The sequence below is a fragment of the Peromyscus maniculatus genome, chromosome 3 (assembly GCF_049852395.1).
Source record: "Peromyscus maniculatus bairdii isolate BWxNUB_F1_BW_parent chromosome 3, HU_Pman_BW_mat_3.1, whole genome shotgun sequence".
Taxonomy (NCBI): domain Eukaryota; kingdom Metazoa; phylum Chordata; class Mammalia; order Rodentia; family Cricetidae; genus Peromyscus; species Peromyscus maniculatus.
The window spans coordinates 139,683,876-139,755,964 of NC_134854.1; the positions used below are offsets into that span (position 1 = coordinate 139,683,876).

Genomic DNA, 72,089 nt, shown 5'->3' on the forward strand with positions numbered 1-72,089 from the left:
TTGGGGGAGGAGAATATGATCAAAATATGTTGTATGAAATTCTCAAAGACTAACAAAAGTTGTTGTTGTTTTTTAAGGAAGGGAATGTTTTGGCTCATGGTGTGAGAAGACAGTCAATTATGGCTAAGAAGGCACGGGGTGGGGCAGTGGGGAGGCTGCTCACACCAAGTGTGCAGCCAGGAAGCAGAGACAGACAGACAGACATGCTGGTGCTCAGTTGGCTTTCTCTTTTTTGTGTAGTACTGGAGCTACCCACATTTCCATTCTTCCCACCTCAGTGGGAAATATTTCTTGAAATGATACTTCCAGAGGTTTGTTTCCTAGGTGATTTTCTATTCCCTCAAGTTGACAAAAAACAATTAGCCATCATATCATACATATAGGGATTTCATAATCCCTATAAAAGCCCTTTGAGATAGGTCTATGAACCCATTTTGCAGGAAGTAAACATATCTGTACACAGTCAAGACTCATCTTGTGAGGCACCATCTGGGTCCAACTTCCATCCAGCTAGCCACATGTATTCTCTTCCTATGTTTGTCCCTGGGTCCAAATTGCCTGTCCCTGGTCACAGTGCCTATGGAGCAAAACGTAGATGAAAGGCCACTGCCACTCAGGAAATATCTGTAGCTCAGAACATACATGAACACTCTGTCCTGCTGTGCAAACATGAGTCCACCCTGCAGCACCAGCAGCTCCCAAGGCTGGCTAGATGTTCTAGTTATGGACATTGCTTAGACCCACAAATCTAAACCTTCAATTTAACAAATCCCCATGAGACTTACATTATACTACAGTCTTAGGAGCACCAGCCTAGAAATAATCTGGCCTGTATGTTAGAAACTTTAGCCCGGTTTTGGGAGAATTGCATGACACAGGTCTGGGGAAAGAATTCAGGATTCTCACTGTCTTGCAAGTTGTCTCACTTGGACCTGAGAGATTTCCCCTTTGAGGAACCCACATACAAAACATGAATTAGCCTCATTCTGTTCTCAGGCTGAAGATGTTGACCAGCTATCTAAACCTTGCATTCCTCAAATCATTGTCCTGGCAAATACTGGCCTGCTCTTCAGTCTGCAGGGACACTCACCACTCAACAGACTGGATGGATGGGTGGATGGATGGGTGCATAGATGGATGGATGGACGGACGGACGGACGGACGGACGGGTGGATGGATGGATGGATGGATGGATGGATGGATGGATGGATGGACAGATAGATATGGCAGATAGCAACAAGACCCAGGACCTATGACCAAAAGGTTAAGAGCATGGGAAACACAAGAACGGAAGCCAGCCACATGTGGACAGTGTCACTTTACTAAAGGAGCATAAATATATCAAAGTCCCAGGCATGGACACGAAGAGAAACCACGGGAAGTAAGTCAGCACCCACATCAATTCAGGCTGTTATGGCAAACACCATGAACTAGGGGTAATAAGAACAGAAATGTGTTTTCTCATAGTTCAAGTGTTAGAAGCCAGCTTCTACTGAGGCTGCTCTCTTGGACATGCAGATGGCATCATCTACCTCCTTGTGTCTTCATGTAGCCACCCATCTGCATGTGCATGTGTCCTTGTAAGACCACCAGTCATGCTGGATTAGACATGCTACAACAGTTTTAATTTGCCTTTCTAAGTGCCAAATCACCGACTACAGCTACAGATTTGAGAGGCACAATTCGCCCCCAGGAGACCCACTTTCCCCAGGAGAAGGGTGTCAGAAAGCTGCCTTCCTGTGGGTGCTGTGTTCTCCAGGAATTTCTTCCTCACCTTTTACCCACTCTGTCTTTTCCAAGCCCTGTGAATAGAGTGCTAGGTGGGAAAGGAACTACGTGAGCAAGAAGACCATATGAGTGTGCAAATATTTTCTTCTTGGTTAAACCCAGTGTTTTCCTCGGAGAATACCCCAGTTTGTCTCATGTTCTGCTCTGGGATGTTTCTGCCCAGTGGCTGTACTTTAGCTAAGGACGAACTCCAACCCAGTGTCCTTTTTGTTGACTGTTTTGTTTTGAGCCTGTGGGCAGTACACCAGCTAGAAACCTAATGCCCATGAGTTAATGTTTTGAAGACACATTTTAAAAGCTCACTGTCTGGAAGGCCCCTGAGGGTCCTGTTACTGCTTGGAGCATTGTTAAGAGCAGAGTGTTCTCAACCCTGCTTCTAGGAGGGACTGGGGGAGCCTGGGATCTTGAAAAGCAGCTAATACGTTTTGAAATATAACCCCCAGCTAACTGATAACCCAAACAGGATTTCATGCGTAGTTTCCAGTGTTGAACTTTCTAATCAACGACAGCAGTGCTTTTCTCAAGGTGTTTGTGTTGGTTTCTTCATAATGCTGGCAGTCTTCGTTGGAATGCTCTTAACCAATGGAGGTTTTGAAGATTAAGCCCTTCCAGGGCAGAGCCCATGCCCAGGAGCAGTTAGCCAACACAAAATGACTCCATGTGTTTCTGTATGCTTTGTTGTTGTTGTTGTTGTTGTTATTGTTTGGTTGGTTTTGGTATTCTTTTCATCTTACTGGATTTTGTTTGTCTGTTTTGATTTTCTGAGTTTTTGTTTTGTTTTGTTTTTTGAGAGAGAGAAAATGAACCTGAAAAAGGGTGGGGAGGGAGGGAGGGAGGAAGAGGAAAGAATATGAACAAAATATATTGTATTGGGAAAATCTTCACACTGGCACACGCCAGTGAAGCTGAAATGTTACTTTTCCCCAGGACATGCCAGCTAATGGGAGACAGTGCCTGTCTTATCAGGGGTGCTTGCCAACAATAAAGGCATACATTCTCTGTTGTCTGCTGATTCTGTCTCTAGAAGAACTGTGTGCTTTGATTAGATGTGCATGGGAAAAGAGAGAACTGTAATCTGACTGTGTCACATTATAAGGCTTAAGAATAACACATGTTTGGAGGCTCTGATTAGGGACTAAACTTCTGCACTTGGCCCTAGAAACCAGCACGAACCAGAACAAAGTCTCTCCCTCATGGAAATGTCACATCCTCAAACTAGTTTAGAAACAGATGTTCCCCAAAGCAGACTACTTATAGTTACAAAATACAGGTCCACTCACGGCAGCATCATGAAGAAGTCTCCTCTGTCCTAATCCCACAAGAAAGAACTCTGAAATATCCCCCTTGGTTTTTGTTGGGTTGTTGTTGTTTTGTTTTGTTTTGTTTTTGTTTCTGGCCTGTATCCATTCCTTCAACTCTTGTTGCTTGAGGTTCCACCTTATGAGGGTTGTTCCCAATGAGACCAGCGCCCTCTCCCAGTCCATCAAGGGCCATTCTGTTCCGCAACTGGGATGTCATTCAACTCCTGAATCACTAGCACAAGCCAGTTATTAGTAGATCTTTTAACTTAGTTTTTCTGACACAAGTTACAAAGCAAACAAAGACGAGCTGGCATCCAGACCCTCAACCTTGAAGAAGGGGCAAGGAAACCCTCCAGCTTCCCAGCTATGCCGCTTTTCTCCGTCCACTTCAACCTTCCATGAGTTCATTGTTGACAGTGCTCGCAGTCAACCTTCCTCTGGAGATGAGCCCACTGAGGAGCTACCTTCTGGCCTTTCATTATTATTCAGAATCAAACCAACATTGAGACTCTGGGGACTCCCAGTCAAGAGGGACTATGGCCTAACCTAGCACTGGATCTCTGACTCAGAACTGAATATCCAGGGCACACTGGGGACTTGCATGATTTGAATATGAAATGCCCTCCACACCCTAACTCACGTATTGCATGCTTGATTTTCAGCCGGAGGCACTGTTAGGGGAGGTTGTGGAAACCATGAGGTGAGAGCTAGCTGGAGGGCATGGGTCACTGGGGACTGGCCTTTGTAGGTTCTGTCTAGTCCCTGGTCCCTCTCTCTGTGTTTGCCCTCTAGAACAGCATCCCTTCAGTGTGGTCCTGTTACCACTCGTCTGCTGGCTGTGAGGACCCTCCTGCTTTGGGGGGTAGCCACTCACTTCACCGTGGACCGAGAAGCAATGGGACCAAGAGCTATAAACTGAAATCCCCGGAACTCGGAACCCAAATCAATTTAAAGGAGCCCTTTAAAGTTCCCTCTTGGTGTTTTTGGTCACAGCTATGCAAACGTAACTAACACAGAGGCCGATGGGGTTGGATTTGCTTCCTTTCCCCTCGGTTACTCCCATGGGTTAAGAGACAGGGGAGGCACCTGGAAAGAAAGGTTGCAGAGAAATGGCCTCTTCATCCCCTTTACAGATGTTTGGAGACATAAAACATCGGTCAGCCCAGATGTCCCCCTCCAGATCAGGTACCAGAAAGGTCGATGTGCTCCTGACAGAGGGACATTTCCTGTCACTTCATGGCAGAGCCTATCTGTGGCCACATGAGCGGGGAGGCTCCTTATCCTCAGCTTACTCTGGGTCCCCTCTTTATAAAACACTGTGTGAGCCCAAGAGGAAAGGGGTTGTCTTTTAAAACAAAACAAAAGCAAACTACTGTCCCTCAGAACTCAGGAAAATTGCTTGGAATACACCTCCTCAGTGGTTAATCCTACATGGCTCAGCTCCTGAGAGTCTAAGGATGCATCTGAGGACATCTAAGGCATTGGGTTCTCGGGGAAGCTGCACAGTTGCTTCATTATACGTTCATCAGAGGCAGCAGTTTGTGTAGTCATTTTTATCGCGACAGTGGCCAGACAGGGATGCAAATGCACTTATGCCAGAGTTTCTGAGTCCGATCTCCATGTACAAGGTCCCTACACCCACCCAGACAAGCTGGCCGGACATCAAGAGGAGAGAGGGTGTGCTTGCCTCTGGACTCCTGGGAATGTCTACGCCGTGGAGTCCCATGGCAGTGTTGGAACTCCTGCTGCTGAGGGGGATGTGAAAGGGAGGGTGTGCCATTGTAAGGGAATCTAGTGTTTATGGGATCCAAACATAAATGTGGCCTCCTTTGTCCTCTTGCGCTGATAAAGTGTGGGACTGTCTGGTTTGGTTGTGTGGACATTGTTCCCACCAAGCCGCTCCGTGCCGCTCCTCAGCTCACCGCGCTCTGTGTGACATGCCTCTTGGCTTCTAGATGGCCGAAAGGAGGCAATTAACAAATGCTGTGCCTTTTGTTTAAGTTTTAATATGCTCATTATTGGGAGGCTTGAAGAACAGATGCTTGTGTAAGATCTTTCCCCTAAATGAGGTGGGGCTGCTCGCATTCCTAACGTTAAAAATGGGAGGAAAAGATTATCAGGAAGGAAAGGAAGACTTCTTCCTTCTCCAGGAAGGCTGACAGATAAGCAGCCTCTGGCCACTCGGTGGACTCCCTCTGCCTTCTGGATTGGAAGGTTCCAGCATGAAGTAGAATTTCCAGCTAGGAGCCCCAAAGCAACTCACTTCTTATACAAAAGCAGAAGCTAAAGGCAAGGGCCCCCGAGGACCTGCAACTGGGAAGGCAGTTTGCCCGACTCTGCCACACTTCCTGATTGTCTTCCATGTGTCCTCCTTCACTCCAGCCAAGCCTCTGTCTCTTGCACTGAGGAAATCAGTACCTGTTTGCACTGAGGTCTGAGTTCTTCCAGAACAGGAGGTGAAGGTGCGCCTGGGCAAACTGGGGACAGTCTGCTCCACCTCAAGGAAGACTAAGGAAGGCTTGGTCTTGCCTCTGAGGCTGAAACTGACAACGTGACATTTGCCTTCACTTAGCAGTCTGATGTCTTTGAACATGTGCATGGGGCGCGGAACGGCAGAGCCTATATGCATCATGGTAAAAAGAAAGAGAAGATGAAGGATGGGTTGAAGCTCCTAAAGCCCCAGCCTGTCCCTGCTCTCTATTCCTGGTTGGAACAAATGGCCTCACACTCCTGGAACATGTGTGTCAGCTGGTGTCCCTGTGGCAGTGGAGACCATGATGGCCCCAGAGATAACCACACCAGGAGGGCAGGAGCAACATCCCTCCTTCTTCACTCTGTGAGACACAAGTCCAGGGCATTGCAAGCATGGGTCTTCTCGGAGCAGTCTTCCTCCTGCTACTTAGGTCTGTAGGAAGACTTTTTATTTCCTCCTAAAAAGGAGAAGTCAATTCCAGATATTGATCTCAGACCGCTCTTCTGGAAAAGCAAATCAACTTGACCAGAATCTAGGAAGAACTCTAGATGTACCCAAAGGTTCATTAGATGAAAAGAAAGACACAGAGGGAGGCAAGAATGTGGATGGGGAATCGGATACAGATCAGGACCAGAGAGCTCAGGCTCAAACGATACCCAGATCATCTCTGCCTCACCCTGTGCCCACACAAACCAGTAGGCACTCCTGGGCCCTGGTTTCCTCGCCTGAGGCTGGATTATGAAAGTGTCTCTTCCCGTGATGCTGTGATGGAGCTTAGATGTGCAGGAACAAAATAAGAGTGGTTGTTCGTACCAGGCTTTATGAGTCTGCTCCCCAGGCAGTTTTCCCCATGGCTGACCTTCAGAGACTGACATCAAAAAAAGATGGCAGGGACTAAATTCTGTTCTCTCTGACTCTCGAGCACGGAGACAAGCTCAGAATTGATCCTGACAGTCCCCTGAATGAAGAGCACTTCTGGCAGAACTTTTCCACTCACAAAGTCTCCAACTAATTATGCTAAACAAGCTTCATTCTGAGCCAGAAATGTGATTGCTCAGATTTTCGTTAGAGAGGTGGACCAGGAGGCTCCTTTTCTCTGTGCATCCAGGGATCTGATAAGACACGGGAAGGATGCACTGTCGCACAGAAGGGAAGAAGATGAAGAAGAGGGAGGAATGGGGTCCTCGGGAATGGCTTTCTCTGTGCAGGCCTGCGGCTTCATTCTGTAAATGTCTTTTCACCGTAGCAGTGAAAGTGGCGAGTACCACACCAGCAGTAGTTCTCCATGACAAGCAGTCAACGCGAGATGAAGCTAGCCGCAGCCGCGGTCCAGCAATGAAGCATCACTACGCCCTCTAAGGTGCAAGGGTTCTTGTCCTCCATGGAAACTTGGCATCTTTCTGTCTCTTCTGCCTCGCCTGTTGCTGTCTATCAAATGTCACTCTGGTTTTACAGCTGCTGCCCAAAGGCTTCTGCTCACAACTTCCCTGCAAATCATTGGCTAGCAATAGTCTAGGGCTAGATTCTGTGTATGTATGTCTCACCTTTACCATCCAGGAAAAAGAGAGGGCCGAGGTTGGTCAGCGTGCTGGCCTATGGACTCGCTTGGCTATCCGTGGCTCTTGCAGAATACCACTGCACAGAAAACTTGAAGGTGCAGATCAGATCTGTAGTCTCATCATTTACAGTAAAACCATATTAAAAAAGAAACCTTTAATCTTCAATAGTCACTACATTCATATGTGTGGGCTTTAATGTGTTGGATGTGACCCTGATGGGGCAAGCAAGAAATGATTCAGACCATGGAATTCTGGGTAAAGGATGTCAGTCAGAAGACCAGGAGAGCCAGCCCACAAACAGAATTGGATGGAGTTCTTGCAGAATTATGAATGTTCTGTTAGGTCAATCTCAATGTTATAAATAGTTAGGATAGATTTACTATTATCAGTCATGTATATTTTTATAATATCCTTTCCTGTCAGCAGGAGGGTTTTATTAGTCCAGTCAGCCAGGACAGCCTACCTGGCAATGTGCTGGACCATCAGGGCTCTTCTAGCTCCTGATCTAGCTCCCACTCTGGTTGTGCCTGTAGCTAGAGTTCTGGGATGTGGATTGGGCCACAGAGATGCTTCAAGATATCTGATTTACAACATCACTGATTTGTGGTGCTGAGATAAGTGGCCGGCAAGGTTTCCATGCAACCAATAGTCCATTATACACATCTGGAGGAAAAGGCACACAATTAGATGGGTGACGGAGGAGATGGTTTGGGAAAAGTATCCAGATCTTGTTAAACTCTTTTACAGCCCTGAGAATATTATTTAACTTCAAGAAAACACTCTCTCTCTCTCTCTCTCTCTCTCTCTCTCTCTCTCTCTCTCTCTCTCTCTCTCCCTCTCTCTCAGATGTAGAGAACATACAACATGCACATGGACTTCAGAGGAGAGTAATAAAGACAGTACGTAGCAGCAATTAATAAATAAAAGGCTTGCAGAGGGTAGTTCACAGGAGGAAACTTCTGTTTATGAATTTGGCTTCAGTCTTAGCGACAGTAGAAAGTGATGCACTCATCCTTGTGCCCTGACATATTTCTTCAAGCCATTCCATTATTCTACTTGTAGTTCTGATTTTCAGTCAGAGATGGCCAACACCATTATTCAGTAGCTAATATTATTGCAGTGGGTCACTTCTTTTCCTTCCTGTAGTAGTGAGTATCTGTGCTTTTATGGTGTGGACTCTGGCAGCCCCGTGAGCTAACCCAAGGCCATGTTCCCCACTAGCTAATAGCAGCCATGGTGTAGCTCATGAGTCAGCTTCCTGTGCACCTGGTATCCACTCTGATCCTTCCAGGAGGTGGCCTGAGGGAAACCCTGCTTCTCTCACCTGAGAGCAAATACCCAGGCCTACGAATCCTGTCTGTCCTGAGCATGCAGGGGCACCTCTGCACTGGTTTAGCTGGTCTTATGTCACCATCCCAACCATAATCGTTAGACTGGCCTTCTTATGGTGACTATGGAAGGCTGGTTGTACTCTGCAACTGGGGGGAAAATGTGTCCTTTCCCAGCCCATACAAGATCATCCCCTTACTTTTTAGCTCATACCCTGTAGCATTGACCCCAATAACTGGCCTCAGGTTTGATTTTATTAATAAGAACTTTTAAGATTCCTGCTACAATACCCTTACTTCAAACACTAGCAGAAGCCAAGTACCAAGGATGCATGGGAGCAGAGACTTCTGACCCAGAGAGCTGAAACATGTGGAGTAAACTCTCTACCCAAAGCCCCAACCTAATGAGCCCCAGAGACAAAACAAAATAGTATAGAAGATATCTCTGAAGCACAGTTTGAAGGAGCAGGCCAAGTCCCCAAAGGCCTAGGAAAAGGCTTCCAAAGAATATATATTCTGTTACGAATAGCTAAAGGCATGTGTATGTGTGTGTGTGATTGAAAGTTTTATCTCATGCCCCTTTGAGTAAGATTAATATCAGACAGATCAGTCTTATGGCACTGAATGGGCTTGACTGATACAGATGTGACCGGCAGATCACAAGAGCGGTTTTGTACAATGCACTGGAAATGTTCACTTACGGGAAGGAAACTTCCGTGGTTCAAAATATACGATGCTGGAGAGTTCAAAATTATCTGAAAGAAAAAAGCCAGAAATAAGATGTCAACGACTTCATTTTCGTAGCCTATATTGATGACTGTGAAAAACTTTTGGCATCAATAAAACTTGAGTGATTGCCTTTTCCAATTGTCCAAAATGAGAAGCAGACCCAAAGAGGCACATTTCTGCCAAGGGAGATTTCTCTTAATTATCCCTGAACCTCATTTGCTGCAGGGTTTAGCAAACAGCCAACTCCTTCCCTCTCTCTAGCATGACCTTATGTGCATGCTCACTTGCACATGGTCATACACCTGCACACATGTACACGAGCACACATCCATGAAGGTTTCTAACAAGGACAGGGTGACTTGAAAACATGAACAGCAGACTTGTGAAGCAGAAATATGGGCAACAGCGCAGGACAGATAACAAACGTTTGCCAGAGTCTGTATCACATGGGACCTCGTTTGCTAAGAGGTCCTCGGCCTCTGTGTTTGGATAAATGAGGGCTTGGATTACTCAAAGTGACTGGCCTTTTAAAACCACACAGAATTCTTCTTTTTGCAATAAAACCTCAAGACTCGCAAGGCTCAAAGAAGTAGAAAAGCCATGTCCCTTAGGACTAAGCCAGAGAGGAAAAGAAGCCCCAGCCAAGAGCATTGTTTCCAGCTTATACGGGATCGCCTCCCGTCCACATACCCGTTGTGATTTGTAAAGGAGGTTAAGGGTCCGGGTTAACCACCAAGATTAGAAGTTTGAGTCCGGCAGGGAGCTGCCTGGAACTGCATCTGGATGGGCCTGAAGGGAGCATGAGCATTCTTTATGGACTGCAGCAAAGCTGCTATATCCCCTTGGTGACTAAATCCAAGACGCCAGAGATAAACTTCCAAAGGGCAGTGTTTTCTAAGGGCAGAAGGTGAAAGGAACAAATGGTACTTCGTCTCCCAAAGGTTTTGGAGATTATTAGATTACCATTTCAAGGCAGGAACATTCTGACTTGATGTACTGTTTGGACTCAAGAGGAGAAAGCTGAACCAAAGCAAATCTGTTGAGTTCAGAGATGGGGAAGAATTTTTCTTCTTCCAACTTCACTGTTTTCTTCTTCTGTTGATTCATTATATCTGCAAACCCTAATACTTTTCTCATGTGACTGACACTTTTCTTTTTAACTTTCCTAAGTCTCCTTATTGGAGTTAACTCTTCTTCTTTTTTTTTTCTTCCTTTGAGACAGGGTTTCTTTGTGTAACAGTCCTAGCTATCCTGGAACTCACTTTGTAGACCAGGTTGGCCTCAAACTCACAGAGATCCACCTGCCTCTGCCTCCCATGTGCTGGGATCAAAAGCGTGCACCACCGCCACCCAGCTTTGAGGTTACCTGCTGATCAAGCATGTTTACATCAAGACTATTTGGGGTAGGTCAGTGTAGGGACCACTGAATACTTTGACCCCAGACCACGTGGTCACTTCTTTCTTCTTTTCCCTCACCCTGTTATAGTGTTTAGTATCTAAGGAACCTAGGCAAGGCTCTTGTCCATCATAAACCCAGCCATCCAAGTTCAATGATAGCTAGGATGATGCTATTATCCAAGTAGGCAAAGCCTCGGCCACCCCAGCCCTTCATAAGCAGTTTTCTTTGAGTTCTCTGTGCCATGTAGACTGGGCTTCAAGGGGACTGTTTCAGCAAACATCACCTGCCCAGCAGGCACCAGTAGCACCCAGCTCTGTCACAAGTCTACCGCGGATGCTGGGAAGCACTTTTTCCTAATAAGCAGAATTGGAACGACCTGCTACACTTTTGTTTAAAATATGAGCAACTTTTAAAGACAGCTATTGTATGCTTACATTCACTTTCCTTCCTGTGTTTCCAGTGCATACAGTTGGCATTTGAGCACTGAAAGTGAATCACAATGCAGAATGTGCATGAGGTCATCCCAGCAGTACCTCACACGGGGAATTCCAAGTCAAATGCTATGCCTCTGTGAAGACCCGTGACCAATCTGAAGCCACTGTCCAGCCTGCTAACCAGCTCACCTCCCTCCCTGTCCTTAGTGAACACAGACTCATCTGGGTGACAGAGGGGGCACTGAAGGGAGAGAGGGAGCCACAGAAGCCTCTGCCAGCCAGCGGGCTTTCAAATGCTGCTCTAAACTGTTCTGGATTGTCTGAGATAACATCACACCATGTTTGTATTTCTCTTCTAGACTTTATAACAACATAGATAAAGATATTTTAAAGAGTTTTTCATAAAATTATACTTGGGATGAGAAAAATACTAATATATATCAGGAAACATATTCTGAGAGTGGGTGTTGTTCAGTGGCACAGGTCCTGCCTAGTATGTATAGAACCCTGTGTTCCACACCCAGTAACATTTACACACACACACACACACACACACACACACACACACACACACACACACACACACACACACCAGAACTCAGTTTTAGCATTTAATAATGATGGCAAAAGAGCAGGACCCCCTAGAGAGGCCTGGGTGGGGTCCAGAGGATACAGCTGCGCAATGACAATCTCAGGGCTTCACTGTGGCCCCAGTGCTGTGACACAGAAGAAAGAGCCATGCACCTGAGTGAGGGGTCAGAGGTAAGTGCAGAAGGAGCTGAAACTGAGGGGCTGTGTAAGCAGGGAGTTTCCTTCCTTGGATGTTGACTTTTTTCGTAGAAACCCATAGAAGTGCCACAGAATCCTTCACCAGGCAGGAATATAAAAACCCAAATGTTGACTTTACCAAAAGGAGTCTATTAATACACCGCAGGAGGGAGGCAGCGAAGACCAGGTGATTTCACACCATATGAGAAAGGACGGACAGAGGGAAAAGGGAGCAATTCTGACACAGAGACCTCTGGGGGGGCATCTGGAGAGAGGTTTCAGCTGAGCGTAGTGGAATGGGTGCATGAGGAGGTTGGAATGAGAGGGGCAAATATGATCTCGGCGAAGGAGACTGTTAATAAAACAAAATGAATGCATGGCAGTGCGTGCGAGGCAGATGCAGGCCTGGAGCAAAGACACTAAAAAGGAGACATGGCAGATGGAGAGGCAGCGGTGCCATGGAAGATGCACTGAGAGACGTGTGTGTCACAAGCAGAATGGTGTCCTGAGTGAGCACACTGAGTTCATACACCTGAAGGCTCTCAAAAGGAACCACTGTACACATAGTTCACATAGTTTAAATTTACTTTATTCTGGTGTGTGTTCTAATGTTCAAAACCATTGGATAAAATTATTCTCTAAATCAATATACCATATCTTTCAAGAAATCTCAGGTGCCCTGAAACCCAAAGAATACCTCTCAGGGTCACCTGTAACTCTAATACTACACACCTGAGCATCTACAAAGCATCAGACATGACATGGTTTTAGGACATGGAGAATACAGTTAGATAGTGAGATTTGGGGGCCAATGAATGGTGGGCAATGCAAAAAATGTCAAAGGGGGAGGCTCTTGCTGTGGATATCGTTCTGTATAAATAAAATGCTAATTGGCCAGTAGCCAGGCAGGAAGTATAGGTGGGACAAACAGAGAAGAGAATTCTGGGAACAGGAAGGCTGAGTCAGAGAGACGCTGCCAGCCGACGCCATGACAAGCGAGATGTAAGGTACCGGTAAGCCACAAGCCACATGGCAACTTATAGATTAATAGAAATGGGCTAATTTAAGATAAAAGAATGGTTAGCAAGAAGCTATCCACAGCCATACAGTTTATAAACAATATAAGTCTCTGTATGTTTACTTGGTTGGGTCTGAGCAGCTGTGGGACTGGCAGGTGAGAGAGATTTGTCCTGACTGTGGGCCAGGCAGGAAAACTCTAGCTACAGGCTCTGTATTAGGGACTAGCGAAATGGAGATGAGGAAGAATGGAAGATAAGCGATAGGGGATATTGGCTTTGATGGCCTCCATTGGAAAGGGACTGTAGGAGAATCAAAGCAAACCCAAGGCAGAAGTAGGGTAAGGAGGTGCTTGATTTATGTCTGAAGACGTGTGGTTCGTGTTGTCTATGCGCCACCAGACAGGAGACACTGAGGAAGACAATAGGTCCATTGTTCAGGGAGGTCTGCTAAAGATAGCATTTGGGAGTGACTCGCTGCACAAGGCCCAGCTGAGAGCTCAAGGCATTCAGCTTCTCAATTGGGGTATGTAGACAGGGGTTGACTAGATGTTTGCCTTCTGCCAAAGAGTCCATGGTCTGGCAAAGAAGCAATGAACTCACCCTACAGCAACCCCAGGAAGAGAATGGTAGGTGGTGGCAGAGGCAAACTGAACACTCATTGCCTGGAGTCAAGGCTCAAGTGAAAATGCTGTGGGAACCTACAGAAGACAAGGGAAGCAAAGGTAGCTTGTGCTAGACCAGAACATTTGGAAGATAGTTTTATGAGCAGGGCTGGCATAGGCTCAGGGCTCTGTAGACTACTGCGGAACTCACCTGGAGGAAGAATTTCTCAGGAGCTTCTGGCAACGTGCAGAGAACTGGAGTCTGCTGTATGGAGGCAAAGGGAAGGCACTGAGGACTGTGCCCGGCGGGGAAGGCACTCCAAACACCTGGTCATTATAAGGTGGGCGCTTACACCAGTGTGCCGCCTCACCAACTGCCAACTGCGACCAGGAAACCAGCAATCGGAAGAGGAGGAAGAGGAACCTGCAGGGTGGACAGAACACGGCAGCCAGTAGGAGAAGAGAAATGCAAGGTGCAGATGGTGGCCGGATGGTTGTGTGGAATGTCAATAAACAAAGGCAAGATGATTTCTTCTACAACGGAACTGTGCTCCCAATGTGTTTTCATGGGACCAATGAGAAAAGTGGAGGAATTCAGAGCAGAGACCCTGTGGGTTGGGGCATCCGGGTCACTGAGAAGACCCCTGGCTCTAATGTCCCATTCATAAACTTGGCACGTTTCGGTCTTTGTACCAATCACTCACGATAATGGGGGAATCATTTGTCTTACTCCACCACAGCAGTAAACCTAGGCTGGAAATGTAAAATGTAAAAGAAAACAAACAGTTTGTTCCCTATTATCCCTAAATGCTGATGGAGAACCGAGGTAGCAAAGGCACTCTAGACTCCTACCCTGCTGATTAAGGTTTAGCAGAAGCTAATTTGCCTTGGGCAATAGACTCTCAGAGCCAGCAGAGAGGAGACCACCCACATGCTCCCTCATCACATCAGCATCCAGGGAAAGGCCAGAGCACCGCCCTTTCTTGGTACCCTTCTGTGGATGAACACCACAACACTCTGACCCAGCTCAAGCCAAAGGTCTTATATCACATCTACCTCTTACATACCAGTTTCTCAGGAAAAACTAAGCTTGGGAGATGGAAATCATCCCATGCAAACACAGACTCTGATAGTCATGGGGACTTTGCACATTACTGGCCATTGTGGTTTTCTTTGTGTGTAGCTGAATGCCACCACCTAATTTTTTGCTCTGGGGCCCACTTGGAAGAAGCAAGAACAGTGCAGCATGTAGGTAGTTCCTTCTAGAACTGGATTCTTAGTGGTGGTTTCATGTTGGCAATGCAACAAACTTGGATAGAGCTGCCCAAAATAGGGATTAAGATTTAAGACTCAGAGTTGGAGACTCCAGACCCCAGCAACAGATACTGAGTCTTCTCTCAGTATGTAGGACCCTCTGTACTGGGGGTCAATTCCTTAGGAATTTGATGGGTGGGGATAGACGAATTTCCTTCTGATTTCAGCCATCTCTTTATCAACTAGCACCAAGTTTGGATGCCCTGTTCAGAGAGAAGGAGGCAGTATTAATTTTTCTCCTCCTCGGACTTGGCTTCCCACATGCATCTGAGCCCCTGTCAATGGCCCAGTGTTCTTTCCCACCAGTACACAGTCACTCCTTCAGGTCAGAAAACAACCAAGATGCCAGGGTCACAGGTCTCTTCCTCAGTCACCCTTTTAGTGTTTTACCCCATGGAAATGGACTCTAGAACACCCAGAACCCAGCACTACCACTCCAAGTTGGGAGACATTTGAAAGCATCCCTCAAACCTCAGTGCTCTCAGGACTGGGAGAGACGCCCACCTCTTCTTTATGTCCTCCTTAATTTGCTCTGCAACCCGTGCATTTCTTCTCTTTTGTCACCCATCACAGGGACTGAGATTGTTTCCTCTGCATTAGGGTGTTTTGTTCACTGGGATGCATTCGAGATTTGTTATAGAAATACTGCTTCTGGGTGCTGAAGAGATGGCTCACTGGTCAAGAGTGATGGCTGCTCTTCCAGAAGACCTGAGTTTGGTTCCCCGAACACACACACACATAGCATACACACAGAGAGAGACACAGACATAAACACACACACACACACACACACACACACACACACACACACACACACACACACACACACACACACACACACCTCCAGGCTTCCTAGGATCTGGGGCTTTCTTTCATGGTGTCTTTTTTGACACATTAGTCTATTCCTACTGATTTGTTACTGTTCTTTGTAGCTCATGTGACCTTTTTCACCAACTCCTTTTTATGAAGATGGTCTCCACAACTTGCCTGGAGTAAGGATGGATGCATCTGGGCAGCAGAGGGACAGTGGCCTTTGTACCTACTTTTACTTGCCCTGTTTCTGCATTATTCTGTGTTATGCTCTTTACATTGACTATAATTGAATTCTCTTATTAACTTAACCTGAATGATTTAATACATGAATAAGTATAATTTGTATTTTTGTTCTTAATTCTATTACCTGGGTGCATGCTTTCCACTTTGGTATGCTTTTACTATTTCCTTCCGTCTTTTCTTAGGAACACTGCCTTTGTTTTTATTTTCTCCAGTGGTTTGGAAGCATATATCCGGTTTCAAACTAACTTCTGGTTCCCTTTATGGTTTTCCAAAGCCTATAATTTTCTTTGTTTTTTTTCCCTAATTGCCAAAGTCAAGAACATTTAATCACTTTATACTCTGCTGTTAAAGAGGAATTTTCATATGTGTATGCCAGGATGATGGCTCATCTCTTCACTTATGTTTGTGTGCTTATTTTTACGAAGTTATGGTTTAAATGCCATGTTCTGTCAAATTTAATATTTTTTTAATTTTAAACAAACTTAATTTTTTTTAAATCCATAATCCAGCTCTGAATGTGTAACAAGCAAAATCTGAAGTGTGGGCCTTGTGTGTTATGGTTTCCCCACATACATATGCTCGACTTTGGCTAGTCCTGACACCCATTATTCGAAAAGGAACAAGGATTTTAGGTAATCTAGTCTGTCTCCTATGAAGTAAAGGTCTTTCCCTAGAAAAGGTCACAAACCCCTGAATTCTTTTTTCTTCTAAAAATTAACATCTTTAATTTTTTTATTTTATTGTATCTGCATATGTGTGTATATGTGTGCATATGTGCATGTGTGTGTGCGTGTGTGCATGCATGTGTGTGTGTGTGTATGTGTGTGGTTATGTGCACATGTCTGTTGGTACCAGCAAAGGCTAGAAGAGAGCATCAGATCCACAGGAGCTAGAGTTATAGGGGGTTGTAAGCAGCTCAAGGTGGGTGCTGGGATCCAAACTCAGGACCTCTGCAAGAGTAGCAAGTACTCAGAACTGCTGAACCATCAACCCAGCCAGTTTACATTTGTTTTTTGACTCTTTGAGACAGGGTGTCACTGTGTAGTTCTGACTGGCTTTGAACTAGCTGCTCTCCCGCTTCTGTCTCTAAAGGTGAGGTTGCATGTAGATGTTACCACACTCAGCCCAGTTCATTTACAAGCTCCTTTTTTCTGTCAGGAGCGCTTTCTTCCCTGCTGGGGCTTTTCTCTGCGCATTTCTCTTAGCTGAGCTTACATCGGGCCCATTAGTCAGGAGCTGAACTTTCCATTCTTGATATCTATTACATCTCCTCTCTCTCGTTCTCTGTTCATTCACTCTACTCCCTTAGCCTGGCTAGTTTCAACTCTGGCTCTCTGCTGCTCCTCTTGGCAGCTCTCTTCTGAACTGTTTATAGTGTAGCTTTTTATTCTGTAACAGAGACTTGAACATTCCTACATTTCTTCTAATCACCATCCAGTCATTTATAAATTCTCGGCCTACCTCAGTCTCTTTCGTGATTCATGGTCTTCATGATTCTCATGTTTTATTCTAAGCACAGAAGTTATATATAGCAACGTTTTCTTCTGCTGGGCATGGTACATCGTTTTCCCATTATCTTAGGATAATTGCTTCTTTTAGTCCCAGGACCTTCTTGTTGTCTAGCTAAAGTCACCAGAGAACAACAACAACAAAGGTCTCCATATCTCCTCACTGGTCATGAAAACCGTGATAGAGCCAAGTACGCCAGCGGGTAGGAAGAGCTTCGTTTGCTTTTGTCCCCTGCAAGATTGAAGCTTAAGGTCACATTGTGGTATGCTGGCTACAGCTCAAGTTCTAACCCGTGTCTCTTTTGCTCTTTTGTTACTGAGTTGATCGCAACAGTTCCCTTCTGAAATCACCAGGTTGGCTGAATTTAAAGAGGAAAATGTGTCCCTGGCCAGGTGGACGGTCACCACTCTTCTGTTCTTCTTTGCTGGACATCCTTCATGCATAATGCCAGTCCCAGAGGGAGAAAGCTATGGCTCCTGCCTGCTTCCATCACCTCTCCTGTTGAGTTTCTCTTGCAGTAACTCATGAAACAAACACTTAACCCATGTAACAGTGTCCCTAGTAATGTGCGGTAAGAGGGAAGTTCCATTTGAGTCGCTAGGGCCGGGGAGAGATTGTATATTGCCAGGAACATCATGATTCCCTTTTGGGTTCTCAGTATCTTTAATGCAAGAGTCTAGTAACAAATTTGTAAGAAAGTGCAAGGACAATTTCATTAGAATTTGAGAGAAAAGGCACAGGGCAGACAAACTTTAAATTTCTGCAGTTTCCAGGTGTAGCAAGATAGAAGACAAAAGAAGAGCAGGAGGAGGAGGAAGAGGAGGAGGAGGAGGAGAGAAATCCATGCTTTTTGAGTTAGGGCCCAAGAAAGCCAGCATGTTCAGCAATAGGGGTCAGCAAGCCTCTTGCTGTGGGTGTGTGCATCCAGGAAGCTACAGAGGAGGGAGTCAGGTCCCCTGGAGCTGGAGTTACAGGTGGTTGTGAGCCGCCCGACATGGGTGCTGTAAGTGAACTCCGGTCCTCGGCAAGAGCAGTGCAGGCTCCTAACCATTGAGCCACCTCTCCAATCCCACGCTTAGGCTTTTGGTCATTATCCAAAAGTAAAACATAGAAAGTAGAAAAAGTCCCACTTTTCAAAGTGGGCAGGCTTAACGGTGCTGTGAGGAGGGAGGCTCCCTAAGGGGCTGCACTGAGGGGGGGCCTTCTGTGAAGGACAAGGCCACTGTCTTATTAAAGGAAATTATTCTTCCCAGCTTTTAGTACAGCTTTAGGTGACTCAGTCTTCCCAAGGAGTGGTCTCTCGGCCAGGTAATCAACATCTCAGCTGGATTAACTACTAAAAGATGAGATGATAGCACGCAATATTCTAATATTTGGATCAGGTCATAATGTCATGTCTCTTTCTATGTCCAGAGACCTAAGGTGGGACAATTTTGATGTTTTCCTCTCCAGTGTTACCAAAGAAATGACAGATGGGGTCCAAAGCTGCTGATGAGAGAGTGGTCCATCCTCAGTGCCCTCTAAGGCTGCTAATGTATGCATGACTACTTATCATTAGGGAAGATATGAGCGTCTACAAAGACACATCATCTTACTGGGCTGGTGGTCACACATCTGGTGAACCCCTGGGTTCTAAGTTAGGGTGAAAGGCAAAAGTCTCTTTTCTTCCCTCCTCAGCTTCATGTTGCTTCAGAGCTTTAGATTAGAGCTAGAGATAAATCACATGTGAAAGGTCCGCAGCTGGGACAAATGAGCAGCCCCCTACCCCCACCTCACCCCTCCACCCCCCACCTCACCCCTCCACCTCCCACTTCCAGTGCTGCAGGCTCCGCACCCTCTATTTGCTGGGAATTCCAGGAGGAGATTTATGTAAGCATTGGTAGCAAGTTTCATTCACAGCCTGGCGTCTCCTATTGTGCACACTTTATCTTCTTATATGATGTGTAAACTACATCAAAGACTTCACTGAATGATATATGGTACACATGAACAAAACTGTTGAAGCTCAACATGGAAGTTTCAGAAAACTAAAACTCTAGTACTTGATCGAGGCAGAAAAAGTTTCCCAAAACACTTCACCCTATCAGATCAGTGCAATGGAGGTTCTGATTAAGTTCCCTTCACGTTTTCATTCGGGTAGATGAACTAGGCATGGCTCTCCCTAAGCTAACCAATGCACCAGCTTACCTGAGCCTATTTCCTCCAAGGTGTTTTTTGAGGAGATACAGAATATAACGATACCTGTCACCTCACACATTTAGGATCACTCAGCAGACTGCAGGTAGAGGTCGTAATGCTGAGTTCCTGGTTCTCACAGCAGTGTTGATTTATGGAGAAGTAGGAAGAGCGTCTTGCTGGAAATGCCGATTGCAAACGCCAAGCAGATTTCTGTGGGACTGTCACAGGCCTGGTGCCTCATACAGGGATGTGTTTCAGCTGCTCCACAAGGAGGACACTCCATGTTCGTGAGCCTGTTCACTGGCAGAGACCTGTCTCTGGCCCACATTGTCCCTTTCTCAAGAAGCCCCTGCCAGGTGTGGTAGATGGCTGTTCTCGGAAGACACCGCGCGGACATCAAAGGAAGTCTGCAGTTGCAACCGCTAGCGTTTTAAAAAGAAAACGCTGGAACCAAAATGGCCTTTCCCAGCTTTCACTTTGGAATTTACCAAAGCCAGACCCAAGAAATGTGATGACATCCTAAAAGCCTGTGATTAATTCATGCTGGTCCCCAAGTCTTGCCCCTCGGTGCCACATGGTGAAGCAGTTACCACCACCTGGTTTTCCTCTCCAGCCAGACAGTACTTCTAAGAATTCCAGTCATCGCTGGAGTGGAGATAGGCCTGAGTGCTCCAGCGCCTTCTATATGGTTATGCAAATCTCTTTAATCCACACCCCCCACGGCTCCCTTGCATAAACAATCGTGCATACCCATAGATTATTTACACATGTAATTGACGGCCTTTCCCCTAGACAAATTGTTCGATTGGGGGCTTCCCACCCCCTCTCCTAATGTTTTTGCACTCGTAGGAGTCTGAGGTGGCAGGAAACGGCAGCTCCCTGGAGAGGTAGTGGTGATAAATGAGGCCATGTAAGGATATTTACATACAGGAAACAATACGCACAACGGAGTGATCTTTTAAATCACTGGTGCTGGTGTGGTTTTTTTTTTTTGTTGTTGTTGTTGTTTTGTTTTGTTTTGTTTTTCTTTTTGCCAAACCAGTTTGTTTTTGTTTTTGTTTTTTTAATGTAGATTCTTTTTGTTTAAAAAGAACCAGGATTTATGAGCAAAGTTTATTGAAATTGTTTAGAGTGTATATAGAGATATAACCAAAAATGAGATTTTTCTATCGGAAAGCCTCACCCAGACTAGAATGCCATGGGACTTTAGTGAGTACCCGAAAGTAAGAAAGTGCTGGTCTGTGGCAGAGTAACAAGAGAGTCTAAAAAACCGCAGAGGAGTACTGGCTGGCCTTGCTCCAGTGGAGTGATTAGTGCTTCTCACATTGAGCATTTCCAAGTGGCCTTGTATGGCCGTGGTAGTCTATAAGAGAAGACAGGCCTGAGTAGACAAGTGTCTGCTAATGATCTCACCCTCTCACAGCTAAGACTGGGCCTGAATGCTCAGAGCCTGAGAAAAATGCTGCGCAGTACGGAACCTTGATGCCTCTGCCTGACCCTGGTCTCCCTCTGTCACGGCGAGACCACCCCTGCCCCAAGTCCACAGCAGACTTCAAGTTTTCCCAGAATGACTCTGGGTCTACTCCATGCCAGTGAGTACCACTGTTCTTGGAATTTTAGAGCAGAGATAGATCCAGGCTTCTGGCACCAGGACTCAGCTGTGCCGATTCTGGTGAGGAGAAAGGCATTGTTATGTTCCAAGTTTAGGGTCACTCCAACTGGAGCAAGGGACATCTGGCCCTGAGTTCATTCTTCTTAATGTAGGAGTATTAATATACTCACTTGATATTAGCCTTCATCTGAGCTCAACTGCAGAATATGCTAAAATTGGTGAGCCATGGGCCTTCATCATATTTAAGTTCTGATGTAACATGCTTACCTATTTCAGTAGAGCACAACAGAATTATTTAGTGACTCCCACCCCAAAATCAAGGGAAATCACCTTCAGTAAGATGGCAGTCTACAAAATATCAATGAACATTTCTTAACTATAAGAAACAAGTATTTTGAAAATAAAATACTAAAAGACAATCATTTAGAGTTTTCAGAGCAATAAAAAAATGTCTAGGATAAACTAAAATTTGAAAGATAAAAGGTCTATGTGAGGAATATGTTAAACTTCTGAGAGACATAAAGGAGACCTGATACATGGAAATCACTCCTCATCTGCACTCTCAAGATTGACTTTTTTCTGTAACTCTCTCTGAAGTCCATTTGGAATCATTAGTGTGTATATTCAGTCAAGAAATGTCATAGGGAAGAAAAGATAGCTGGAAGGTCAAGTCATGTTAGATACAAAATGTCATTTAAAGCTGTGGTAACTAAAGATTTTTCTTTAAAGCAGGAGTTGGCAGTTAGAAATAGAGTCCAGAACCAAATCCATTTTAGGATGTAGTGTATCGGAAAGGCAGAATTTAGACTCAGCACACAAACAGATTATTACGTGAATGATAAGGAGGGTGCACAGTCACCACAGAAAACAAAGCCAGGCTCTTACCTCTTCCTCTATGTTCAAATAAAGCCCATTAATCAAAGATACAAATGTTTTACAAAGGGAACTGCAAACGGATTAGATGAAGGAGGTGAAGTAAGCACAATCTTTTATTGAGAATGTCTTTTAAACAGAAACAGGGGGTACAGCCAACAAAGAAAAAACAGATGGACAAGATAATAAATTTGACAACAAAAAATAGAATCAAAATAAAAAAGATCCAACAGAGAAAACCCAAAGGTTATAAAAGATACAAAGAAGAATAAAATCTTAATACATATAAAACTCTGCAAATCAGTAAAAATCAAAAGGGGCAGAACAAAAAGTTCCAAAAGGAAATGAGAAGTTTACAGTAATAGAAATGTGAGTTGAATAAAATTTAAAAAGTTCACCATTCCTCTATAATTAGGTATACACAAATTAAAGTACTATTTTTCATTGTTTTCCAAATTAAATTTTGATTCCATGCAACTGGGATCATATGCAGAAACTTAGCTGATCTAATCAAAGGTCAATATGCTTTTAATTAATTAAATTGTAATTGTTAAGAAGTTCTCAGTCTCTGATCTACAGACATGAATTTACATGTGCATGAGTCCTAAGAATAATTTTATTGACTCTGGCTTCGTTAACAATCCGAAAACTAGTAGTCAGTCTATCAGTTGAAGATGCCTTAGAGAAATTCCAGTATGATCCCATGGTGAAATACAGCACAGCCACAAAGGTGAGCACATAGACAGGCATGCTTGCTGTGGTATGAGGTCTGAGTCTTCCACAACATTTCAAAAGCTGCAAGTTCAAGTCTAGGTGTGGCAAGGCAGCAGAATGGGAAACCTCTAAGAGTTGGAGCCCAGCTCACAGAAGGGGCTAACTTGGTTTTTGAGAGATAGTTATATCCCCATAAAAGCCTGGCCCTAATCCTCCAGCTTCCCTGTGTGCCATACCTCTCCCCCTTTTGCCTGTCCTCCACCAGGATGCCATGTGCCATATGGTAACGTACCAAGATGACTCTTACCAAAGGCTAAACAAATGGGCCATCTCACCTTGGACTTCCAGCTTTCCAAACTTGTGAACTAAAAAAACCTCTTTCCCCCAGTATAATGTGTTCATTCTTGAGTGTTTTACTGTAACAATAGAAAACAGACTAATAAAATATCATAATAAAGAAGATATTGAAGAATAATTGTAAGATAAAGAGCAAGTACAAAATACAGAGTGCCTCCAACTGCATAAACAGATGACTATACTTGGCTTTATGTGCTTAAAACATTTTTGAAAGAATGTGTAAGAAACTTCAGAGTAGCTGCTGTGAGTAACAAGCCTTAAAGAGATGGAGACTTGGAAGGAAGAGGGGGTGTTCTTCTGTCCTCTGTGCATATTTGAATTGTCATCATACTGCTATTGTCTCAGTTGAAAAAGTGATTTTCAAAATAAAATTATAAGGCGAGCAAGCTGGTCAAGCAGGTAAAGCATTCACCACACAAGCCAGGTGACCAAAGTTCAATCCCCAGAATCCATGTAAAAGTAGAAGAGAAGTGACCCCATAAAACTGTCCTGTGACTTCTACATACCATGACATTCACACCATGACATGCAAGCGTGGGAGTGCGCGCACACATGCACACACACACACACACACACACACACACACACCTTGCACACAAATAAATAAATATTATAGAAAAGGGTTCATATTTCTAAAGTCTTTTTCTCCTCAAATTAAAATAAAAAACATCAGTTTACACAGTAAACTTTCTAAAAAGTAGGTAATATTCTGATCACTTTTGTAATAGTTTTTAAAATGCTAAAAAGTGTGTGCTCTTAAGTATGGATTTAACCGCTCTTGGACATGGAGTCAACGTTCTATTTTGTTGGAGTAGTTAGGTTTGCCAACACACTAATAACCTGAGTCGCTCTGCCTCCCCAGAGCTGCAGCAACAGTCTGCAGGGCCACGGGCTGCTCTTTGACATGAAATGAGGGGTTCTGAATGAGCGTTTCTTGTCACCCGGGAGAGCTGCTGCTTTCTGCATGAGGTCAGTGCACAGAGCTAATGGACTGAGCAGCCCATGCACTTCCTCTGGTTTCATAGCAACCAAGAAACACAGGTCAATGATCCTGACACACCTCGCACTGGCACGTTGTGTCGCCTTTGGTCCCTTGGATGACTCTCCTCCTTTTGGCCATGTGTCCTCCAGCAGCGATGCTCTTCCGGCCCCCACCACAGCCCTGTCACCTCATTTTAACCAGGTGTCCAATGCATTCTTTTCAGGCTGCACAGCCATAGCTGCTCCCTGGGCTCTCCATAGAAGGAGCAGTCTAGCTACCCTGCCTCTACTGAATTGCTACACTGTGCTGAGAGACCCGTCTCTCCCAGGTCTCAAGTATATGGAGAAATGCCCCAGTGACTTCTGGGTAGGTAGGAGACTGCCACTCCCTGTTCTCTATGCTCATTGGTGTGTGTGTGTGTGTGTGTGTGTGTGTGTGTGTGTGTGTGTGTGTGTGTATGTGTGTGCAGTATATGTCACTCACTGACTGCCATCACTAATCCTTTGTATTTCTTCCTCTTAAATTCCATCTTTGGTTCATTCATCCATTGATTACGGAGCACACCTGCATTGTTTCCCTACTCTCCCTCATCACCCAGCCCCTCCTCTGCTAGTTGACCTTGTCACTATCCATCACTTCCCTTACTTTAGTACTTATGTGAGCTACACATTGATCTCCATGATGCCATCTCCTCAAGATCTATTCTGTAGTGCCAGTTAGAATGTCTTTACCTTGCAATGCCCTACTTTGGGCATTTGAATTCTGTCAGGTCCCAAAGAAACCCTGAGACAAAGTATTAATTGAGGTGCCTATTAGCATACTGAAGCACACCCCGGCCTCCATGATCACTCAGTACTTGTGGTACTCTCTGTTCTTCTCACTGCTCTCCACTACCCACTGTGGTAAACTCTCCAGCCCCGGGGCTTTGTTTCCTCCTCAGAAGCCTCTCTTCTTCTATAACCCTGCCATTCTGGACACACCTCTCTTGGTCCACTTGCCTCCCTCTCTCTTCTCTCCCTCCGCCTCCTTCCAGATGTCTCTGACTGAACTGTCCCTGATAGCTACAATAAACTCCTCCTCAGCCATAACTTCAAGTGGTTATGGCCTCATGTTCATTCAAATAGAGTAACTTTTAAAATTTCCAGAAAGAATTGGAAATGACAAACAGTGATACAGCAAGTTTTGAAATGTACCAAATATAAAAGCCAAAAAATAGATTTAATATTATCTCAAAAGGACAAGTAACATTTATAGACTGTTTTTTAGTAAAACAATGGTAATAGAAAACATGGAATTATGTTTTCAGTATAATGGAATATCGTGATTGCCAACTAGAATTCAATATCCAACAAAAATATGTTTTAGAATATGACTAGGTTGTTTGCATTTCCTCTCTACCAAATATAGATCAGCAATGTACACAGCTGAGCAAGTGTATGTGGAGCAGGATGTCAGCCCTTCCGGCACATGCCCAGGAGCAGCGTAGCTGGATCATATGGTAGATCTGGTTTTGGCCTTTTAAAAAATTCACCACCCTGATCTCTATAAAGGCTGCATCCATTTGCAATCCCACCAACATTGAGCAAGGATTCCACTTTCCCCTCATCCTTGCTAGCATTTGTTGTCATTTTCTTGATAACTGATGAGTGGTAAAGATTAGTAGTTTTCTTTTAAATAATATCTTCCCAAGATGAAGTGTTGTGGAAACGAGACTGGAAGCCAAGAACTCCACTGGCCTTAGTCTTAGAGTTGGTGTGGACTCATGGCAGAGAGTTCAGCATCTCAGCGGTGGATGTTAAGAGAACTGTGGAGTTTGGCGCATTTACAGTTGGGAAAAGTAGAACTCTGAAGGTTCATAATCATTGAGTATCCTTGCAAAAGACCTTAAGATGTGTGGGATCCAACTAGAGTCGAAGGGGGTGGGAGATGGCGGTATATCCACAACATATTCTCAAACCACTGGGGACCCTTGTGCCTCTTTCCCTCCATGTCAACAGTCTTCATGGTTTATTTCAGATATTATTTAAATGTAATTTTTTGTGCTTCTTAGTATATGCTAATCGAACAAAATAATAGATTTCATTGAAACATTTTCAAACATTTATATCATGGACTTTGATCATCTTGTCCTCTCTCATCTCCCTCCCCTGACCTCCTCCTCTCTTTCCAAATCCTCTCCCTTTTCCTGGATCTATGTTTTCTTCGTTAATCCAAATTTTACATGTGAGCAAAAACATGTGTTACTTGTTTTTCCAAGACTGGATCATTTGGCTTTACATTACGATTTGTTCCATCAATTCCCCTACAAATATGGCTGAGTAGTAACTCCACTGTGTATGGATTTGCTCCCAAAATTTATATTTTTTGCATGAAAAATACCTCTTGATTATTTTATCTGCACAGAAGTTCAGGTGGCAAAATATCCCTTTCTTCCCTTGAAAAGTGTATTATTCTAGGCATATTCTTTTTAAGTTTTAAAAAAAATTTTGAAATTAAAATATAATTACATTATTTTCCTTTTTCCATCCTAAATATTCCTAAGTATATAAATACATCTGCTCAGTCCTTATCATATTCATCTACTTCTAACTTAGATTTTTTGAGAATTTCATCTATCATTTTCATTTTTCATTTATATCATTTTTACCACACCACCTCCAACTCCTTCAGTACCTTCCTTTTAAATCCATAACTTCTATAACTGTTATTGTTTTACACACACACACACACATGCACACGCACACACACGCATGCACACGCGCGCACGCACACACACACACACACACACACACACACACACACACACTTATTGAGCCCACTTAGTGTTCCTCTCCTGTATGTGTGTTTAGGGATGACCACTTGATTGGATGACCTGTGGGGAAACTTTCCCTGGAGAAGCCCGATTCTCTATCTCTTACCAGTCAATGGTTGCCTATAGCTCTGGATCTAGGAATGGGGTCTTGTAAAATTTCCCCTATATGTATTGATATGTCAACAGGTGACGCCATCATGCAGGTCCTGTTTAGAGAAGAGTATGGTTGAGATTTCATGGGTGCAGCATCCCACATCCCTGCCGGGTCTACAAGACACTTTCAACCACAGCTATCCTCTTCTTTTCCCGTGTATAACTTGGTTTCATGATGTCCCCTGAACCTTAGGTGTGAGAATTGTGTTGGAGATGCACCGAGGGGAGCTGGACCCCACAATCATTGTCTGCCTTTCCACCAGTTGTGGATCTCGGCAGTCACCTCTCTCTGTAGCTGTAAAAAGAAGCCTCTTTGAGGGGCCGTGAAGACTGCACTTAGCTGCAGGTGCAAGGATAAGTATCGAGAATACAGTTAGGAATTATATTGGGTGAGAAAATGGCAGCAGGAGGTTCTCCTCTCAAGGCTATGACCTCCAGCCATGGGTAGTTGGCTAGGTTTACAGTACCAGGCATGAATCTGTTGAGTTGGGCTTCAGTCCAATCAGACGGTTGCTGATTACCCCAAGATAAAAGTGTCGCTGTTGTGCCTTTATGGCTCTCTTACGGGCCTCGTCACTGTTGCTGTTCATAGACTTATCGCTAGGTAGGACTCTGAGAACCGCTTTGATTGCTTGGTCGCTTACATGACTCCTTTGAATACTATGAGAGCTGGTCCTCAGTCACAACTTCCAGGTCAGCTTGAGCTCTGTTCCTCCAAACCCTGTGGCACACAGCAATAGGGTCTTACCTTCCAATTCTGGGAAGCCACCGAGGCTACGACAATAGCCTGGTTTGTTTGGGGGAGTGTCTGGAACCCTTCCGAACCAACTACTCAGAGGGAGTTTCCCATGCCTGGCACTGTGGTTTTTGTTAGACAATCTATGGCTCTTGGAGGGGACCTTATATCACTCCTGCACTGCATAAGTGTGTGGGTGTGTGTGTGCATGCGTGTGTGAGTGTGTGTGTGTGTGTGTGTGTGTGTGTGTGTGTGTGTTATTTTTAAGTAATCCTATAAAATAATGTTTCCCTATGGATTTTTCAAACATCCTTAGAGTTATCCCCCTCCTTCCACTCCCTCTGTATTACCCTCCCTTGTCCTCTCCCCTGCCACCACAGCACCTGTGTCCTAATGTCCTCCTCTCTAGAACGCCTTCTCCTGCCTCCCCAAATAGTCCCTTTCTACTTTCCTGGATTTTGTGAGTTTTTTTTTTTTCAGGTTATATACTACAATCTAAAGCTTGGAGCTAGAATCAACAAAAGGGAACGTGTGGCATTGTTTGTCTTTCTGGCTCTGGGTTACCTTCCTAGGTGTAATATTTTCCAGTTATACCTATTTACCTGCAAATTTCATGATTTTCATCTTTTTTTACAGCCAGACAGAATTCTAACATGTATATGTACCACGTGTTTATTACCCATTCCTCAGCTGAAGGACATTTAGTGAGCCCCCTCTTCCAAGACCATGCATCTACCCCAAAATGGCCTGAACCCAGCGACAGGTTGAAATGTGGCATAAAAGCCTAAGCCCTGGCATAGTGCCAGACAACTCTGACGTGCCATTCCAGTCCAGAACTCCCTGTGGGGTGCACGTGAACACCACCTGCCTGCACATTGGACTCCCTGAACTCAGGAGGTTCTGGTGATTTATGATGCATGGAGCAAGAGCTGGAAAGGGCCTGCCAGTAGGTGGATCTTAAAATCTACTTTACTTTCAGCACGTGGTCTAAACATGAGAAAGAAGATGCTATCCATGAAATGATAGTGTCTACATGATTCTTTTCATTATGTTAGATCAAGCATTTCTGCTCCAGACCCCAAGGATGTGTATAACGGAGTATCTGGCACCACACGGGTGTTTACTGCAGTTGGAAGACATCTCTGCCACCAAATTGACTCCTTCTGCCTTCATTCCGCCATTTTCTGTCTGGACCCAGTACAGCTTCTCAGCCTTCCATCCTGGAGAATGGCCTTTGGTGGATCACTCAGCGCTAGCTGGAAACTGAGGAAGTGGGGCTGCGCACAGGGTGAGAGCAGACCCAGAGGCAGAGTCTCTGGGGACATTTGTACAGAGCAACCTGCTCACTCTCTGGTGGTGATGGCCCAGGGATGCTCTGGTCTCCCATCTCCCATCGCCTGCCTCATCTGGTCCAGTATCAAGTGGTGCAATGTCCTTGACCATTTTCCTTTCGGAGTCCTGGTGCTTTTAATCATGAGCAGCGAAAATATGCCAACCAAACCTTGGGCACATTTGCTGCAAACATTTCCTCACGTTGTTATATGTTTTTATTTATGTTTATGGTAAATTTTTGAGTTTCAGTTTTTACCAAACTCAAGTCAGCTCCCCCAGGACATCTTCCCTAACCCCACCCAAGCTCAGATTCCTCCCTCTCTGTAGCACGGGGCCTGAGCCAGAGTTCAGGTCCTTAGTGGGACAGGAGGTTGTCTTGTCACAAGGTCTCCAGCTTGGGGCAAGGCAGCCTTGCAACCCTTCACCTTCTCCAAGGTCTCCCCTAACTCCTCTAGGGGTCACCAGGGTGACCAGATGATCACCAGGGTCTCCAGAGAGGAAGCCTTCTGAGAAATCACTTTCCCCCGAAGCATGACAAGCGCATGCTCACACTGGAACTGATTCATACTCTTCACCTAGACTGCTTGTGCTCTTTGACTGGTTCATGTGCCTCTTCATGCCATATGGAATATATATACATTTGGATGCTTTGAAGTATCATCTTGGATGATTCTCTAGTAAATGGTCTCCAACTCATTTGTTTTCCAATTCATTTATTTACGGTTTTTAACATTTGTCCTGCCATCGGATTGTGTCCCCAGCAGAGAAGTATATGCACTCGGATTGCTTTTTGCTGGCCAAGCTGTCTGTGCAAAGACACATTAAAACATGCTGGGCCCAGGAGGGGCTGGGGCCTTGGCCAGGAGCCCCTCATGGTAGGGCAAACAGGTCCTGAGGAAAACCAGTGGGCTCAGGCAGCCTGACTTTAGTGAGATGGCGTGCATCATTCAGGAGCCATGACAGAACATCTATGGGGAGTCCCAGCTCCTCTGAGGGTAGGCATGTAACAGGGTATAGGAACAGGCTCCCCAGGATAACAGGCAGGTGGGGGCTCCAAAGAGACCTCCTGTCAAGATACACCCTTATATCCATTATGGTGGTTACTAAAGGGGAGGGTGGGCATGACAAAAATAACAAATGTCTAGGAGAATGGGGAGAAGCCAGAGCCCTTAAGATTTGCTGATGGAAGTGTAAAATGAAGCATCCATTGTAGGTGACAGTGTGGAAGCTCCACAAAAATTAAGCAGAGTCACCATACTGTACCACCCAGCAGTTGCACTAGATTTGCCCCAAGTAGTTAAGAGCGTCCACTCTGGGTCCCCTTTGATACCGGTATTTATAGTAGCATTGTTTACAACAGCCAAAAGGTGAGACCAACCCAAGTGCCCATAACCTATGAAGGGTTAAGCCAAAGGTGGTTCATAAATGCAGTGCTACAGTGGCTTATTCTCAAAAACGAAAGGAATCCTGATACGTACTTCAACAAGCACTGATCTCAAAGTGTCTATCAGCCCCCTGCTATTCTGTAGCTGAAGTAGTCAAATCCACTGAGACGGGGTAGAACAGTTGACTCCAGGGAGCAGGCCAGGAGCAAAACTGGTTAGGTTGCCTGCACAACATCATGCATGTATTTAACCTAAATGGATTGTACACTTTAAATGGATACCAACAAAAGAAGGAGCTAAGAGAAAACTATGTCCCCAAAGGACCCAAAAGACTCCTCCCTGGAAGAGAAGGGACCACTGCAAAATCAAGCCACCTGGACTGAAGGTATGGTGCAGCACAGCACAGTCAGCTAGGTACTAATGCACACAGGAAGCTGCTGGGCACCCTTAAAACTCTGGGGGTGCGTGCTCCCATTGAGTGCCCTTCTGTAAGGGAAGCATCAAAGTACAAGAAGACGCACCATGAAATCTATCCCAGCAAACCAAACTACCCTAAAGTCATCTCTCATAGTCCCAAAGGCCAGAAGGAAGGCAGTGGCATCCACCAAAGGAATCCACATACCTAACCAGCAGCCAGAAAGCAAAGCCCTTAGCCTCTACTGAAGGAAGTACATGAAAGAGAGGGGTGTGGAGCAGGTCAGAAAGGAGCGACCAGCTTATGAAGAATCCAAGCACAGTAGGTCTCCCAATGGCCCCGAAGATGTACATCCAGATTTTAAACCCCGTTAGTATAAGAGCATGTTTTCTCACACAACACAATAGACTTTACAAGCGGCTGGTTGTCCTGGACTGCATAAGTGGGACTGGCAGTGTCCCCATGAGTGGGAAGAAGATGCCTTGGAAAGGAAGAAAGAGATCTGAAGGTAAGACACCTGCTGGCACCTGGAAGTAGAAGAAAGGCCATGCCATAAGGATGCAGGGGGCCTCGGGAGCTGGAGAGAGTTCATGTCCCCTAAACCTTGTGAAGAAGCTACTCTCCCTTCCAACACCTTGACCTCAGCCCAATGAGCTCTGTTTGGTCCTCTGACCTATTAAACTGGGAGATAATTGTGTTAAGCCACCATGTCTGGCTTTGTTAAAGCACACATAGAGAAAAATACACATATTCAATTATTTGCAAGTTTATCCCTTCATCAGGCTGGAAAGGACACAGAGCAAGCATCCCATCACCCCTCTCCCTACATATCCCCACATGTGGGTTTCCACAGGCCCCAGCACTGGAGAAATCGCTAAGTGGTCCAACATGCATGAGTAGCATCATCTGCTCAGAATCCTACAGTGGGGGCCGCTGTCGGGACACGGCCGCTGCTGAGCCACGGTGATTGCTTTGTGGGGTCTGCTTGGGTTTAGGGCAGCTTCCCTAACTCTCAGAGTCCCTACTGGGCTGCTAGCATGACCTCTGGCACACCAAGTCTCCCTTCTCCATCCGGATGTTCAGACTCCTAAACAGCAGCAGCTTCCCCAAGCTGGAAACAGACAGTTCTATTTCAGGCCAATTGGATATATTCTATTGTTCAAGAGAAGAGGAAGTAGGCTCTACCCCACCAGGAGTCTGGATGATGGGTGGCTACATTCTATTGTTCAAGAGACGAAGAGGCAGACCCCGTCTCACCATGAGTCTGGATGGCAATTGTCCACTGTGCACTGCAGGTGATTTCTGACATGCCCGCTAAGTGACAGCTCAGGGGGAAACACCTCCTCAGAAGCTCATAAATTTCAGCTGGAGGAACAAGTGAGTTGACTAGATTCCGGTACAAACTGAAGTTAGGGAGTGGGAAGGCATAGAGCCTCCGAGTCTCTTCATGAGCTGGCCATTCCACCCAGTGTGGGAATGCCACTGCAAGAATCGAAAGCCAGCCTCTAATACAAATGCTATGCAGCCGGGAGCCAGCTCCCCCATTCTCAGGATGAAGGTTTGAGCTCCCTGTAGAATATTATGGAAGCACTTGGGGGCTAAAACCACGAGAAACTAAAGGTCTCAGAGGGGCCATTTCTTCCTTCAGAGGCAGCCCATACTTTCCTGAGACTGATAGGAATTTAATTTCCATCCTATTGCTTTCCTGTTACCTGGGAAGCAGAATGTGGCAAATTCATCGACCCAAATGTATTCATTTGGTGACGTCTTTAATGACTGAGCCAAAGTTTCCCACAGTACAGTATGGTGAGGGTACAGAGTGTTACAGAGCTTGCTCCCGTTGCAAGCAAACCTCCTGTATGTCTAGTGGTGAAATTCAGGTAGAAAAACTCCCCATAGCCATCCTGTTACCTCTCTTGCCTCTGAGAGCTGAAGGCTTGTGTCTTAGCCACATCTGCTTGGCACAGTTCGTAAGAATGAGTATGAGAATGCTAAGGCTAGTGTAAACATTGCCCGTGAAATCATCTTGATGTCCAGGCCCTTCTCCCAGAACCTGACATCTATCCAGAGAAAGGCTGTTGGTCCAGGGCAGACGCTGGACCTGAGCAGCATCCAAGGAGCTCAGACACCCTAACCAGATACCATAATGCTCAGGGCTTTGAGTCATCTGACCCTCTGCGTAGAAGGCCACATGGGGTCAGTTGGCCAGGGGCCTACCAGGAAGCCCAGGCCCAAGAGAGAAGATAACTTTGAGATTCCGGTGCACCCACCAACCAGACTTTCTTGGGATCTCTCATGTGCCCTTCTGCTGCCCTGGACTGATGTGAACTGATGTGAACTGTCTCCCCCACTAACCATCTGGACACACCATCCTCACTATGGGTAACTTTGGGTTCATATAGTATTCATGAGAAAGGTGCTTCAGTTCCTACTAACCCTAAGGTCCTCCTCTGGGGGACATCACCACTGCAGCCTCCAGTGATCAATTCAGAAAGAAACAGGCCTGAGTAATAGTAATTTTCCCTGAGTTTCGAATGCAAACCAGGTATTCTAGATCCAACATGTTCCTCTGTCCTCCCCTGTGAACACAGTCCTTATTATAAGGATTGCTGTGGTGGCAGTGACCTAACAGGCCAGAGTGGTCCTGCTATCACTAACCTATCCAAATAGGATGGACATTATATTCAAAGAAATGGCACTGGCTCAGTCACCAGAAGTTCAGAGTTCAAATCCCAAACCTCCCTTTCTGAGTTCTGTTTTCTTATCTACAAAGTGGATCAGCACGATTTTGATGGATCCTATCAGTGATGCTGGGAAGAGCCATGAGATAACAAAAATGGACCCTTACTTTTAAAAAATGACTATTATGGCTTTTATTGAAATAACTATATTTTACCAACATAACAGAAGTTCCAGTAGGGGGATCACACTGCAAAAATAATAATTTTACTGCATTACCACGTGATGAGAGAGCCAAGATGGAATCTTTTCCCACAGTGGCTTCCTGGGAGTCTAAAGCAGGTAAGGACTCTAAAGAGAGTGATGTCCATGTGCTACAGGCAACAGAAAACTTACGCTGTAATACAGCTTCTCTGGTGACTCGGGGGAAATGGTTTATACCCCTGATTTAGTTAGCCAGTTTCTCTGCAGGTAAGGTGGGCCACCCACATCATCAGCTTTCCCTTTAAAACACAATGCTGCTAAGGATGTAGCTTGGTAATAGAGCATTTGCCAAGCATGTGTAAGGCCCTGGGTTCCATCCTCAGCACTGCAATTAATAAAAGTAGGAATTAAAATGCTGGCTATAACACAAAAGTCAAATGAAAATAAATACGGCATTACCATATGACCTAGAAATCCCACCTCTGGATATGTACCCAAAATAATTGAAAGCAGGGACTAGAGTAAACATTTGTAGACTTGTGTTCATTGCAGCATTATTCACATAGCCAAAAGGTGGAAAGAGCCACGTGTCCACTGACAGAAATAAACAAATGTGGTAATGCATCTATTAAGTATTACAAAGCAAAGAATTGTGAAACATTGTCCCAATGTGGATGAACCATGAGGACAGATACTTCAAGCCTGCACCTCTGAGGGGTTCCTAACAGAGTCAAGTTCCAGGGGAGACAAGGCTGGTGGTTATTGGGACCAAAGGGGAAGTTCAGAGACCGACACTGAGCCTTAGTGTAGAGATGGGCGTTGGCCATGACTGCTCAATGCTTAGGATGCTGTTCATGTTGTCTCATTCTTATTTTACAGAAGAAGTCAGCATTGGAAGACTCTGGAAGGTGCAAAGTCTCCCATAACCTCTTTAGGACCTTGGGAGAAAAGATGGCACAGTGGAACACAGGACTTTCTTTGCCCACACCACTCCTCCCCCCCCACTCCCCGCACCTGGTGTAAGTCAGCCAATGCACCAGAGCAGCAGCCTGCATCCACCAACAGGTGCAGACCAAATGTCCGCAGCCCACTCTTGATTCCTCCGTGTAAGTCAGCCAATGCACCGGGAAAAGGCGTGCTACTGGAACAAAGAGGCTTTATGACAGTAACTATTCTGACTGGGACAGGCATCGGTGGGACACCCCACTGCTGAGCCTCAAGCCTGGCTGGCAGCTGGGCAGCTGCTCCAGGCCTGTACATCAGAACCCGCCTCACCTCCCAGACTCTGGTGGATCTCTGGTCAACTCTGACACTTATTTTTTGCAGATGTATAATTCAAACCCCCACCCATGTTATCGTGGTGACAATCTCCACATGATTGTCTTCTAAGGACACTGATCCCACTGGCTTAGAGCAGGACTAGGGACACCTGCAGTAACCTATTTCAAAAGGCCATATGGTGAGGTACTGACAGGCTGGGACTTCAACAGATATCAGGTAGGGAAGACACAATTCAACCCCTAATGCATGCTACTGTCAATCTCTTATTTTTGATATTGTACTACAGTTATTTAAAAAAAAAAAAAAGTCGCCCTGGAGAGGGAGGCCAAAAAAGGGACATGGAATTCTGTATTTTATTTTTACAACTTCCCAGAAGTCTGTAACTGAATCAAAATAAAAGATTTTGTTTTGTTTGATGAACAGAGATCAAGTGAGATTCCACCCACTCTGCATCTCCACAGACACTTTTTATTTAACATTTCCAATTTTTATAGAAAATATTTTCTCCCATATTTTTCCTGTGGTTTGCTGAATAGACCACATACTTTTAAGCTAGCTAGTCAGCAGCTCTGAGACTTCGGTCAGACTTCTCTTATTGCAATCCTTCCAAGAATTTCAAATAAATCACCAACCCTCCTACACAACGATAACAATTTCCCAACCCTACAGACAGCAGAAGCATCTATAATTCTAAAACTGTGCACTCCTCTCTGGCCTCGGGTTACCATGGTTTGGACATCTGGTGACATTTTTCTTGGTCTTCGCTAGGGATGACTGAAGATCATTCTGGGGTTTGTGGTCCCTTTATGCTCCAATGAATGACTTGAAGCAACAGGACACAAAGGCATAGGAGCAGAGTCCCCTGGAGGCAGGTCAGGAAGGTCCAAGCCTGCTGCTTCCTACTGGCTCTCTGAGGTGTGTAGTCACAGGAACAACTCTAAGAGGTTAAGTGGCTAGCAAGGCCCGGGGTCTTCAGCATCCTGGTGACTTGATGCTCAGGGAGAGGAAGGAAGATGAACCCAGGACCAGGCCAATCAGCAGGTACCAAAATGCAGGTACACAGAACTTAGTCCTGGTGTCCCTAAAGAACTCAGTGGGATAAATACAGGCAGAGCAACTCACATTTCAAAATGCTAGGTGACTCCAGACTCCTCATCACATAGAAATGATAAATGTCTAAGGGCATGGGAATGCTAATTATCCTGATTTCATTGTTACACATTGTAAACACTTAGTGAACTTTTGCACTGGACACCATAAATATTTATACATATTATCTAAGCATTAAAAATATTAATTAGGCTACACATGATTATGTGTAGTGAAACCTGTTATCTCAGCACTCAAAAGTCTTGAGCAGAAGGGCCATGAGTTCGAGGCCATCCTGAGTTACAGAGTGAGACAGTTTCAAGCTGACTCAAATCTTTTAAAATAGAAAAGTCATGGTGAGGCCCAGAGCAAGAGGAAATCCTAAGGCCCGTGATAAAAGCCTGGCCAGAGGGTGTGGGGGGCAAGTTGGAGAATTGTTCTAGTTTCCTATTGCTGTGTTGCAAATGACCATGAACTCCGCAGACTACAACATCTTTATCATCCCAGCTTCTCGAAGGTGAGAAGTCTTGGCAAAGGGAGTCTGAAGCATCTCAGGAGGCTAAAGTCAAGGTGGGGGTCAGCATGCATCCCCTTCAGGTGCTCCATCGCCTTCAACGCTCAGTAGTGCCTGGCAGAATTCAATTTCCTTGCAACTAGAGGATGGGGTCCAAGTTTTTTTTTTTCTTTGCTGGGCATTTTTCAGGGTTATTTTTTGCAGCTCGGGGCCATTTAATTCCTTGCAGAACCAAGCCATGGGCAGGAAAGTTCACTTCCTCAAGGCCATCTGACGCTTCCTTTCATGTCTGGAATCTCTGACTTCAAAAGGGACCACATGATTTTAAGGATCAGATAATGTCCCTTTTCACTGTCTCAAAGTCAACTAGGGAGGCTCCGTGCATGGGCCGAGTTTCTCACCTCTGATATGAGGGCCTTGAAGAAACACCACCATATTCAGAGTACTGGCCACCCCTACAAGAAGGGACTCTTTGGACAGGTCCATCTGGGAGTAAGAAGAGTGCAGACATGGAGCCAGGGCTGGACACATTCTCCACTGGACCAAAGGTCTGGTTGAAGTACTGGGGGCCCCAGGACAGGTGGCACTGAGGTAGACTATGGGCAATACCAGAACCCCCAGCACTCGGGGTGCCAGAGCACAAGAGGATCCTCAGAAGTCATTAAATTGTCCAGGCTATGCCCGCCCCTTAATAAGTCACCAAACACCCCCAGAAAAACCATGACTTTAGTACATCACGTAGGAGAAGGGTCCATTTTCAGGAGTGGCCACATTTTGTGCTCTTCAGTGAACCTGCACTTGTGGGAAGCATTCATATTCTCTGTTCTTGGCTAGAAGATGGCTCCTAATGTCCTAGGAGCCTGTCAGAACTGGCCAGGCTCTGGTGCCTGCCAGCCAAAGCCTCCAGATGACAGGACAGAGTGGTTTCCTGAAGACCCAGATCCAAGAACTAATGGAGACAGGCATGGGAGTTCAGTAAAGGCCAAAGCTCCCTGTGAAGGAATGCTCCTATTCTCAGGGGCTAGGGAGCCATCTTTTCCCAACTTCCATGTGTGCTCGTTAAGCTTCCCAGGAGTCTGTTAACAGGAAGATGCCATGGCAGAGACATAGGTGCTGGCTGGGCAGAAGTCAGCAAGATTCGTGGACTGTGAGAGATTATGGTCTCCCTAGATCCTGACTTCTCATTTTTAAAACAAAGACAGTAAGCAACACATTCGTGACATCAGGAACCACCAAACCATCACACGGTGTCAGGAATGACCACTGCCACTTACAGCCTTTGACCACATGGTTAGTAAGTGGCAGCTCCCATGCCTGGAGATGAGCAGAGATGCCTTACCTGAGACAGATTGCCATACTGTTCTCCCACCACACCTGTGACTCAGCAGAAAGTGGGGGGACATTGTTTTTCTACATCCCTGCGCCCAGACCTAGAAGGCTGCAAATACAACCTGCAGCTTCTGAGATCTGCCCATGAAATCGCCCTCCAGGCCCTGCTCCCCTCACTCGTGATGTGGGTTACTGGAAGCACAGTACCTCCCAGGCAGAAATGGAGAGGGACGGAGCTAGGAAGCAAGTTCTAAGCTGCATGGGTCGGGGACAGGAAAAGAACCCCACAGGCAGGGCCCTGCAGGCCATTGCCCCTTGTCACCTCTGGATCCTCAGGAAGACATGCTGACCTAAAATGCACTTGCCTAGATAAGGCCACCACTGTGACCACACCCACAGGGGTCTGCAAAGGTGGTGAACAGGGCTGCCTCCAGCATCTGTGGTTAGATGGTTGAGAGCTAGAGGTGGGCAGATGATATAGGAAATGCAGGAAGGAAGGTGAGCATGGCTTATGGTTGCTACATGAGCGCTTATTTCTCAGTGTGCTACCAAATACATCAAAGTTCCAAGGAGAGCCATTCACTAACAGTAACCAAAGAGGATTTCCAGTATGGGCTGCTCAGGCTGCTACAAGAAACATCCCAGACTAGCGGGCTCCAACAGTGGAAGTCAGGCAGGAATCTCAGCTCCAGTGCCGACAGAGTTAGGCCTTTCTGAGTCCCCCCCCCCCCCCGCCTCCTTGCCTGGCAGGTGTCTCACATGGCCATCCCTCCATGTGTCCTATGTTCCAGTATATATCCTAATTCTTTCTTCTAAAGGTACCAATCATGTGGGATTGGCATTAGCAAGAGTCCCAAATGCAGGACAGTTTGAAGGTCCTCCCATGTCTGTCACACCCTTCTCTTTGGGCACCAGATTTCCAGCCTGATAGGAAGCCACTGGCTGAGTAGTGATGTCTTCTGTCACTAGAAGAGATGACTTAGCATGCACAACTGTAACCATGGCAACAGACACATCAGAGAATTTTGTGAATAAGAGAAGCCTGAAGTCTGTTAGTTAAAACACCCGGTATGCCACAATTCCTCACTTCTGGGTGCTGGTCCAGTATGTGATGGAGCTGAGCTGAAGAGTGAGCCCTTGACCAGGTGCTCTGGAGCCTCAGAGACACCCATCCTTGCCTCAGACCCCAGGAGTGGAGCTGAGCCAGATGAGCTGATGCCTTGCTCCTGCCAACATTGGCTGTCTTGTCCTCATTGGGCCATTCCAAGTCAGGGGTGATTTCCCCTTGTCCGTGGACTCCCTGTGAATTTTTCTGATCCTAAACAAAGAAACATCCTGGGTTGCAGAGGCTACCACACAGTGTGTGCATCAGCCAGAAAGGGCCATGGTGACTTCTCTGAGCCTGGGGCATGTTGAGAAGACTCATCCACAGGAGCTGAGGCACCAAATTATCAGGGATCACAAACCAGCAGAAGAGCCTAGAGCTAGAGTCAAGACCAGAAGGGCAAACACAACTGTGCTAGAGGGAGGGGAAGGGCAGCTCCCCTGCCCAGGGCTTCAGGGCTTCAGTGTGATTCTGCAAGACAGCCCGTAGAGTCACACTGCATGGGGGGCACCCATGTCGGCACCCAAGAGCATGTCCCTGCCAGGCTGTTGAGATTAAGCCGTCATGTCCTTGACCCCCCTGTCCTGAGAAATGATCACATCATAAAAGGAGTTCAAAACACATGGCCTCCCCCAGCTGTGGCTGCCAAACAGCCCTTTACCTTAGTCCAGTCACCCAGAAGAACCTGAGATGCCATCTTAGCTTCTCATGGAAGTCCTCAAGCCAACCTGTGCCCTGGGTCAGCTACCATGTGCTTGAACTCCGAAGGGAGAAGAAGCAGAGCTGGAAGGATCCTGGTGGTTCACAGGGGTCCCTAGTCGGGGTCCACTGCCAAGCAGAACTCCTGGGACTTAGGGATAAGAGGTTCTTGCAGGGATGTGTCCATATGTGGCCATGGAGCTGGTTACTCAGGTCTCTGAGACTGTCTTGTCCATTTTGTACCCAATATCGTGGTTCACAGCCTGAATTCAGTTCAGGTCAGGTGATGGGATGGGGGAAGAGTGCCTGGAATAGGAAGTAAGGATGTGTAGTCATCGGGGCTGTGTAATGCCCACAAGGACCAACTGCTTTGAACTCTGGTTAGAGAGAAAGGAGTGACAGCCTGGCCCTGCCCTTTGAGAAAGAAATCTCCCTCTCTGTAGCCTTCTACGTGGTGGAAAGTGTGGCCCAGGCTTCCTTGGAACCACTCAGAGATGACAATTCTAAGGAATACAGCCCAGGTCAGCCAAGGTGACACAATATATACAAATGCAGCCAGTAATAATCTATGACCTAGCAGGTCCAGGAATCAATGAGAATCAGACTGCCCTTTAGAAATTCAGACCCGGAGGCCAGGCCCATGGTAGTAGTTAGTGTGCAAAGTGGTTTTGAAAATAAGGTGAGGTCTGGACATCCAAGCTCAGACAATTTAAGGCAGAGGGGGGCATGGAGGCAAAGACAGGCATCAGGACACAGGTAAGGAGCTTGGACAGACACAGTGAACGGGGCATTTACAGTGTATTAACGGTTACCACATCCCCTGCAGAGTTCAGCAAGTATTCAGGAAGCAGAGATGAGCCTCTGCTTCCTTCCCCCAAGGCAAATAACCATGTGTAGCGTCTATTTTACAGGGCAGGAGGTTTCATACTCCCTCGTGTGGAGTTAAAGTCCCTGGGTCGGGTTCACAGTATTCCTTTGTCAGATCATGTTTCAGATGGCCCATTTCAGGTCCTGAACTGCCCCTGACACTCTACATTATTTTTCTCCATATTTTTACTACACTAAGTAAATAATAAAACATAGATGAGGTTCAGGTCTCCATCCATCACTCATTAACCACAACTTCATAAAACTTGGGGGGGGCGGTTGTTGCTTCCTACACTCCCAAGGAATTCAACCATCCACTTCATTATGTCTTCCACCTTCTAGCTCCAACTCCCTTCCTCTAATCCTTTTTTAATGTTTCTTTTCGATTTCTATATTAAAAGAAATGTGTATGTATATATATGTACATATTATATATGTATGTATGTATGTATGTATGTATGTATGTATGTAAGTATGTATGTATGTGTGGTGGGAAAAAAACACCAGCTATGCTGCTGTTAAATTGTCACACACACACACACACACACACACACACACACTAACACCTGTCTTCCAAGACTGTCCTCTTTGTCCTGTCCACAATCTTTCCTTGATTTATCTGGAGGTCTTAATGATGTTCAGCACTGCATGTCCCACATATCTCTAATATGGTGAGTCCTTTTTCCACTCTGCCGGATCATCTCTGTTGTCATTTACACCAAGCCTGTGGTTTTCAGGAAGAGAACGGCAGCCCATGGCGGGAGGCCCTGGATGGTGCCTTGCTGTTGGGAACAGTGAGGAATGGCTTTGGGTTGATTGCAGTCTTCCTGTCTAGAACGAGAGCTGCCCTTCTGGTCCTCGTGGACAGTGGTGGGCAGATCCAAGGACAGTTAATTTTCTTACCATTCAGATATCAACTTCTTAATGCTCCTGAAGCGACCTGAGGAGAGGTCTCTGAATGGATGCAGGTTTGAGAGAGCAGTGACTGACTAGCTACACAGCATCTCCCTAATGACATTTCTCCCCCTCTGCCAAAGGCAGACGATGTCCATGGCTTTCCTTTCCATTCTCCCTCTCAGAGCAGATCACCAGAACCTGCAAGGTACAGAAGAGGTTCTGAATTGCTCATGGTGGTGAAAACCTTGAAGGAGAATGAAATGGTATATCATTACATCTTGTACCCCCAAGCACAAATCTAAAATTATAATGTGTCCCTTTGTATACTAAGCCAGGAGCAAAATAGACACAAGATCTAGGTAAAACAAAATTTAAATGGTTGACACCAATCCAACTCTGTAATCTATAAAATTAAATATGAGTGGATTAAATGTAATCAGAAAGTAGAGATTGTCAGCTAGATTAAAAATAAGATCCAACTATGCTTTTCCTACAGACAGCATACTTTGTCTTGTTTCTCTTAGGTCTTATAATGCAGCTCAGGCTGAAGTGTATCTTGTAGTGTAGCCCAGGCTGGCCTTGAACTAGTGATCCTCTGGTTTATGCCTCCTGGGTGCTGGGATTACAGTTGTGTGCCACCACACCTCGCTCGGTTTCAAATAACATACTCTAGATTCAAAGACACACACTGGCTAAAATTAAAAAGACAGAAAGGACGTTATCATGCAAGCAGCCACTCTAAGGAAGCGGAGGCAGCTCTATTGAGTCAGACAAAACAAACTTTAAAAGGAAAAAAAAAAAAACGAATGTTTTCCAGCTGATTTCTGAGGGGACTGACTCAAGAAAGATGCTGATGAAGGGGACATAAAAAGGGGGGCCAAGTGCCTCCCCTTCACCATCTCCCCCATAGTCAGGCAGTATCCCCAGCAGCTTTCCCTGGATCCCCGCTTTTGCCCAACACGCCACAGCTCTTGCTTTCAAAGGATGATCATTGGGCCTGGGCCCATCTATCAAGACACTCCTCCACCTTACAGAGGGCCACAGCTCTCTCTAAAGCCACTGAGGTCTGCCCCCATCTTTTCTTCACTCCGGTACCCAGTATCCTCTATTCTGGGTACAGTGGCCTTTCTTCCCACTTGGACTTTGGATGACTCAAAGGGTAAAGCTGTTAAACAAACGGAAAGAGGAAAGACATTTCAGTAATTAAACCACAGGAAAGAATAAATCCCATGGACTAGATGAAAAGGGAGAACTAGACTAGAATTCATCACACTCAGCACAGCAAGAGCAAACCCTAATATCAATATAGAGGAAGAAAAGAACAAATAATAATACAACAAATCAGAAAATTGACCAACAAAATTACAATAATCAGGAAACTGGCCTCAATAAGAACCATAAATACAAGTGTCCATAAGTCCCTACTAAAGAATTAGAATGTCCCTAATTCAAATTAGAATGAATAGATTTTAAAAACAAGATGCAAATATTGCTTATCTCCAATGCACCTCAATGATAGACAATCAAAGACAGAGTCGGGACAGAATACAAATTATCAAGCAAACAAGTTCAGTATGGCATAGCCATTCTGAAGTATGATAAAACAGACTTCAAATCAGAACTAATCAGAGGAGATAAAGTAGACCATTCCATATTTAAAGGGGAATAACACATCTAGACGATGTAACAATTGTAACCTGCACTAAGTGATGGGGCTCCCAATTTATTAAAAGAAAAAATGCTAATGAGCATAAAAGGTTAAACAGGTTCTGATAAAATAATAGTTGATGATTTTAACAACCTACTCTCATGTTTAAATAAGTCATCCAGACAAGAAATGAGGATACTTTAGATCAAATGAACTTACTAGATATTCTCTGAATATCACATCCAACTGTTGCAGAGTATACATTCTTCTCCATAGCCTACAGAAATCTCTCTAAGATCATGTTCTTGGCCATAAGAAAGACATGACCATACCAAAAAATAAAAATAAAAATAAATTCTTATATCTTATCAAATTGTAGTAGGGAGAAAAACTAGAATTAGCAAGAGAAAACACAAAACTATAAAAAGTACTGGATACTGAGAAATACTCCTGAGTGATCGGTGGTCACTAGATAAATAGGGGAGTAAACTTTGAAGTGTGTAGAACCAAACAGGACATTAGAGTGCAGAGCTGTGATCCCAGTGCTGCATGGGAAGCAGCTTCATCAAGATTAGGAAGAATTCTGCTAGCCTGAACTGCATGGTGACTTTGAGGGTCGCTTGGGTTACATGAGACTGTATTTAAAAGCAAAATAAAACAAAACAGAGAAATAAATTTCTAGGTTCAAAGGAAACCAAAAGCACAACTTACCAGATTTGGGAGTACACCTAAGGCAGCCCCAAGAGGTACAGCTATGAACAGGTACATTAAATTAGGAGGGTCTCACATAAATAATCACGCACCTCAAGGTATTGGAAAAAGAATAAGGCAAAAACCCAAGAGCACTAGACAAAAAAACCAATAGAGATAAGATGGACAATAATGAAACTGAAAATGAAAGAATAAAATGAATCAGGGAAATGGGATTGTTTCTTTAAAGGAACCTAAACTAAACTAAGAAAAAAGGAGATCCCAATTAATAAAATTAGAGATGAAAATGAAGGTGTTGAAATGGATTGCAGCGAAATCCAGAGGCTCGTTAAGGGAAGAGTTTGTAAATTTGCATTTCAAAAAAATAGCAGTCTCCAGAAGAAATGGGTAAATGTCTATGACCAGAGCACATAAGCAACCCAAGAAGGTCTACACCAAGCAATGAGATTGAATAGTAACAAAATGTCTCCCAACAAAGAAAAGCCAGGACTGGACACATTCCCTATTTAGTTTCAACAAAACATTCAAGGATGAGTTTATACCAATGCTCCTCAAATTGTTCCTTCAAACAGAAAGGGAAAGAGCACTATCAAACTCATTCTATGAAGCCAGTATCACCCCCGTACCAAGCCCAGATACAGGCACAAGAAATGTATAATTTCTCTAAAAAACACAGATGCAAAAACCCTGTCTCGAAAAAAAAAAGTTCTCAATAAAATCTTTACAAACTATGTTCAGGAACATACTAAGAAGATCATACATAATAAAGAAGTTGGTTTCATACCAGTTCAAGTTTGGTTCAATATGTACAAGTCAACAAGTGCAATATGGCACACAAATAAACATAAGGACAGATATCATAGGATTACATTAATAGAAATTTTTAAAGGGCCTTTGACAAGCTTGAACACCTCTTCATGAGAAAAGCCCCAAATAAACCAGACATAGAAGGAACATTTTTCAAGATAAAGCTTCTGTATTAAAAAAAAAATCTATGGCCAATATTATAATGAATAGGGGAACTTTGAAACTATTATCTCTGGAAACAGCAATAAGACACAGATATCTCTTCTTTCCACTTTTACTCCAAATTTAGCTAAATAGGTAACTAGAAAAAAATAAAATGCAAACATAAGTCAAATTACTGATATTTATAAATTCTGTGATACTCAAGAGACCCTAAGGACTTCAGCAGAAAAGGGAAATCAAATCAACACTCCAGCAAAGCAGCAGGCTGTGAGTGAGTGTGTGGCTTCCCTACAGACCCACGACAAACAGAGAGCACGAAATCACTAATTCTTCATACTGTTAATTCATTTTCAGCTGTGGTTTTGTCTATATCTTCCTTCTACTTCTCAGGGAGTGTTAATTGTTTTTGTTTTACTAAAGGGGAAAAAACAACCATTTAAATAGTTTTCAAAAATATCTGTGGGTAAACTCAACTAAGGTTCATCTCTACAAGGAAAACTTTAAAACACTGAAGAAAATAATTGAAAAAAATAATTCTAATAGTTTTTATTATTCTAATAATAATAACAAATAATTCTATTGGCAGAATTAATAAAAAAATATCTGTATTGTTAAAGCAATCTACAAGATGAATGCAGTCCTCACCAAAATGTCAACGTTCTTTACCAGAATGCTGAAGAAAAAATCCTGAAATGCAGGAAGAAGCAGGGAAGGCTTCCAACAGCCAAGTGATGCTGGCCAGAAAGATCCCAAATCATACCACAGAGACAGAGCAGTAAGATCATCATGGGACTTGCCCAAATCCAGACAGGCAGACCAATGAATAGCAAGGGTATTCACAAATAATACACACAATCAAAGCCACCTAACTTTCAAGAAAAGGTATCAAAAATACACATGGGAGAAAAGACAGCCTCTTTGACAAATGGTAGTTAGAAATCTTTTTCCACATTCAGGAAGATAAACTAGTTCCATATTTCTCCCCCTACTGAAGAACCAACCTAAGACATTAGTGTAAGAAACTTGTAAATAGCTACAGGAAAACACAAAGAAATCACTTCAAGACATAAACATACCCAAACACTTTCCAAAAAGAACTTCACTAGGTCAGGGGGGAAACAATTTCCCAAATTGGTAAATTGGCTTCCATGGAATTTAAAAGCTGTGCACTGTGAAGAAAACAATCCCAAGAGTAACAAAGATACATTAATATCTCAAATATACACAGAAATACAAATATTAATACCCAAACCAGAAATCAATCAAAAATAGGGCAATAAAATGAACAGATCATTCTCAAAGGAAGAAATGCAAATGGGCCGTAAATGCTTGGAAAGTGTTTGACATCCTTAGCCATCGTGGAAACGCAATTTAAAACTGCTTTGATATTCCATATCTCCAAAATCAAATTGGCCACCATCAAAAAAACAAAAAGAACAAATGCTAGAGAGGATATGGAGAAACAGAAACCTGTAGAAGGAATCTTAAAAGTTCTTATTAATAAAATCAAACCCGAGGCCAGTTATTGGGGTCAATGCTGATAGATCAGAGAGACAGAACAAGCCACAGCTATCTCACCTTGCCAATTCCTCAGCTGGTCCTGTTTCCTCAGACTGGAAGCCTCTGAGTCCTCATCCAGAATGAATCTCAGCTGAACTGTGTTGCTCCAAAGCCTAAATGCTTAACCAGCCAAATGCTTAACCAGCCAAAAGCTTAACCAGCCAAATGCTTAACCAGCCAAAGGCTTCTAGTTTCTGGTCCTCACGGCTTATATACCTTTCTGCTTTCTACCATCACTCCCTGGGATTAAAGGCTTGCTTTCTGGAATTAAAGGTGTGAGTCACCATGCCTGGCTGTTTCCAATGTGGCCTTGAACTCACAGAGATCCAGAGATATTTCTACCTCTGAAATTCTAGGATTAAAGGAGTGTGCTATCACTGCCTATCCTAAGTATCTAGTGGATTTTCTGTTCTCTGACCCCAGATAAGTTTATTAAGGTACACAATATTTTGGGGAACACAATACCACCACATTTCTTCTCTTTTTGTCTAAAATTAAAAAAAGCTTATAACTAATACAAGAAAAACTATCCAATAAGTATATACAATATATACAGCCAAAAATTACATTAATGATGTCTAGTCCATTAACATTTGACAGATTCAGATAAGAACTCCATTATATATATATTAACAATGTCCAGTCCAGTAACTCGAGATCCTACTGCCTCTGATAATCTGATAAACTCAGACCAAAAAATTTTCATTACTTATCTTATTGAAAACAAGTAGTTCATTTTTAAAAGTAGATTCCATAGTCTCCCTTTTTATGTTATTATATCCATATTCTCTCTTTTTTCTTTTCATAATACATTCAGTAGTCTACCTTTTGTCATTTTTATATCTTCCCCTTTTTCTTTTCAGCTATTTATCCTATTATTTCTTTATCTTTTTTCTCAGAGTAGATTTGATGATCTATCTCATATCTATTTTCTCCTTTTCTTTTTGCTTTCTAGGGGTTAAGATATCTTTAGGGAATCTTGAAAAGAAAATTTTTGGGTTAATTGTCAAGTCCTGTATCGTTTGTCCAGTCTCTGCATAATAGGAAAGTTCAGGGCTTGTCACAAGTCCTTGTTCGAGTAGTCTGTCAGGCTGGATCATCTCAGCTAGTCATCTCGAAATTGTCCTGACCAGTTTGTAGTCCAAAGTCGATCTTTCGGTGGTGTTAATCAGCTTAATGGCTTTACCATAGTCCTTTTGAAGATTTTAAAGTTGCTGTAAGGTGTGGTCATGGTTCCATGCAGACTTTTTTTTTTTTTTTTTTTTTTTTTTTTTTTTTTTTTGTGCCTCCTCTGTAGTTTGGAGCAATCACAGTCTGATAAATGTCTGTCTCTCGGAACCATGAACATTCTTCCCTAGAATAGAAAATCTTCACAACAATTTCTCCCCACCATTTGTCTTGCCAAGCTTTTCCAAACTGACCTTTGCCGATGCTTTCTTGTAACACGATGGTCCTGGCAATTCTTCTCTGAACCAGCAGCAGTAAACCCTTCATCCCGGGTAGCAGCATCACTGCAGTCACCAACATGATGAGAAGGAGCTGGCAACGTGGAGCAGTAGCCACTGCTTCCATGGTCGCAACACTGTTTGTGGCCCAGTCTGGGCCAAAGCTTCTCCCAAGCCTCCTAGGCCGGCCTCAAACTCGGGATCCTACTGCCTCTGCCTCCTTCAGCAAATCCTACCGGCGTGGGCCACCGGCTGAGTGTAGCTTGGGCCTGAGCTGGGGCTCACAAGGCCACAGGCAAACAGCTTTTTCATGAATTCGTAACACAAACATTGGGCGCCAGATGTAGCAGGAATCTTCAAAGTTTTTATTAATAAAATCAAACCCGAGGCCAGTTATTGGGGTGAAAACTGGAAGGTCAGAGAGACAGAACAAGCCACAGCTATCTCAGAAACCTTATTCACAGTGTGAGGATGTAAACCGCTGAAGCCCCATGCGAGTGAGTATGGAGGGTCCTCAAAAAAACTAAAAATAAAACTACCTGTGTCTCAGCTCTCCCACTCTGGGTGTGTAACCAGAAGGCCACAGGAGACACTTGCACATCTATTTTTATTGCTGCACTAGTCACAGTAGCCAACATACAGGAGCAGCTAGATGTCCCCCCAACTGATGGATGCATAAAGAAAATGTGGATTGTATGCACTGGGATTTTATTCAGCTATAAAAGGGATGAAATTATGCGATTTACAGAGCATGGCTAGAACTACAGATCATCATGTTAAACAAACTCCAGATTCGGAAAGGTAACTATTGTATGCTCCCTCTCATATGCAGAACATAAGTTCAAATATATCTGCTTACATTCATGGGGGCTGAATGGAGACAGAAGAGTTTTCAAAGGAGGGGGAAGAGGAATGAAGTTAATAGAGGAATGAGATAGTTCTATTTTCTCTCATGCAGAAGCTAGATTTAACTACACGTGCAGACACACACACACACACACACACACACACACACACACACACACACATACACACACCATGAAAGTAGAGGGAAACTATTCAGGAGGAGAAAGGACCATGGAGAAATGGAGAGGAGGGAAGGGGAGGGGAAGTGGGCCCTGTAAATAAATGCAAGGCCCAGTGATATATATATGTATGGAAATGTCATAGGGAAACCCAATATTTCACACACTAAGGAAAAATTTTAAAACAAGATCTTTAACTTCAAGGAAAAAGAACTATGAAAAACAATCCAACTTCATACTGGTTGAATTTTTCTTACTAGACTTTGAGCCAAGAGACAGGAATGAAATCAGCCAGACAGGGCCACGCATTCCTGAACACATGGCCTTCTTGGCCTCGCCCCTGCACAGAGCAGAGTAAGAGGACTGAAATGTATCTGCCGCGTGCCATGTGCTTGTGATGCAAACACTTCCTGGTCTGCTGTGCACATGTCTTATATTTGATTTGCACCACCCACTAAGAGGAAGTGTAGCTGCTCAGACTTTGTGGTCCATAGCAAGAAGACGGTAGCATGACGGGGACCCAGGGGTCTCACTGTCCCCACTGCCTGCTCAGACCACACCAGGAGTGTGAGCTGGATAAGCTGCCTTGCAGTCTCTTACAACAACCTGTACAAAAGAGACCCAAAGAGAATGGAGATGAGTGAGTTCCAGGGTCACCGTTAGGTCACGCATGTGAAGCGGCATGCAGCAGTCACAGCCTGGTGAATTTCAGGAGTTCAGTGGAAGTCCTCAGCCCCAGCTATAAGCAAGGTGCCTACCTGGACACGCCATGTGACAACAGTCTCTAATCAGCTCCTCCGCTGCTATGCTGTGACCTCCAGGCATAGATTCATGGGGGCATCTTGTAGGACATCGAATGTGTCTGGTGTGACTGATGTCTTGGGACACTTGAGATTGTCCCTGTATTGTTTATGCTAAAAGAACTTGTATTTTTATTTCATAGCACAGAGCTGCCCTTTGACATGTTGAATCACTGGTGAGCTTCCTGAATTAGCCCCTAGGGGCCTGCTGCCCCAGCAATGTGCCATTTGTCTTCTTTCAGATGACAATGTGGCTTTCTTACCCTGTAAATCGCAAGCGCATAAATACCTTTCTAACCAAAGTGCAACCTTACCCTCACATGAGCCACCACTAGATTCTGCTCAGAAAAACCCTGTGGGGACCATCAGAGCCCGCGGGGTTCAGCCCTAGCGGCTTTGCTGTCGCTGAGAGCCCCGTGGGGCCAATCTTCCCTGCATCAACAAGTCAATCGTATGGAATGATATCCCAACTTTACTTCACATCCCAGCTCATTGTGGGGTTATCCTTCACCATACAAACCTCCAGCACCTATAAGACAAGTGATGTTGTTACCAGACTACAGGGCCTAGCCCCCAGGTCACGTGCTCAGAGACACAACTTCCTCATCAGTGCTTAAAGAAACTAACATTCTCTAGCCCTGGCTATGAGAGCTCAGGAATGTTGTGGACAGAGAGAGCATGGGGTGCCTTGCTGATTTCAGAGCAAGAAGCTAAGCTGATTTGCCTTCATTATCAGCCTCACTGGACTTCGAAACCATGAAAACACACCTCTGGATATGTCTGAGATAGTTTCCAGAAAGGTTTAAGCAAAGAGGAAAGATACACCCTGAGTGTGGGCATTTCAGTCCTGTGATCTGGGGCTCTGGATTGCATGAGGAAGAGGAAGGGAGCTGAGTGCTGGCATTCGGTGTTCTCTGGTTTCTCACCGCAGATCCAATGTGACCAGCCTCCTGTGTTTCTGCTGCCATGACTTCCCCCATGATGTAGTGTGCTTCAGACTGAGCCAACATAAACCCTCCCTTCTTTAAGAAGGTATTTTGTCAAATGGTGAGAAAAGTGGCTGATACACAGTTGACTTCGTTTCCAATCCCAACAAGAAGCTGTCATTTTTAAAATGGCTCTTGGGTTCAAGTCAGTGATAAATATGACAGAAACATAAAATTCCAAGCACACAAATGCCTCCCTGAGTTCAGGAACACCGTCTTTAAATGAAGCAACCATTTGGCACTTATTAGGAGTTTGGGTTTCCTTGGTGTTGGGAGTGCAAAATAGTCACGTATTTTTTATTATTACTAGTCAATAAATTTATAATCCAGACAAACTGAGGACAAGGACAGTTTAAATCAACTTAAATCTGCATGCAAGCATTTCAAGTATTTGCAAGCACTCACAGTAACCCCATCACGTTGGTACCATGTCCCCTCACTGGAACAAAGAAGTCTTTGGTGGTAGTTCGTGGATAGCCCTGGGGTTCAGAGCAGACAGGAGTGACTTGGATTCGGAGGTGGTTGCTGATGGAAGGAAATGGGGAAGGCTTAATGCTAGAGCTGATGTTTTAATTAATTGGGGCCTTCAGGAAGGTCATTGCAGTTGAAGAGAGTGCTATTCAAAACCCAGAGAGGCAGACACATGGGTTTAAGAAGTGGGTGGGAGGTCTTCCTTGAAAAAAAAAAGTTAGATGGGACTCCAGTGGGAGCTGGGACCACGCCATTTTCTGATGATTGCTTTATTTCCTTAGGATCACCTTCCCAAAAAGATCCATGTGAGGAAATATTAAATGAGACTTTCAGTCAGGCCTACAATTGGAGTTTTCTTCTTTGCCTGTAAGTAATTACATACTGAGAATGTGTAGTTGAGAGAACTGAGGCAGAGGGAATGGGGTTGGGAGCCTAGACTTTTCATACCAAACTCTCTAAGTGGTTCCGGGGTAAGCCACCCACCGGGTCACAGGTGTTAGGGAGTGTGTGTTTTCGTTGATGGCCAGCCAGTCAATGAAGGGCCAGACATACAAGATAGTCCCACAAGACTGCAATGGAACTGAAAGGTTCCTGTCATGGAGCTGCGGCACTGTAGCCTTCCTAAAGCCTTACCGCCATGCATTATTCACATGCTTGTGCTGTAGTGGGTGAGGAAAAAAAAAAAACACCAACAAACAGTACAGCTCTGCCATTCCTATAAAACCCAGCACACACAATCCTGGGCAGTGTGTGCTACTTCACAGACAACTGTGTGCCTACTGTACTGCCCTTATTTTAGAGCAGATTTCTATTTATTAAGCTTAGTGTAAGAAAAGATTGTCTTAGGCAGCAGTAGCCTGCCCCTTGCGCTCTTACTGTGTTTCTTGACCTCATCAAAGGCCTGGTCCGGTGATTCACCTGTGCTGTCTAGGCTTTTTTGGTAACCTGGCTCTATGTTATTTTCATGATAATGAAACTTAACAATGCATTTCTGATTAGGATCCCATTATCAAGCAACACATAGATGCTCAGAGAAAGGATGTAGTCAAACAGGTGTGTGAACAAGTGCCTAAAGGTATCAGTCCTGGGGGAGCCTGCCCCAGCTGGATGTCCTGGGACCAGCTCTCAGGTAGAGAGTTATGTCCACTGAGGCAGTTGAGAGTCAACATTCAGAGTGGCTGGAAGCAGGTGCCCTGTGTCCATAGAGGGCCTGGACAGAAGACAGCTGGTAGCCCCAAAGCTATACCCCAGGTTCAGCTTCTGCCTTGGCAGGAGTTACCGGCACATAATGCTGTCTTTAGGGTGCCCAGTACCAACACTGCTCCACACCAGTCACAGACTCAGCCAGGAAAGGTGAAGTGCCCAAATGCCTAGGACGTCATCTGCCTTCCAGTATGGTTTCCCTACAGATGTAACCCACAGCCTCATTCTGCTTCTTTCCCTGATTTGAGCTTTACCAATGATTCTCTTGTCAACCCAGCTCCAAAGATCCCCCAGAAGGAAGGTCCAGACACCCCTGAGTGGTCTCTAGGCCTTCCAAAGAAACAACCCTACAGCTGGCTGAGGAAGTAACATCACTCACTCTTACTTGAGTATACAACTGTTCCCTGTGATTTCTACTCCAAATATGTGTGGACACATGCAACTGTGTGGGCTGTTTTTCATTTCTTTTTCAAATATTGAACCACTGAATTGAAAATGTGGGCTAGGATATAAAATGCCATGCTCACCTGAAGGCTGTGAACCTCCGTGGATCTGGACGGCTGTCAAGATCCACCACTTTCTATGGTCGACCTTGAGTCGGGCCTACCCCCCTTCAGCTTAGCCTTATCATGAATTACCTCCCCGACGTAACAATGCTTCTATGCATTCATGGCTCTGTTTGTCTCCCATAAATCAACTTCAGGCCTACTTAATTGTCCCTGAGCAATTTTAAACAAGCAACATTTTTAATGAGGCAGAGAATGCACAGGGGCCAGAAAACAGGGTCCATCGTGGGTCACTTTGTATATTTTTCAAAGCCAGGCGTTCCTGAGATAAGTCACATATTACCCAGATCTGGAGGCTTGGCCAAAAGCCTTTCCCATTGCGTGGCCAGTGAGACCCTTGGCCATCAGCAAGCTGCTTTTTATCAATGGCCTTGAAGTATGTCAGTTATTACAAACATACATGATGAATGAGTGTTGTGGTTATGTGCGGAATCCAGTCACCTTGGCTTGAGCTGTGAAAGTACCCGAGCTGTGACACGGGATGGAAAGCCACTCCTACCACAGGAGCCCGAGCCCTCGGTGTTCGAGCTTCATTAATTTTTAAAGTTTTTCTTGAAACCCACGGATCTCCCCATCTGGTTTTTAGGTTAATGTGATGGCTCAGTGAGACAACTCCCAGGGCACTCCTGTTGTAAGAAGCAGGTTTGTTTGTGCCTTTGCTCAAAGGCAGGCTCAGTCTTACTGTCCCCAACTCCTCAGAGCCACAGGACACTTAGGAGGTCTTGACCTCACGGACCTGTGCCGGTGAGATGACGTTCAGCTGGGCTGTACCTGGGGCAAGGCAGTAGAGTCTGGGTCCAAGTAGAGCTAAGCACAGACTCCAGGACCAGCCTTGGCAGCGGGCTGGGTGGCCAGTGCCCAGTTCTGAGGGTGGACGAAATGGGGCTGCGAGGGGACAAGGTGAAAAAGAAGCAGTGGTTAGGCACCAGGTCTGAGGAGGCCTGAAAGATAGGTGAACAGCAGAGTCATAAGGAAACGACTAGAACCCTGAAACTGTCTAGAAATCTTACCATTGCCTTTTATTTTTAGGATATTCTCATGGCCCCTGAAAAGGGAGCAGGGAAAAGGGAAAGTAGAAGCCTGTGTCTTCCCATAGCCAACCCCTGCCAACACTGCTGCCTCTCTCCTCCTTCCCCTCCTCCTTCCCCTCCCCCTTCCTCCTCCTCTTCCTCCACTTTCAACTGTTCATTGTCCCAGATACCAATCTGACTCATGTACAAACGTAACTCATTTAATTCGTATTCAACAGGCTTACATAACTAAAACAAAATATTGAGAGTTGTAATGTTTACCTAAACTAAACTAGTATTAATAAAAACTTGGGAGTCAGAAATTGAGATAAAGACAGTGGAGGGACAATTGACTGAACCTACTCTCCACATTTTCTGATCCAAAAGGCCGGAAATCCCCATCAGCCCCTCTTTCTCTCTTCCTATCTCTCTCTATTCAACTTCCTCAGTCCTCCAACATCTCTATGGCTAACCCTGGTCAGCCAACTGCTGACTCCATCCTTGATTCAAGGTGACTTTATTGACACAGTATATTGGCAGTGCAAACAGTTCTCTTGCGGCATTTCCCCCTTTTTGTCTAAATGAAAAGGAAGGGTTTTAATGTTAATACAGTAAAACTATATACAATAAGAACAATTATTAAGGAAGAAATGCACTCACAACATCTAGTCCATTAGTATTCAAGATTTCAAGAGGCAGCTGCTTTGAGTTCTGAAAAGACTGATTCTATAATTACACATTTATTAGAAGTTATAACCATCATGAGGATACCTGTACAAATTAAGACTGACAATGCTCCAACATACTGTCTCTAGTAAAATGAAACAGTTCTTTGTATATTACAATATAAAATATATTAGAGTTATACCACACAATCCTACAGGACAAGCAGTTATAGAAAGATCTAATTACACTTTAGAATATATATTTAATAAACAGGGGTAAATAATGACCACGAGAGATAGATTGCTTTATTTACTCTAAATTTTTTAAATGTTAATGAGAAAGGAATGACAGCTCTGGACATTGGATAATGGAAAAAAAAAACTGCTAAATTGAATCAGCCTGTATACTTCAAAGATATGTTGACCTCAGAATGGAAACCGGGATATGTGTTACATTGAGGAAGAGGTTTTGCTCTTGTTTTTACAGGAGAAGAAAAGCTATGGATACCATCAAGATTGATAAAGATTAGATTCAAACAGGAGAGACTTCTTGATTAGGAGAGGTGATAGTTCATCAAAATGCATGGCCATTCCATCTGAATTAACTTTTAATACTAACAAATATCTTTCATTTGATCAGATATAACCTCCAAAAAGGGAAACTCCCCAAAGGCAGGATTGGGGCAGGGTTTTGTTTTTATCTTTCCAGTAGAATAAAAGCATCCAACTAAAGAATTTGAAGACCACTGGAAAAATGAGATATCTGAAGAAGTATGACAAATTATCCAGAGAAAATGTCCCAAGAAAAGAGTAAATTGGCTTAATGATATAACACATTTCCAACAGGAAAAAAGTCCATAAATCTTCCCAAATGGTTGTTTCCACTGTTCTCTATAGTCTTAATAAGGCAAATGGTCTTTCTGTAGTCCCAACTCAATTAAAATGTAAAGCTAGCTTTGGAGTTGGTTCTCTCCTTCTCTAAACCCAAGCATGCTTGCTAGAGGAAAATCCAAAGTCCCTATCTCATGTCAGAAGAGCCACCTGGTATGGGACAAAAGAAAACCAAAATTAAGGGACTATTCTATTGCTACTAATCTCATAATTCTTTGGTTTTGTTTTGATTCTTTAAAACTTTTCTTAAGGTGTAAATATTATCTCAAAATCTATAAGATTAATATTTATTTATTTATTTATTTAAACTTTCTCTTGTGATATCAGTGATCATATAGCATATTGACTAATTCTAGAAATAGACTTCATCTAGCTTCCTATACATGATTTTGGGCTTGAGTCTGAAGCAGGTAATTAGGAATTAAGCTTGTGTATCCCAGATGTATTTAATAGATTATGGTCCTATAACCTCTCTGAAATATGCTGCATATGACATTTAAAATGTTTAAGTTTTCTACAGTGAACTGTACCCATTCCTAACAGCAACCTTTGAAGTATCCAAAACAATGAATCCACCTAGATTTTGGTAATACCACTAAGCTGACAAACACCACCCAAAGATAGGCTTTGGACTACAAACTGCTTAAGACTACTTCAAAGTGGTTAGCTAAGATGATCCAGCTTAGTAGACTACTCCAGGCAGGGCTTCAGATAAACCTAATACTTTCTCATCACACCAAGAATAGACAATAGATAGCTCTCTCAGGACTTGATCTTTATCCCAATTTTTTCAAGGTCCTGTAAAGATACTATCACCCACCCCCCAGACAACAGGAAGTAATTTTAAGAGCATGACACATTCCCAAGAGGTGGGATGAGTGTTTCCTGGTTGTTTGATGGGTGTTTGTCATCTTATCATGCAGGGAGGTTGGTTACAAGTCGTTATTGGTCAGGGTCAGGAAGGAAACTAAGGAAATTAGATTCAGGGATCTCATTCTGAAAAGAAAAAGAGGGATATAGATTTCTGTGGCTTTTCTGTATCAGAAAAACATGGAAATAGTGTCAGCCAATCACCCCTTCACTGTTTTTATCTCAATTTCTGACTCCTGAGCTTCTTTAATACTGATACAGTTTAGGTAAACACTACAGAGAGTAGTTAATGTATTTTTTAGATGACTTATTTTACTCATCATAGTCCCAGGGTTCAGCCCATGACTGAGTAATCTCATGGCTTTGGATCTGGTGACAGTGCACATTCCTGAGGGAGTGTGTGGTAGCTCAAATGGCTCACCTAATGGCCAGAAGGAAGAGGCAGGGGAAGGCTGGCATATCACAGTCCCTTAAAGGCATATTCCCATGACCCAAGGATTTTTCCATAAAGCTCCAGTTACTTCAGGTCTATAACATTCCCCCATAGTGCCATCCCAGGGAACTTTGAGGCACTATTCCTCGGACAAACCTCAGAATAATTACAACTTACAGATGGGGGAACCCGTGCAGCCAAGGGTCTGAACAACTCTGTCCCTGACACCAGCCCGGACCCATTTCAGAGAACAACGGTCCCTGTTCTGGGTGAAGCCCAGATGTGAGCCTCCTGAGATCACCTCTGTCTGCCTCAGCAGCTCCTTCAACTTGACCCTTGGCAGCTCTCCTTTCCATGTTCAGAAATAGTAGCAGCATGGTTTAAAATGAATATTCCAAAATCAAATATGATCAGTTAGGCTCTTGGCTATGACCTAGGCAAGACACGGAGCCCTATCTTGGGCAGGCACAGCTAGTGAAGGGTTACTTACCCTGGTCGGCTAACAGCAGGTCTAAATGCTGCTCTTAATGGTCCTTCCTTGTGGCCTTCTATCCCATTTCTTGCTTCCTTCTCCTCCATGCAACCTGCGGGAAGCTCAAAGCAGGTTCCTGTCCACTTACAGCAGTTCCTGATTATGTTACAGCTGTTCACAGATGGCCCAAGGACACAGGGACAAGTTAGAAGCCTGCACAGGATCCAGGAAATTGTTATTTCAGTCTTTAACACTCGTTTTCGTGCCAAGCTAAGTAACCTTTACAGGCCCCATAATATGTTAACATTTAGGGGGAAGTTTATGAACTGGTTAGATCCATTTTTAGTAAGACCTATTACTTCCAGATACAGAGTCAAGGCTCCAGTGGAAGCTCCTCATTAGACAGTGAAAGTTACTTGCCAAACAAGAAGGAACAAGCAAAGGACAATGTTTCACCACTTTAAAGTTTATCTGCCTGAAAATAAAGGGAACAGTTTTCAAACAAGCCATAACTCATTCAACGTGTGTGTGTGTGTGTGTGTGTGTGTGTGTGTGTGTGTGTGTGTGTGTGTGTGGTGTTTCACTGTATAGCCCTGACTGTCCTGGAACTCACTTGTAGACAGGCTATCCTTGAACTCAGAAATCTGTCTACCTCTGCCACCCTTGTAGTGGGATTAAAGGTCTACACCCAGCAACTCATTCAACATTTCAGAACATCAGATGTAAAACAAGAACGTTCTAAAATATGATAGCATCTCCTCCCTAAGGGATTCTACACACACACACACACACACACACACACACACACACACACACACACACACAGTCACCAGAGTATCCTAACATCTGTACTTAGGGTATATGCAAAGTTTTTAGGAGCAAATATCTAAAAGATCCCAAATTCTTCTGTATGGAAGTTCTCAGAAAGTAAGGCCTTTAGAAGTTACTTCAATTGGGTCATTGAATTTGTGTTTAGTTTTGCTGTATTAAAAAAAAGTCAGGCAAAGCCATGTTGGAGGACCAAGCAAAGGCAGGTTGAGAATCATGTGGGCTCTTGGCCATCCTGGGGCACCAGAGCACACACCCAGAGCAAGAAGGCTGTGAGCATGGAGACAATGCTGGGAACCCAGTCCTGGATCCGTAGTTCAATTAGACGTTTAGGGAGTGCATCCCACTTCAACAGCTCTGCAAAACCTCTGTCTCTGCACTTCTGGCCCTTCCACAATACACCTGGAGCCTTGGACAGAGGGGCAAGTGAGAAGGTGGGTGGCCCTGGGGCTGAGCTGCCATAGAGCATGTAACACCCACCTCAAGGGCTTGACTTGTGCAGCCTTGTGGGTAATGTATCTTTGAGAAAATCTTGGGGTGTCCTCAACAGCAAGTGGTTTCTACTCTTTGTTAAGGCAGGTAGAAATCTACAGCAAACAAGGAGAGTTAAAAGGCAGGTGTCCAACAGAGTCAAGGGGAAGCAAACAGAGCCCAAGGTCTGCCCAGAACACAGAAGCACAGGAGGAAATGCGAAAGAACTGGAATGAAGTGAACAGTGAGGTCTACTTTCTTGATTCTTCAGCAACAACCAGCAATACCGTCCCATGCCCCCATCACAGTATGCCTCCACCTATGCTCAGACACAAAGAGAAAGAAAGATAATGAGACTCCCTCCGGCTGCTAAAGAACAAGGGGGATTTCAATTTTAAACGAAAAATGAAAATGCAGGGGTTTGGTCCATTTCAATGACCCTTGGCTTTTTCAACTACAGGAAGATCCTCAGCCAGCCCAGTCTTTCCAAATGTTTAGTCAAGTAGCTGAGGGACCCTAAGGACATTTGTTGTGCTGTCCTGACACAAGGTCCAGATATAAGCCTATGCCGCCACACTAGTTTCTTGAGGACCCTGGGATCCACAGTGAACTGGAGAGGTCTGTTAGCACAGTAACTACTCTGTGATGGTCACTGTGCCTCCCTGACCCAATGTTATGTTGTGACTTGTTAGATCATGACCCATAGATAATTATGTGACCATTTTGAGAATCAGAGAGCCCTATCGCCAATGAAAATTACATATCCTAAATGATTAATCTGTGTCTTTAACAAATATTTGTTGCACACATGGGATTCCTCCCCTTACAATTAAAATCTACTGGACAGGCCAAATTAAACAAGAAAAAGCCGATGAGGCCTCAGCCCTACACAAAGAACTGTAGGCAACTGAGTAAAGCTGGAAGCAGGAGGGGTGCTCCTTCCCAGAGAAGAACACACCAATTGGTTGTCCAGTGCCAAATGGTCAGCCCTGAAAACACACATACAAATAACATTATATTGACTCATCAGGTTATAATTAGGACTATATATCAATGAAAACAGAGGCCACAAATTTGAAGAAGAGTGAGGACTGGCATATGAGAAGCTTTGGAGGGAGCAAAGAGAAAGGAGAAATGTAACTAAATTACTATCTCAAAAATAAACTAATGAAAATACACAAATGATTGCAATGAAACCAGTTTATGGAATGCTGGTCAACAGAAATTGTTGCAAAGAGCTTTGAGGAGACCCTTTGAGCAGCAGGCATGTGCAAAGAGAGGCTTAGATGAGAGCCCTATGGAAGGGATATATAATCAGGCTTAAACATCTGAGGAGGAGTTCTCCAGCAAAGGATGCCAATGCAGAGACCCTGTAAACATATATTCTGTTGTCTATAACTCAAGAATGAGAGGGAATGCTGCTGATAACTGACTCAAATGATGACTATGACCTGTTCTATCTGCCAGCATGGGCCATGTGTTCATGCCACATCTACGTGTGCTCAGGCATTGGAGAACTGAATTGCATCTGTCGTACTGGTAGTAACAGAAACCCTGTGCTGGTGGAGTCCATGTCGCCCTCAGGTGAGACACTTGGCATCTTAATGCTTGCAGCCTGCTTCATTCAGAACTGTCCTCAATGGTCTTGATATGATGACCAATGGATCCATCCAGGAGCTACCGCACTCCTTACTTGTTCCATGCAGGGCAAGAAGCCACCTTTCCTTCATTTCATCCTACCTGTCTGCACCAGGATAATTACAGAGCAGAGGATGCCACAAGCAGAAACCTTTGAAGGCAAATAGACCTCCCCCATCCCCATGGGCCCTAAGTGGTGATCTGATGTGATGTGGTCCTGTCAGAAGAAGGCAAGTAGGAGTCTAATGTGGGCAAACAGTCACCGTGGCCCATAGCTAGGTCGCTCTGATTGCTGAAGCTGAATGTGGGCAGGGGGTAAATGAGGAAAGTTAAAGGACATCAGAGTAGAGGTAGACAGGGAGAAAATTCTTTATTTTTGATTCAGTTATGATGGATTTGAGCTTTGATTTTCAGCAGTTAACCGTAGGGTGGCATGGAAGGTTTCTAACAAGGGAAAACCACAGCAACGACTCAGCAGCAGAACTATGGCAAAAATAATGTGACCACAACATGCCAAGTGAAGAGGAGAAAGAATACAAGGACCTCCACTAAATCAGGTACTTCCTACATCCAAAGTAACACATGGGGCATTCATGGGAAATGCCCACATGTTTGGGTCTAGGACCTGGGTGAGTACCCTCACCATTGGAACATGTTAGAATTCAGAGAGATAAGAATGTTTCCTTGTGGTGATATATTGTGTCCTCCTAATAAACTTATCTGTGGTCAGAGAACAGAACAGCCACTAGGCAGACATAGAAGCCAGAAAATGGTGGCACACACACCTTTAATCCTATCACTTGGGAGGTAGAAATCCATCCGGACCTCTATGAGTTCAAAGCCACACTGGAAACAGCCAGGCATGGTGACACATACCTTTAATGCCAGGAGGTGATGGCAGAAAGCAGAAAGGTATATAAGACATGAAAACCAGAACTAGAACTGGTTAAGCTTTTAGGCTTTTGAGCAGCAGTTCAGCTGAGATCCATTTGGATGAGGCTTCCAGTCTGAGGAAACAGGATCGGCTGAGGAACTGGCAAGGTGAGGAAGCTGTGGCTTGTTCTGCTTCTCTGGTCTTCCAGCATTCACTCCAATAACTGGCATCAGGCTTGATTTTATTAATAAGACCTTTTAAGATTCTTGCTACATTTCCTTGCTATGAACAGCTACAGGTTTGATGCTGAATTTGAAGCAAGTTGAGTTTGAAGTATCCTGGAAACATGTGGTGAGGAGCCAGAGGTAGTGTATGCAGTCACTGTTAGCAATGCTCTCCTGAGGGTCATCAGCTGGGGTTAAGCAGATAGAGTTTAGAACACCAAGACCAAAGGTCAAGAACTCCCCTGTTCTCGGGGAGCTGAGATAACATGAATTCTCCTCTAACCCTGCTAGGCACCGCAGGCTTCTGATCACAGGCTTAGCAGGAATGCCAGGATCTTCCAGGGTTCATGGCCCCAATAAAATGTGACCTCAGCTGTAAGAGGGCACAGTCTAAGTGCAGCTGTATGGTGGAGTCCAAGGTGGCCCTGAGCAATGCCAGGACCCTGGAACACAATCACTGTGACTTAGAATCCAATCTCTCAGTCTGAGGAGGCCTTGAACATCTGCAGCTCTGTCTCACTTACTCTCTGGATGATCCCAGCTCTCTGAGGAGTTTGAGGAAGGCAGATTCTTTCATGTGCCTCTGAGGGTCCTTATAGCTTCAGTTATAATCACCAATAGATCATCATTATGACTCTCATTCACCAATGTTCAACCCCACAGAGACCTTCACTTGCCTCTTCTAGGTCTTTCTCCATGATGTTCTAACTCCCAGAATCCTCCTGCACTTAGTTCAGTGGTCACAGTCTGGAAGAAAGGGTCTCCCATCTGATCCGCACCACTGACCAGCCCCAGCATCTCTCCAGTTGTGCTCACAGTGCTGACTACAATGTTCATGAGGCGGAAAGTGGCACAGAAACAGATTCCTTGCCACTCTCGGTAACTGCTTTAAACACTCTTAGCCACCATTCGTGAGTAACACAACACACAGCTGGGCAAATAGCTCTCTGAGGTGAGGCAGGTCCTCCTCTTTGATTTTACTATCCATGCCCTAGAGAGCTCTTACCAACCTCTGTGTGAGCCCCACCAGCCTTCGGCTCTAAGCACAGACAGGAGGTCTACCAAATACCTTTTAATAAAAGGAACCTGCCATGGTGCATGACAGAAGAACATCCGAGGGCACATACACATACATCCCTCGGCTCCCTCTGCAGCAGCTGATGCCATGGCCGCAGCCCCTCCCTTACAGCACCATCCAACCCCAATTACTTTCTGAACTCCCTACCTCCAAACACCAGCAGCACATGGATTTAAAGACTAGGTTTCCGACATGTATTTTGGGGTACTCAGTCACACACCACAGCATAGCATCTCCCAGAGATCCTCTCTAGCTTTTTAATATGTACTACATACAAGGTGGGACCTGGGCCTGTTGTCTGCAAAGAATACTTTACTTCTCAGCACTGTAGAGCTAAATATAGTTTATGGAGTACCTGTTAGGTGACAGTCACTGTTCCAGGTCCCTAAGAGTCAGTCAAAACAGAAATAACTGAGCTGAAGAAGGGAGACAGAAGGAAAATCTGGTCAAGAACAGAAAACAGAGTAAAATAGTCTCTATGTGTGAGAAGTCTGGGTTAAGCATCCCTAATCCCAAAGTCTAAGCTCTGAAATGTTATAAAAATCTAAATTTTTTAAGTGTCAACAAGATACAAAAGTAGAAAACAAAGCACATGACACTTTATTTAATGTACAAACTTACTTTAAATACTGCAAAAATCAAGCTATGTATATATGGTATATTTGAAAAAAATAAATTTCATGTTTCAATTTCGGTTCCCTTGTCATGATATGTCATCATGTAAATTTTTCAAAACCTGAAAAAAGTCTGAAATCCAAACAAGTTTCTGTTCCCTAGCACTTTGGAAGAGGGATATACAATCTATTCAATCTGTATCACGAAGTACAGGCTGACAGACGACAGAGTGGCGTGTGTTAGGAGCAGTCTTTCTGGGGAACAACAATCCTTCTTGTGAACAACAGGGGCATTCTGGGAGGTCTCTGCTGGCAAAGCTTTATCAACAGCTTCAAGGGAAGAACCTGCGTGGTTTGGTGAAGGAGAGGAAGAGCCAGAGGGCTACAGTCTAGAACTAAGGGAAGCATTTGATGGCTGAGTTTAGAGAAGATATTTGTGTTTTCTGTTATAGTTGTAATGCATTCTAACTAAAATACAGTCATACAAATTTAGAACTTCAAGAAAAACAAAGTAATCCACTTCTGTGATCTCCCTAGATGTGATGGCTGGAGTCATTTGAGTGAAGTTCCGTTTTAATCAGGGGTTCCAAAAAATGGGCCCAGGATGGCTGGCAGCAGGTGACCCATAGCAGGGTCTGAGAAATGGAGTTTCCTGACTCTGCTTCTGACCTTCTAAATCAGAAAGCCTAAAACCTATGGTGGTATTTTATTTGTACTGAAATGTGATTTTCATTGTATGTTAATAAATAAAGTTGCCCCAGGGGGTCAGAGCTATTAGAGCCATAGCAGGAGCTATGGTGGTGATGGTGGTGCATGCCTTTAATCCTAGCACTTGGTAGAAGAGCCAGGTAGATCTCTGTGTGTTCAGGGATACAGCCAGCATTGGAGACATACACCTTTAAGACCTGGAGGGTGGTACTTACAGGCAGTGACGAGGCAGTCATGTGTTTGGGTTTACAACCAATGAGAAGGCAAAACAGAAAGACTATTTAAAGACAGACACACAGAAAGTAGCTCTCTTTCGGGGAAGCTAGGAGCACTGCAGGAGATAAGATTTTAGCTCTGAGCTCTGACCTCTCTGCTTTCTCTTTTACATTGGTTCTGTATTTCTTATTTTAATAAGACGATTGGTTACATCTACAAAAACCAGTGCCTTAAAGGCCCCTGCCCCAAGAAGGGTTCTGGCGCATGCTGAAGTCCGAGAGGCTCTGTTATTGACTGCCACCTACAGCTCAGTGTCATATCGGAAGGATGCGTTGGGAGAGGTAAAACATCTCAACTGGGGTTGAACATGCACAGGGGAAGCAGATGGGGACATTTGCACCACCCGAGGAAGCAGGCTCAGTGAGGCCATAGAGCAGACGAGAGGGATGAGTGCCACAGCAAAAACCACAGCGGCCCAAGCAGGAGCCAGAGTCTCATTCATCTTGACAGCTGGCAGTGAGCATCAGGCACAGAGTCTGCCCAGGGGCTGCTGCTCATGCAAGCCTAATAAGGCTACACAGCAAGGTAAAATAGAACCACAGGGCAGAGATGATCTGAGAAGTAACATCTTCCATGAGCGTGGTCAGATGCAGAGAAAGTTTAAGTTCACCAAGAGAACCAGAGAACTCTTCGCTATGGGGTGGACAAGCCACAAAGCTGGTGCTGGTCCCCTTAGTGATGGGCAGAAGTTCTCTTTCCTTACATCAGAACTGGCTTTCATCCTTGTGTGCCTCCTCCAGGGATGGCATTCTTTCTCTGTCCTAAGGTAGTGACCCTCATAATGTCACTGTACATTGTTGAAGCTGGAGCAGTGGATGAGGTCCACCAGGGATGAGGTCCACTGGGGATCACTTCCTGCTGCCCAGTGGTTCCCTTGCCTGGAATGTCATCAAAACCAGGAAGGAAGCAGGACAGAACAGAGGCTTTCTGTGGTCTTCATGGAATGATACGATTTGGACACTGGGTTCATTAGATATTTCTCCCAGTTTTCAGTCAGAAATAGCTCGTAGAATAGTGACTACCTCATAGCTTTGATAAGCTTCCAGCTTCTAATAATTTTAACATCTAAATTTTTTTTTAAAAAGCCACAAAAGAGAGGGACTCCAGTAGCTGTGGCTGCCAGAAAGAAGTGGCTGACTGACCAAAAACAAACACTGAAATGAACAGGCATAAAATTCAAGCTAAGAAGTCCTGGGGTCACACTGTGCAGGAGAAACACATCCATTCATTCACTGTGGAACTGTGTGATGATGACCTTTGAAAGATTAAGACATCAGTATCTGCTCCATCTCCCCTGCGAGAAGGCAGAGCCACAGGAGGCATGAAAAATGGCGCAAAGGAAGCCCCGTCCACCCAAACAGCCATAACAGGAGAGAGTTATCTAAACAAGTATTTCAGGTATCTGGGAATTGTCCTAAAGGCAAGAAAAACATTTGTTCAAGAAAATCTACTAAATCTCAGTTTAAAAGGAAACAAAACAAACACCAGTGGGAATCTGTGGCATTTGAGCCACAGCGCCCCAGCCAGCTCACTGTGGTAGAAATGAAGGTTTTCTCCTCACTCAGGATCCCAGTGCAAGGTTATAATTTTGTCCCACAAAATTATTGAGGAAGTTACCATCAATCTTCATGCCACTCCAGCTCCACCTGAAAGCTCTGTGGGGCTCCCCTCCTCAAGTTCCCACAACCTTAGGTAGTGAGTACTAAGCTTTGGCCACCTCGTTCCAGACTACTGGAGGCTGGAGGCTCAACACCAGGGAAGGCAATTAAGTGGTCCTGTCTTTGTGGGGCAGACGTCCCTCCTGAAGTTGAGGGCTGTTGTCCCCATTCTCCACTCTTGATTAGCAGACCGATTCTGCACCAGAAGACAAGTAGGTTTGAGTAACAATGAGGTGCTGAGTTCCCCACTGAAAGGACTAACGTTACATAAAGTTTGAGAAGGTCAGGCCTAATGACACTGTTAATAGTGGAGATCTTGGGGGGAGGAGTAACGAGGCACTGGGGGTTCCACATCACTAGAAGACTAAAGAACATGACAAGCAGACAGGACCTAAGACATATCTATGGACAAGTCCACAAGGACAGCAAAATGCATTTTTCTCAAGTGCACAAGGGAAGTTTCTTAGAACTTGACAGATCCCAATCAAGACCCAACAAACTCAAAGAATTTAAATATATCTATATATTTCTTTGACCACAGCAAAATGAAAAGAGAAGGCAACAACAAAAGGAAAATTGGTGTGTGTGTGTGTGTGTGTGTGTGTGTGTGTGTGTGTGTGTGTGTGTGTGTGTGTAATGGGTGCTGGTGGTTGTCAAGGGGAATATGGAATACCAAGTGTGTATTCTGGGACAAAGCACTGATTGTTCAGGACAGACAGAAGGTGGAACCTCAGAGAAAGCCAAAGCTTTATCACTTTGGGATGGGGCGGGGCTAAGACTAGAAGTCAGGTAAACGCACTCTGGGTTGGATGCTTTATAGGGCCCTAGGTCATCCCTGGTTGGTTCTGTTTATTAAAGACTCCAAACACCTTCCACTGCCTTGCATGGTCCTCTGGGAACAGGAAGCCAAGCTGTCAGCAGAAGGAACAGGCTTAGCTTCCCATCGACCTATGTTCATCTGACTCTGCCTCATGTAGAAATACATAATTAATAACCAATGGGTCAAAAAGTCACAAGGAAAATTATAAAAATACTTGAGATAGGTGAAAACAAAAAGACAAAACAAATGCTTGTGGTATGCAGTTGAAGTAATGCTCTTGAGGGGGAGTTTATAGTTCTTGGTGTTTATAAACTGAAAAAGAAAAGAAATTTCTCAGATCAGTAAGCTAATATCCCAACTTAAGAAACCAAAAAATGAAAGGAAACCAGAAGGGAGAAATTAAAACATCAATTTTCTCTTTTGAGCTTCTGGTCTCTATTTTGCCTTTTCTCCATCTTTCTGTTTATTTCTTTAGTGAAACTGGACTTTGGTCCTTTGAAAAGGTCAGTGATGTTGACAAATGCTTAACTAGGCTGACCAACATACAGCAGAAATGATTCAAACACTAGAATCAGGAATGGCAGAGAAGACATTAACATCACAGGAGGGGATTGGAAATGAGATCTGGGTGCAATTGCATGACGACAGACTAGGTGATCTAGACAAGGGGGCAACCACACAGAAACATACACACCCTGAGACTCACTGCAGAAGAAACGAAAAACCCAACTAGACCTAACAGGCTGGGTTAGTAACTCAAAACTTTCACAAAGAAGAGTCCACGTGTTAGACTTCATTGGTGAAGTCAATCAAACATCTAAAGAAAGATCAACGCCAATTCTTCACAAACTCCTCCAAAGACATAGAAAGAAACACTTCCTCACATTTTATGAGCCCAGAAATAGCCAAACCCAGACATCAAAACAAGGCAAACATCACATACATAAGAATAGATGACTAGCACTTACATACATACACAAAACCAAAAATGTAGTAATCCAAATCCAGCAATTTTTTTTTACAGTTAACATGCTTTAAATTCTCTTTTCTCGTCACTTTCACTAACCTGAATAAATACATGGCTGTCATTTTTATATAAGTTTTTGAGATTATAATATAAATACATCATTTTCCTCCTTTCCTTTTTTCCCACCAACCCCTCCCGTGTACCCCACCTTGCTCTCATTCAAATTCACAGCCTCTTTTTATCTAATTGTTGTTGCATTTGTATTTATTTATTCTCAAATATATAAATACAACCTGTTCAGTCTGTATAATGTTACTTGCATGTAAATGTTTCCAGGGCGGACCGTTTGGTGTTGGACAACCAATTGGTGTGCTCTTTCCGGGGAAGACTATTATTTCAACCAGCATTCCTCATTGCCTGCAGTTCTTGGTCTCCAGCTGAGGCCTCATGAGCTTTTCTCCATCAACATTAGCAGAACTGTTGGTGTCATTCTTGTTTCGATCATGTTTGGGCAGCCCTGTTGGAGAGATTTTGAGTTAGCTTTTGACATTTCTTGGAGACACAATCTCACCAGCAAACTTCCTCTTCCTCTGGCGCTTACAATTTTTCGGCCTTCTCTTCCACAGTGATCCTTGAGCCTTAGGTACAGGAATTGTATTGTAGATACATTTGTTGGGGCCAGGCTCCACACCTCTGTATTTTGACTGGTTGTGGTTTTCTGTAATGCCCTTTGTTGCAAAGAGAAGTTTCCTTAAGGAGGAGCGAGAATTACACTTATCTGTAAAGGATAAGAATTTAGAATACCATTAGAGATTGTGCTGGCTAAGTAAAGTGTAGGTTCTCCGGCAAGATTCATGACTTCATTCATTCATGACTAAGGTAGCTGGCTGGGCTTCCAGGACTAGGCATGACTTCCCTCTTGTTGAGCAGGACAAAGTCCAATTAGAGAGCTGTTGGTTATCGCCAAGGTATATGTGCCATTATTGTACCCTTACGGTTTTACCATGCCATGCTAATCAAGATTGTGGTTAATAGGCAATGTAACTAGTTAGAAGTATAGTTCCCTTCCATGCTTTGGGAGCTTGAATGGTACCATGAAAGTTAGTCCTCAGGGAGGAGGCTTTCAGGTCAGATCTAGCCCAGGTCCTCTGTGTTCTGTGTCCTAAGTGCATGATGTCTTCAGCAGTAGAAACATACATTCCAGTTCTGGGATCAAGCCAAGTGCAAAAGCAATAGCCTGTAGTATTTGGGAAGTTTCTTGGCCAACCCTGACCAACAACTCAAAAGAGGGCTTCTCATGCCTGGTGTTGGGTTTTGTTGGGTAGTTAGTCTACGGCTCTTGTGGAGAGCATTGGCAGCCCAAATAGGAAATTTTTATTTAAACTATATGTATTTATGTATGTGTATATGTACATATAGAGACTTATGTTTATTATGTTTTTAAAGTAATACTTAATATTATAATTTCTTATGACTTTTTAGAGACCCTTACTATTATTTTACCCTCCTCCTTCTATAGTTATTTACCTCTCTCCTCCATAATTAAAGCCCCTTTTCCCATTTCCCCTTCAGATGGCCTACACCCTTCTATTCCCCTCTCTATTAACACACACGCACACACATGCACACTCACACACAATGTCCCTTTTTACTTTCCTGATTTCTGTAGTTCCTCCAGGTTATATATTCATATCTTAAGATTTGGAGCTAGGAACCTCAGATGAGAGAGAATGTGTGATGTTTGTCTTTCTGAATCTGGATTACCTCCTTACTCAGTATAATCTTTTGTAGTTCTATGCATTTACCTGCGAAGTTTATCATTTCATTTTTCATTACAGCTGAATAGCATTTCATTATGCATATGTACTACATTTTCACTAAGCATTCATCAGTTGAAGGACATTTAGGTTATTTCCAATTCTTAGCTTTTCTGAACAGAGACGCAATGACCATGGCTGAGCAACTATCTGTGGAGAAGGATGTCAAGTCCTTTGGGCATATGCCAAGGAGTGGTGTAGCTGGGTCATATGGTAGATTTATTTTTAGCTTTTTGGGGATTCTCTGTTGATTTTCAGAGTAACTGGACCAGTTTGTAATCTCATCAACAGTGAATGAGGGCTCCCATCTCCCCACAGCCTCTCCAGCATTTCTGTAAGGTGTTTTGTTGATCTTTGCCATTCTAGTTGGTGTAAAAGGAACTCCCAAAGCTGTTTTGATTTGTGTTTCCTTAATCTCTTATGTATAAGTGCATGTCATCTGCAAATGGAAATAGCTTGACTTCTTTTCCTATGTGGATGCCTTTTATTTCCTGCCTTTGCCTCCCAGTGCCTCCAGCTACTGCTTCTAGCACAACGTTGGCAGAGTGGAGATAGTGAATAGCCTGTCTCATTCTGCTTTCAGCAACTTTGCCTCGTTTTCCCCTCCATGTAGGGTGATGTTCGCTGTGGGCTTTTCATATATTATATGAAAATATATATATATATATTATATATATATAATATTGAGGTATGTTCCCTCTAGTTCTACATTCTCTAGGACATTTATCATTAAGGCATGTTGGATTTTGTCAAAGGCTTTTTCCACATCTGTTGAGATGATCTTGTGATTGTTGTCTTTGAGTCCATATATGTTGTCTATTACATTCATTGACTTGTGTATGTTGAAACATCCCTCTATCTCTAAGATAAAGCCAACTTGCTCGTGATGGGTAATCTTTTAGAAATATATCTGTATTCTATAAGGATTTTATTGAGTATTTTTTATTCTGTGTTCATTAGGGTATTGGCCTATAATTTTCCTTTCTCTTGTATCTTTACCTGGGTTGGTATTAAAATGATACTGGATTCATAGAGGGAGTTTGGGAGTGTTCCTTATGTATCTAATTTTTTAATAATTTAAAGAACTGTTTATAGATATTCTTTGAAAGTCTGGTGGAATTCTGCTGTGAATCCATCTGGCCCTGGACATTTTTTTATCTGGAAGGCTTTTTATTACTTTCAATTGCCTCATTTGCTATGGTTTGGTTTAGGTTTTTTACTTCTTCTTGGTTTAATTTTGGTGGTTTGGCTGAATCTAGAAACATGGCCCTTTCTTTCAGGTTTTCCAACTTACTGGACCACAGGATGTTTTTTAAGTATTTCCTTATAATGTTTTATGTTCTTTGGTGGGTGTTGTAATGTTCCCCTGTTCATTTCTGGTTCTGTTTATCTGAGTCCTCCCTTCCTTGGTGAACTGGGCCAAGGGTCTGTTGATTGTGTTTCTCTTGAAGAATCAGCTCTTAGATACACTGATTCTCTGTTGTTTCCTTTGTTTCAGATTCACCAATTTCTGCTCTGATTTTTATTTCCTCTTGCCATCAACAGAATTTGGTTTGTTCTTGTTTTTCCAAAGTTTTTAGTTCATCATTAAGTCATTTATTTGGGCTCTTTCTGATTTTTTTTAATGTAGTCACTTAGAGCTATAAATTTCCTTTGTAAGACTCTTTATAATGTGTCCCAGAGATCTAGTTGTGTTATGTTTCCATTTTCACTTAGTTCCAGGAATTTTTTTTTTATTTCTGCTTTGACCCATTCATCATTTGGCAATGAATCATTTAATCTCCATGTGACTGAGCATTTACTAGAGATTTGTTTGCTGCCAATTTTACATTTTATTGCATTATAGTCAGATAAGGTAAACAGAGGGGTTTCAATCTTTGTGAATGTGTAAGATTTGTTTCATGTCCCATGATGTACTGCTTTATAGATGCTACTGAGCAGAATGTATATTCTTTGGTGTTTGGATGGATATCTGGTAAGTCCATTTGATGAATGATGTCATTTAGTTCTAATATTTCTCTCCTTTAGTTTTTCCAGATGACCCGTATACTGGACAAAGTAGGGTATTGAAATTACCTACTGCTAATGGTTGACATTAATCCATGTCTTTAATTTTACTAGTATAATATTTATGAAATTGGACGCACCAAAGTTTGGTGCATGTTTAAGACAATAATGTCGGGCTGGAGAGGTGGGTCAGAGGTTAAGAGCACTGCTTGCTCTTCCAAAGGTCCTGAGTTCAGTTCCCAGCAACCACATGGTGGCTCACAACCATCTGTAATGAGATCTGGTGCCCTCTTCTGGCCTGAAGAGATACATGCAGACAGAACACTATACATAATAAATAAATAAATCTTAAAAAAAAAAGACAATAATGTCTTCTTAGTTAACTCTTTCTTTAATTAGAAATGAAGTGTCCATCTTTATCTCTTCTGATTAGTTTCAATTTGAGTCTATTTTGCCAGACATTAAGATAGTGACGCCTACATGCTTCCTGGTATCTACTGATTGGAGTACTTTGGCCTATCCCTTTACTCCAAGGCAGTGCTAGATTTTTTTTTTTACTTATTTATTTATTTAACTTTTTTTCATTTATTTTACATACTGACCACAGTTTCCCCTCCCTCCTCTCTTCTTGTTCCCTCCCCTATTCCTCCCCACCCCCATCCACTCCTCCTCTGTCTCCATTCAGAAAGGGGCAGGCCTTCCATGGGCTTGAACAAAGCATGGCACATCAAGTTGAGGCAGGACCAAGCTCCTCCTCTTGTGTCAAGATTGGGTGAGGTAATCCAGCAAGGGGAACATGTTCCCAAAAGCCAGCAAAGCGCCAGGGATAGGTCCTGATATCACTGCTAGTAGCCTTACAAAAAGACCAAGCTACACAACTGTCACACACATG

The 72,089-nt window shown here is 44.0% G+C and overlaps 1 long non-coding RNA gene across 3 annotated transcripts; it reads right to left on the reverse strand.

The window, feature by feature from the left end:
• Positions 1-1,303: 1,303 nt before the first annotated feature.
• On the reverse strand, positions 1,304-46,529 carry LOC143272482 (uncharacterized). 3 transcript variants are annotated; one of them, XR_013050104.1, is made up of 5 exons: positions 46,399-46,529; positions 41,162-41,690; positions 39,691-40,034; positions 9,151-9,204; positions 1,304-7,784 (listed from the first exon to the last, which is right to left on the reverse strand). It is a non-coding gene; the product is annotated as an uncharacterized LOC143272482 (long non-coding RNA). The 3 variants fall into 3 exon arrangements; XR_013050103.1 differs by lacking the exons at positions 1,304-7,784; positions 9,151-9,204 and having other exon boundaries at positions 38,665-40,034; XR_013050105.1 differs by lacking the exons at positions 1,304-7,784; positions 9,151-9,204; positions 46,399-46,529 and adding an exon at positions 45,897-46,392 and having other exon boundaries at positions 38,665-40,034.
• Between the last annotated feature and the right edge of the window lie 25,560 nt (positions 46,530-72,089).